The following is a 72,089-nucleotide window of genomic DNA, read 5'->3' on the forward strand; positions in this document are numbered from 1 at the left end:
AGCGAGGTAAAAGTAATGTTCTTTAAATTTGTGGTGATTGAGTTTATTTTTCTCGTTAATAGTTTAGCTAATGTGTGAGTGTTATATTCAGATAAACCTGTTTGATGCTGCATCAGTGGTGCATTCAAATTCCAGCCAATATCAAGGACACGTTATGAATAATCAGTTCAGGGTACTAGCAGCAGGGGATAACTCTTTGGGTGTATAGTTTTATAGAATATGGGTGTAAAAGCACTGTTCTTTTTGGTGTATTTTTGTTAATTCACAATTTACATATAGATACATATATAGATATATATAGAACGAAAGCTGTAAAAATTCGCAGGTTATGGGTGTATATTTGATTTGATGTTTTTCTTCATATTTTAGTACTTGTAATTCATACATTTTGAATACAGTACAGACAGTTTGGGTGTATATTTTATGCAATCTTGGGTGTATTATTAGACTTGCGTTGGGTGTAACAGTTTATAATTTGCGTTTATATATGCCTTGATTTTTTCTTCATATTTTACCACCTGTAATACAGCTTTTGAATACAGCACAGACAGTTTAACAGCACAGATAATTTAACTATGGAAAAAATATACATGGAATAGAAGTTGTTGATAAATGGCAAATATTTACAGCATTTGTTCAATTTACAAACTAGCTAGCAGTTGGATTACGCAGTTTCTATATCAGCAGAATTTATCTGACAAAACGGACTCAATAATACAGAGGATGGCTTCGACAGCCTTATAGCATTACTCTCTCTAATTGCCTGATCTCTTTCTTTATTCATCTCACTCAATAGTATCTGCGAAGCATACTCCACTCTATAGTGGTCCACCTCTTCCTACAATTAAAAAGTATATTCTGTTTAAACAGCAATATTAATTCAGTAAAGTAGTACAGAGTTATATAGTTCTAAAGACAGTTTACCTGTGGCCAATTATCCCATTCATACTTCCCCTTTTTAATGTTTTCCGACTCAATTAACTCAAGCCACTTCATAATGTAGATAGCGCAGTCATAGCTGAAAACGAAGAAAATAAATTACAAATCTCATTTACGAAAGTTTAATGTTCAAAGTCACAAATTTATACCTTGTTTTTTGGCCTGATATTTTAACATATGATGCTTTAATTTCCTTCTCCTTCTCCCCTTTCTTCAGAGGTTCCCCGCCGGCATATGTTATCAATTTTGAAAATACATATCCTTTAAATACCAAAACAAATCAGTAATACACACGAATGAATGCACAAGATACACCCAACTGAATGGACAATATACACCCAACACAATCTTCGAAATAGACCTATCTATTAAAGTAATGAAGACAGAGGCAACTTACAGTGAATTTATTAAGCTGCTTTCTCTCTTCGCTTGGAGCTTTTTTATGTAGCGGGTCAAGTATATGACATCTCCGCTTCGTTGTATCTATCAGCCATAACCACCAATGGCCCGAGTAGCAAACAGGTGCAAAAATCTGAAGGATTGCCACATTTCAACAGTGTGTTATTTTATTTGGCATATAAGTAAAGAAGCGTACTAACAAATTTAGCAAATGAAAACTTACATATGGATGCGAAGTTAATTTTTTTGCATCTATGAAGGGAATAAAACTCGGGTAGTTTTCCACCCTGAATTCTTTATTTGTTTTCGGTAATATGAATTCCCCTTTTGGGTGATCTGAAAGGGCCATGTTCTCCAATAATTGCGAAACAAGAAATGAAATACTGAAAATACACCCAAGTCAATACTTTAAATACACCCAAATGACTACACAACTTAAACCCAATCGAACGTAAAAAATACACCCAAATCAATACAGAAAATACACCCAAAGTTTGTAGAAGTAACACTTACCACAATATCGGGGGGGGGGGAGACAGTATTTTTGTTCTTGAAACCTTTTTTCATTTTTCTGGTTAAGGATGAGGCAGATAGCAGATACAATCTAGAAATATATACCGAAATTAATTTTACATTAATAAACATTGCAGTTGACTTTGGTGTAAAAACATTAATGTTATTCTAATATTACCTCAGATTCTATATAACTTTTTGCCTGGAGGGATGCAAGGTGCATTCTAATCAAAATGTATTTATCTTGGGCAATCAAAGTGCACATGTGCTCATACTCGTTAGTATTGCCATTTGCGTCTGTCTTCAGTCGCGTCCCCCAGATGTAGCACTTTTGTTTCATATCATCCGTAATCTGATTTATTCCCTCAGGAGTTTCAAACTTCCCAGAACTTTCTCCCCCAGTCTCCCTTTGAATTTCTGGACTTTTGTTTTTTCCCTTCGCCGCACTGCTTGCTATTTTTTGGACTAAATTGTCTAATTGTTCTAGCAAATTTGCAACTTCTGGAGATTTTTCACTTTCTGTCTCCTGCGTTGACGCTCCCTCCTGGCTTGAATCAGTCAAGCCAAGGCTGAATGATGGCACTGGATCTGTTTTAGGAACATAGGTTGCTGTCCGTGCCATCATCATAAGGGCAACAACGTCTTCTGCGGTTGGATGACTGCGTCATCATGTATAACGTATTATAAGAATAAGAATATACGGATGATAAGCAAAGATTGATTTTAGTCTGATGAACTTACATTTTAGTTGGAGCTGGGGGAAGCGTGGGTGTGGTTTCTTGAAGTTGTTGGGGGGGTTCAGAAGTGCTGCACAGTTAAACAAAATTAATCATGGCGTAAAAAAACAAATCAGGAACAATATACACCCAAACTGTTACCAACTATACACCCGAACTTTAACCCAATATACACCCAATACTATTTCTTACGTTTCTGTAGTTCCTTCTATCTGAGGCAGAGGGGTTGGTTCAAAATCTGACACAGGTGTTTCTTGAAGTTCCGGCACAGTGGTTGTTTGGGACGCCGGCACAAAAACTTGAATCGGGACTCTAAAGAAGAAGAAAAATGAAAGGTTAACAACGCCTTTGAAAATAATAAGGTTATAAGGTTGAAATATTCTTGAAAAACTCACATTACAAGCGCATTCGACGGTGTCTGTTCCCTCACAACTATCATATTCGAATCAGCCGGACTCAACCTAAAATACACCCAAAGAAAGTTAAAAAATACACCAGAACAATTCAAAAAGAAGACAGGGTTTGTTTTTTGAGAACTTACATACTTGCAGTTTTTGCTTTTTTTTCCTGCCTTTTTTTTCTCGAATAAAATAATAAAGGGATTTTTTTCTAAAAAAATATATACAGAATTAGAAGTAGAAGGTAATAGAAGAACAAAAGTAACGGTTATTTGAAAGAGAAATTACATGCTCTGTGACGGCTGGTTTACACTACTCTGTTCTGTGCGTCCTTGAGAGGAAGGATCATCACTTCCCAAGTTCACAGCCAGTATTCTAAACAGATTTCATGTTATTCAGACAAAATAAGAGACAGGTATAAAATACACCCAAATGAATGCACAAGATACAACCAACTTAATGGACAATATACACCCAACACAACAAACGAAATATCCCAACTTAATAAACAACATACACCCAACTTGATCAACAAGATACACCCAAATGGTTCCACAAAATACACCCAAATCATGATAACAAGATTTTATTAAATAAAGCATCTTACGTTTCAGAGGAGACATATCGACCTTCTGTCGATCGCAGGTCAGCTTTGTTCTCCCTGCGAAATAAGAAACAATCATTAGCAAAGAAAACACACCAAAATCTGAAATAGACACCCCAGCAAGACATACCCGTCTACAGCAAATTTATCAACATTTTCCCTTAGCAATTCATCTAGTTCTTCACTTGATATTTCATATCTCTCACTACATTCATAAAAGAAGATGTTAACAAAAATAATTACGATGATAGACGGTAATATAGCTTACGAGGTACTGTACCCATCAAAGTATGGATCTTCTTCAGGAGATGAATCCTCTACAATAACTTTTTTCTTTTTTGATTGTGTTCTGGGTGGAAAAAAAAAGTATGAATCAGAAATAAAAAATTAATTTTATCACAGAATATTTTATCCAAAGAAGTGCTTACTTTTTTGGTATTGTTTTTGTCTTTTTCTTTTTCTTTTCCTTCTCCACCGGTATTGATTCTTCGTTTCTATAAGTTAATAAGAGACACTTCAGTTAATACACGAAATCTTTATAATCAAGCCAAAAGAAAGGAGTAATAATTTCAGAAGATTACTCATCACTTGATTCAGATTCAGATTCTGAATCAGAGTCTGACTCCTCTTGACTTTTCTTTCTTTTTCTGGAGTCCAATCTGGAAGGCAAACAATCATTATTTAGAACATACTAAAGATATAAAATACACCCAGATGAATGCACAAGATACAACTAACTGAATGGACAATATACACCCAACACAGCAAAAGAAACACACCCAACGTAATAAACTACATAGACCCAACTTGATCAACAAATTACACCCAAATGATTCCACAAAATACACCCAACTCCAAAACGTAATTACACCCAAGTATGGTACTTACTTTTTTTCCTTTTTGCTGGGGTGTTTCCTTAGTGAATCCTCTAAGTCTTTTTGAGTCTCAGACTCAGAGGTAGAACTGTCACTCTCAGTAGTTGTTTGTGTCTCCGAAGATGAACTCGCCTTCCTTTTTTTGTTTTTTTTATTTCTTGTTTTTTTCCTTTTTTTTCTATTTTTTTCATTTTTTCTCTCGTCTCTGCCATCTTTACAATCCCCTGAAACATTAGATATTTTAGTTAGCAGCATTCGGGTAAATAAAATACATGCAACATATTATGTTTACTTACCAAAATTTCCTCTGTTTCTGCACTCATTCTTTCCACCAACTGCTCCTTACTCCAGTTGACAATCCAGGGTTTTGGTGGTCTTTCAGACCTCTTCTTTCCTTTGTTTTTTGAGAGATGAAAGTAAATTATCATCAGTGCAAACATGCAGCCATCAATTGCCTTCTTCTTTTTTTCCTTGTAGTCTGTGATGCCCTTGACGATGAAGGTCAAAACATGCCCCGCCCAGTTTCTCTCCGTGATGCCATCCATCTCAAAAATTGGGGCCAGGTGCACAGGCGAGATTTTGTTTATTGTCGTTGGCAAAAGGAACGCCATCTGTATATAGAGGATGAAAATCCTCTTGAACATTAGGCGTTCCTCTTCGTTACCAACGCCGATATCCATCATCTCGTCGGTGAGACTTTTGAGGGTCTTACCCTGGAATCTTCTAAATATTATTTTGTCATCCTCAGAAAATTTCTTATACTCGACTTTCTGAGGAAATAGATCTCCTACAAAAAGGAAAACAACAAAGTATCAAAGTCGGTTCAAATACACCCAAGCATCAACTTAAATACACCCAAGCATCAACTTAATATACACCTATAATTTTGAGCTAGTTACCTGTTGCATTGATGCCAAGCGCATGACCTATATTTCTTGGTGTTATTTTGAAAGAACCATATCCTGTTTCCAGTCTGTTCTCCCCAAGTTTGAAGTTGTTTGCCAGCTCCCTTAACAGTTGGTGATGCACCCTTAGTGGTGGGATGTGCATCAACCCACCGAATCCGAGATCCCTCACAATCGCTTTCTTCTCCTCACTCATGTTTCTGAATTTATCACTTAGGAGATGTGTGGCACACTTAAGGTCTTTTGTTTGGTTTCTTGCTGCCATTTTCTCTGAAACGAAAAATACACCCAAAGATATCAGTAAGATACACCCATTTATATGAGTCAGATACACCCATTAATAACAGTAAGATACACCCATTGATAATAGTAAGATACACCCATATATATGAGTCAGATACACCCATTAATAACAGTAAGATACACCCATTGATAACAGTGAGATACATCCATAGATATGATTCAGATACATCCATATATATCAGTCAGATACACCCATAGATATGATTCAGATACATCCATATATATCAGTCAGATATCACTCAAACATGCTTCAATATCAAGCAACATTACAAGGTCAAGCAGTATACACCCCCAATATACGGAATATACCCCCAAAAATCAGTTACCAGAAGATCTAGAACAACAAGAATAACAGGAGAACTTAGAACAACAACGTAGAAGAACAGTGTAACAAAGAAGCAAGAATAATAGTAAACCCTAGAACAACGACGTAGAAGAAAAGTAAAACCTAGTTCGTAATCTAGAAAATATACAGGAATCTTAATGAACTTACCTTGAGTATTGTTGCTTTGTTTTCTCTTCAGATTCTTGATGGAGAGTTTGATGGTGTGTTGATGGAGGTTTCAAAGGTTAGCGACGACTTGTATATTTTGAACTTCGGTTTTCGCTCAAAAATAGAAGGGTTGCTTTGTTTTCGAATCGCTTTGAGAAGTGGAAGAAGTGGAAGAGTCTGCCATTACTTGTAGCCTACGTAACCGTTTGAGTGGCGAGCGCGTGAATGTGACGCTCCATTCAATCCCTTTTCATATGCGTGAGTTGTATTTGGGCTGGCCAACTTATAAACTTGTAAGCTTGTATGTGTAGCAAGCCCCTTTTTTATGAGTATTGAGATGCAATCCAAATAAGAGTTAGCTAAAGTTAGATGTATCCTTTATTAATTACTTATTTTTTTCATAGTAGACTGTTTTTTATAATTAGTTGACTGCCAGTTAGCTGGACTCCTGATTGATTTTCTTTTCTGTCTTTATATATATATATATATATATATATATATATATATATCTTTTAAACTAGTAAACTAGGAAGAGCACAAGCTGACATGGAATTTTCCTATAATTTAGATTTTTTGTAAAATTATTTTTAACACAAGTTTCAATCTCAGTTGTATATCTATGTATCTAATTATGTATCTATTTGTAGTGTAGGTCTTAGGTTTCAATCACTGCCAATTATATTTATAGGTTTTAGTAGGGTTGGTAATTTTTTTTAGGCTTTAATGTATACAAAAAAAGTAGTGGATATGACATTTCATTATATTTGGCCCACACTTCATGTTTTTGTGCTTGTGTATACGGATCAAAAAGATTAAAGGCCCTCATTTCAGAAAAATATGGTTGCAAGCTTTAAAAAAAAGACCAAATTAGGTTTTAAAAAAAATCAAAATAAAAAGAATCCAATCTCTTATAAAGGTGAGGTAATAAAAGTGAACTATACCAGAAGATAACGTTGTATTGAGAAAGAGTGGCTAGGGTTAAATATTAGGAATGAGAAGGGTTACACAGGTGTGCTCTTTGATGCAGAGATCTCAGGATTTAGAAGTTCAATTCATCGATTGTTTATTTATATTTTTCTCTCTGATATATTTTCGTTTATTTCATTGGAAGATTATTCATGGTTTTATTTTTAGGGTGTGGTTCGTAGCATTTAGATATTATTTTGGTATCATGTAGAAGTGGTTTTTGGTGATTGGTGGTTGTTTGGTTTCCCCCAAAATCTGGATTTGTATTCTGACAAGAGATGGGGTTTGTGATTGTAAATTTGATGTCATTGATTCTGTAGATTTTTTCTTTTTTTTTAAAATTCGAATTTTTTCATTTATTTCATTGGAAGATTATTCATGATTTTGTTTTTAGGATGTGGTTTGTAGCATTCAGATATTTGTGATGTATGACGTAGAAGAGGTTTTGGTAATTGGTGGTTGTTTGGTTTTCTCCCAAAATCTGGATTTCGATTCTGACAAGTAGTGTCATTGATCCTGTAGATTTCTTCTTTTATTTTTTTTATTTTTAAATTCGATTTTTTTAATTATACATCATGTAAATGCTTTATGATTTTCATTTCATCTTTCTTTGCTTGTGTCTTCTTTATAGAATGAAGGCTTATTTGATTTGATGTTTGATAGAGATCTTTTATGGAGATGTGATATGTGTGAATGTGGAGTAGTTGGTGGTTGTCAGTATAAACTTCTGTGATATCAAAAATGGTAGTTCCCTTATCACATCATTTCTTTTTCCAAGAAAACCCTAAATTAGTCTATGAGAAACCTCAGTTCTTTTTGGATTTGCAAGGTGAAAAATCTTTACTTCCCCCTATTTTGCTAAAAAATTTGAATTCAAATTTGAAACTATTCATCTAGCGTTGTCTATAAAAGAGGGTTGAAGTGGTAAAAGTAGTGCAGATCATTGGCTTTGTTCATCTTTCACATATCTTCATATTGTTGTTGTTTTCTTTTCTACAAGTGTTTTAGTGCGCTCAAATGAGTCCATCTTTTGATGCTATTAGCAAGATAGTTCCTCCAAGAGAGGCTTGGAGGCTTAAAGTGAGGGTAATTAGGGCTTGGATTGTTCCAAGCTTTGGAAATCCAGATTCTCCAAATTCAATGGAGCTTATTTTGGTGGATGAAAATGTTAGTGATTTTATTTGTAGTTTATTTTGAGTTAGCATATTGTTGATATTTCTTTAGTTGCTGACTAACATGTATTCTTATTTTTTATTATTTATAGTCAAACAAAATCCAGGCCACTATAAGGAAGCAACTTATCAACAGGTTTAAAGATAATATTATTGAAGGGAATTGCTACAAGATGTGTTATTTCTCTGTTGTTCCAAATCATGGCTCTTATAGAGCTACAAAACATGAGTTTAAGCTTACATTCCTCTTCCAAACAATAGTAACAACTTTACCAGATGATATCATACCAAGAGTCTGTTTTACTCTATATCCTTTTGAGGAGATATTGCAAATGAGTCAAGATCATGATTATTTAGTTGGTGAGTGGTTCTGTATTTTTTTTCCATTATTGAGATTATGTGTTGTTGATCTTGTTATATATTATTCTACTTTTTTGTGGTTTTTTTAATGTACTTGCAGATGTTATTGGGTTGCTGACTTTAGTTGGAGAGGAAAAAAGTTATGATAAAGATGGAAAAACAATCAAGATGGTTGTTGCGGAGCTTTCTTCTCAAAAGTTCGTTGCTTCATTACTTTCTTATTTCAGCATATGGTTTTCATTTAGTTTTTTGTTTTATCTATTTTTTATGTTACAATTTGTTATGTTTTATTTGTAGGATGGTGCTTAGGTGCGCCCTGTTTGGAGAATATGTGGATCAACTAAATCATTTTCTTTCTTCTGGTTATGTTGAACAACCAGTAGTGATTCTTCAACTTGCCAAAGTTAAGCTTTTTCGAGGTACTGTTGTTGAATATTGTATTATCATGATTTTTTTAAACTCTTTTCTTACATTGTTGGTATAAGATTTTTTTAGAAAGGTTGCTAACATTTTTTTCCTCTTTTTTAGGGCAACCTGGGTTACAAAATGTCATGAAAGCAACAAAAATATATCTTAATCCTGACTTGGCAGCTGTTGTTGATTTCAGGAAGAGGTTTGTGTAGTACTATTTTTCATATATTTAGTTTTATTTATTTTTATGTATGTTTGAATATGCTGAAAAAAGCATTAAGATTGTTCCTTCATTGTCATTTTGTTAGCGTGGTAGAGCAAGGGATAAATGGGACCCAGCCACTGTTTATTGCTAATGAAGGAAAAACTATCTCATTGGAGGATGACTTCATGAGGTTGACTAAGAAATCTACAATAGATGAGTTGCAAGAAAACAAGGAGGTTAAAAATTTTTTTTTTATCTGATTTGTAGTTATTTGTTTTCGTTCTTGATTATTAAATCCTTTGAAACTTTGATTCTTAAATTTTTATGGTTTCTTATGCATTTGGCTTCTATTTTCTATGATTTGTAGGATGGAACCTTTGTCATTTTAGGTATTATCACTGATGTTGTAGAAGAGGGGTGCTGGTGGTATTCTACCTGTGTTTGTGGGAAGACAGTACATCCTGAATCTGGTGTTTACTTTTGTGATATGTGCATGCATCATGTGACAAATGTGATCCCAAGGTTCTGTCATGTTACATTCTTGTTTTTTTTATTTACTTTGTGATTTTTATTTATGAGTAATCTGGTCTTTTAATGTGTTGAATAGACCTTTTTCATTTACTGCTATTTTTTATGATCGTAGTTCATTCTTTTGTAGGTATAGGCTCAAGGTAGTTGTATCAGATGAAACTGGACAGGGTATATTTGTCCTCTTTGATCGTGAAACAACCTACTTGGTTAAAAAAACATGTGCTGACCTATTTAATGAGGTACATAAAGATTCAAAGGTGTGTCAGATTTGTTTTTCTCTGTTTCAATGAAAGAAAAACAGAAAGTAGTTTATTGGTTTTGTTCAAAATGGTTTTTTTATTGATGGTAGCATTTATTTCTTTCTTTGTAGGTTCTCTGTGGGGATGACTACCCTATCATTTTTAGAAATTTGGAGGGTAAAAAAGTCTTGCTGAAAGTGGATACTAAGTCTCTTGGTGTTGATAGATATTTTGGAACTTTTCGTGTGAAGAGGATTTGTGATGATGCTGCAATTATTTCAATGTTTGAACTTGCTCAGACTGAGATAACACCTTTGAAGGTACTTAATTTATTTATAGGTGCCATGTTTCATTTTTTTTGTCGCAGTCCTTTGATATCTATCTTTCCTCTTTTGTGCCTTTTGTCTTATTATTTAAAGGATGCACCTGTTCCTGTGTTTGGCCCTGAGTTGGGTGAAACTTCTAATACAAAATGTGCAGAGAATACTGTCATGTCATCTTTTCTTCAAAAAGAAGCAAATGTTGCTGGACTTGATGATATACACTTAGATATGGAAGGTGTTAAGGAGGTTGATATTCTGGATCATTCTGTTGATAGTGATGAAAATGTAGTGCTGTCGGATGATGTTGGCTCACTTATTCGGTCTGATGTTGATGAAACTCAGGTGATACTCGATTTATTGCTTGATTTTTAATAATTCTTATTCATCATTATAATTAGTTTTCTGTGGAGTTTCAATAGGTTTTCATCTAATTGCGTGATCCTCTTTTTTTTGGGTGCTTTCCTTTTTTTGTTTTGTTTTCTTGTGTAGGATTTGCTCTCGCACCTTTTAGATGACTCAAGGAAAGTTAATGTGCCTAATGTTGTTCCCAAAGATGCAGTATTTTTAAAGGTGAAGAGGAATCTTGAGGCTGATTTTGATAAGGAACTTGAGGATACTGTTGCTCATTGCTCTAAAATAATCAAGATTGAAGATAGTTAAAATGGGTGTTTATGGATGAAAGCTAGCTGCTGTCTTAGGTCTATGAAGTTAGATTTATGTAATAGGTTTTATCTTTGTTATGGTGAATTATGTATGAAGTTTATTAATCTTCCTCTTTTTTTGAGGTGTGTCCAACTGCTAGGAGAGTCATCTTTGTTCCTCTTTCTTTTTTGGAAGAACTTTTGCGTTTTGAAGTTCTACAATGTTCAAGCAGATTAGTGGTTCTTTTGTCCTAGGTGTTATATTTATCTTTTTTGTTTCAAAGAAAATATGTGCTACATTAAAATCTACTTTGCTAGATATTGGACACAATGTCATATAGTTGGAGGAGTGTAGATATAAGTCATAGTGTGGATGTATATGTCCACTGTTGTGAATTTCAGTAATGAATGTAGTTCTTATGATATTAATTATAATATGCAGCAGCTTTATTAATTTGCATTGTATGATGATAATTATTTATTTTTAAAATTCAATTTACCGATAATTGACATTAAATATCAAATATGATAATTACTTTAGAGTTCGCCAATGTTTAACTATACAATAATTTTCAATTAAATATTTTTTTGCCAAATACAAATAGCAATGTGGCAATTATTTTAAACAATTAATTTTTTTTAAATAAGATAAAAGGATATGAAGAAGACATCTAACTCTTTTAGATATACAGATATATATCGATACATGCGTAAGGAAAGACATAGAGAGAGAGTTATTTTCATGAACACATAGAGAGAGAGTTATTTTCATTGTTCATGAGTGCATTTTAAGTAGATTAGATTGCTGCTGCTAAATAGTTATATCATTCTTTGAAACTTACTTTTTTCGTGGAGGTCAGTATTGTATTTTTTCTATTCATCATGCCTACTGATTTTGCTTTGGCAAGGTTGAATAGGATAAATATTTTGAAGAGGAAAAAAGCATTAAAGTTACAACAAAGAAGAGGTGCGTTATTGCAAGTTTTTTCTTTTTGATTTTTTATGTAGTTTTATTAGTAATAAAATTTTATATTAGTTAATGTTGTGGTTCATAAATTTTTTCGTCCAATTTATTGTTGGTTTCTTATGCAGTTACTAAGGCAAGAGTTGTAACTCAAGCAACTCAATTTAATTATTGTAAGTGTTTGTAATTTGATTAAATATATTGTTTTAAATGTGCATGATCCAACATTTTTTTGTTTTTCTTTAATTTATTATAATCTTTTTCAATATTTTTAGCTAGCTGTCTTCCAACAAGTTTATCTATTACTATGTCAGGTAGTATTATAGTAAAATTTAAAAAATTTACATATATTATATTTATTTATTTTCATTAAATATAATAATTTATAATTTTCTTTCTGATTAGGATTTTTTTTAAATTGTCATTTTATTAACAGATGTAATTGATCCTTCCATAAGTATTAGACCTATAGAAGATGATATTGCTGATCATCCGTTATTTGCACAAAGTGAAATGCAAGGTTATATTAATTCTTTATTTATTTATTTATTAAATTGAAGTTTTAAAATAATTTATTTCATATTTTTTTTTCTTTTAGAATGTCTTGATATCGGTGATCCTGATTGTGCGTGTGTTTGGTGTGGAGCTGTTTTTTGGTATTTAGAACGTGTTGAAAAAGATTCAAGACAAAATCAACCTATATTTTCTGTGTGCTGTGCTAAAGGGAAGGTTCAATTACCGTTCTTACAGAGAGCACCAGATTTATTGGTTAATTTAATTAATGGTACCGATGCAAAGAGCCAATATTTTCAAAAGAATATACGATCATACAATAGTATGTTTGCATTCACATCATTTGGAGGCAAAGTTGTTAGTTCTATTAACAATGGTCAGGGTCCACCCCAATTTATTGTTAGTGGACAAAACTATCATAGAATTGGTAGTTTATTACCTTCAGATGGTGAAAGACCTAAGTTTGCACAACTCTACATTTACGACACAGTGCATGAAGTTAATAATCGACAAAGTATTTTTAGGTATATTTTTGTTTAAATATTAGCGCAATGAATATTATAAGATTGTTATTATTATTCATTTATTCTATAAATTTCTATAATTTTGTTTATTTTTTCAGCCATGGATCAGATGTGGATACAGAATTGATTGTTAGTCTAATACATATGATTGATGAACATAATGTGGTAGCAAAGTCATTTCGAAGAGTTAGAGGATTCTATGAGGATCACCGATCAGAAATTTTTAGTCTTAGATTGTTCTCTCATAGATCTTTTGATCGAAGAACATATAATTCTCCCTCTTGTGATGAGATTGCTGCTTTGATTGTTGGTGATTTTGATAGTTCAGATCAAGGGCGAGATATTATTCTTCGATCTATAGATGGCCAATTGAAGCGAATTTATGAAACTCATCCTTTATACTGGCCATTACAATATCCTTTGCTTTTTCCCTATGGTGAAGATGGTTTTGAGAATAATATACCTTATAGAGGTGTTCGAACTATAAATGTGCGTGGAAGAAGAACTAAAGTTTCTTTGCGGGAGTTCATATGTTTTCGGTTACAAATTAGAGAGACAGAAGAAAGCATTATTCATAAAGCTAGAAGATTGTTTCAACAGTTTGTTGTTGATAGTTTTTCGATGGTCGAGTCACAACGACTTTATGAGATACGGAAGAAACAAAGTACTATACGTGGAGAATTTTTGAGTGGAATTGAAGAAGCTATGCAGCATGGAGATACAGAAGCTTCCTCAATTGGTACACGTGTTATTTTACCTTCTTCTTTCACTGGTGGTAGAAGATATATGTTTAACAATTGTCAAGATGCTATGGCAATTTGTAAGCATTTTGGTTATCCGGATCTATTTATGACAATGACGTGCAATCCAAATTGGCCTGAATTTCAAAGATATACGAGTGTTGATGGTATTCCAATTGCTGAGCGTCCAGATATTTCATGTCGAGTTTTTCATGCAAAAATGAAGTGTTTATTAGAAGATTTGAAAAGTGGTGTTTTCTTTGGGCCACTTAATGCAGGTATGTGCACCTGTCTCATTTTTTCATTGATTCTTGTTTTTTTTCTAAAACTAATGTTTTTTCTTGTCTAATCTCTTATTTCAGGAATGTATACAATTGAATTTCAAAAGAGAGGATTGCCGCATGCACATATTTTGCTTTGGCTTGATGGGAGGAGTAGATTGCAATCAAGTGAAATAATAGATGAATTGATATGTGCGGAACTGCCTAATCCTGCAAAATATCCTCTGCTTTATGATGTGGTAACAAAATTTATGATTCATGGTCCGTGTGGTCAACTTCGGTTTAATTCTCCTTGCATGCAAGATGGTAGATGTTCTAAGTTTTATCCTAAGCAGTTTGTTAATGAAACTTACTTTGATCAAGAAGGATATCCCATATATAAACGGCGTGATCTTGGTGTGACCTATAAAACATATGGTGTTGAAGTTGATAATAGATTTGTTGTGCCATATAATCCGCTACTTTTGATGAAGTATCGTGCTCATATTAATTTGGAGTTTTGTAACAAATCGAATGTTATTAAATATTTATTCAAATATGTTAATAAAGGTCCTGATCGCGTAACAGCAACATTGGGTAATAGTAATATTGGGAATCAACACTCTCACGCAATTGATGAGATTAGAGAATACTTTGATTGTCGGTACTTATCTCCATGTGAGTCTATTTGGAGGCTTTTTGCTTATGATATTCATCATCGGTGGCCATCTGTTCAAAGGTTAAGTTTTCATTTACCGAAAGAGCAACATGTTATTTTTGATGATCGTGACTCAATAAGCTCAGTTTTAGTCAGGAATAGAGATTTGGTTACTATGTTTATTGCTTGGATGTTAGCTAACAGGACCTATTCGAAGGGAAGACATTTAACATATGTTGAGTTCCCACAACATTTTGTTTACATTGTTGACAATAGAGAATGGAGACCACGACAAAGGGGATTTTCAGTAGGCAGGTTAAGTTTTGTTCCACCATCAACTGGTGAATTGTTTTATATGCGCCTATTACTAAATGTGCAAAGAGGTTGTACAAGCTTTAAGAGCCTTAGAACAGTTTGTGGCGTGACATATAATACATTCCAAGAAGCTTGTTCATCATTGGGTTTGTTGACTGATGATAATGAATTCATTCAAGCTATTAAAGAAGCTGCTGAGTTAGGTACAGGTGCTCAACTTAGGCGATTATTTGGAACTTTATTATTATCAGGTTCAATGAGTAGGCCTTTCTCTGTTTGGAATCAAACTTGGATGTATTTATCTGAAGATATCCTTTATCATAGAAGACTCCAGTTATAATATCCAGGTATGAAAAGAAAATTTTATTCGTTGGAATAAAATTTTAAATAATTTTTTATATTTATTGTGTGATCTTATATTATAATTTAGATTTTTGTTTATAATAAGTAATAAAATATAAATTCCACTGTATGAATTTTTTTTATAGGATTAAGAATGACATCTGAAGAGTTACAGAATTTTTGTTTGGTTGAGATTGAGAACCTTCTTCAAAATAATGGTAAATCTTTGAAGGATTATGCTGGAATGCCAGTTCCTAATGTTAACTCAATATCTCACTTTTCCAATTCTATGGTGGTGCGTGAATTGCAATATGATGTCTCAGAAATGCAGAAGCAACATGATGCATATTTTCATCAATTGACAGTAGAACAGATGAGCATATATCATAGGGTTATTAATTGTGTTTCAAATAAAGAGCATGGTTTCTTTTTTGTGCATGGTTTTGGTGGTACGGGGAAAACATTTTTGTATAAAACATTGTCAACTAGATTGCGATCTGAGAGAAAGATTGTCATTAATGTTGCTTCAAGTGGTATTGCTTCTTTATTGTTACCAGGAGGTAAGACGGCACATTCTATGTTTAGTATTCCTATTGAATTGAATGAGGAATCAGTTTGTAGAATTAGAATCAATTCACAAAAGGCAGATTTAATTCGTCAAGCAGCTTTAATCATTTGGGATGAAGCTCCAATGACAAATAAGTTAGCATTTGAAGCTGTTGATAGAACTTTTCGAGATTTAATGAAGATTGTTTGTGCTTCCAATGAAAATTTAGTTTTTGGAGGGAAAGTCATTGTTCTAGGCGGAGATTTTAGACAAGTTTTACCAGTTATACCTAAAGGTTCACGTGCTGAAATTGTCATGGCTTCAATAAATTCTTCTTATCTATGGAAGCATTGTGAAGTGTTTAATTTGAGTAGGAATATGCGACTCGAGAGTGGTATTGAAAATTCAGATGTCGATGAGTTAAAATTATTCTCAGAGTGGATTCTTCAAGTTGGAGAAGCTCAATGTGGTATAATAATTAATGATAGACATTTTGTTCGTATTCCTTCAGATCTATCGATTCCTATTACTGATGATCCAATTCATGATATTGTTTCTGCAATATATCCAAATATCTCAGAGAATTCAGCTGATTCTAGATATTTTCAAGATAGAGCTATTCTTGCTGCGACTATTGAGATTGTTGAGGAAGTCAATGATCATATTGTTAATTTACTACCGGGGGAGATGACAGAATATTTGAGCTCAGATAGCATATGTGGCAGTGATGCAAATGTTGACATTGACATTGATTGGATCAATGTTGAATTTTTAAATCAGATCAGATGCTCTGGATTACCAAATCATTCTTTGAAGTTGAAAAAAGGTGTTCCTGTTATTTTATTGAGAAATATTGACCCTGCTGGTGGATTATGCAATGGTACTAGACTTATTGTTCACAGTCTTGGAAGAAATGTGATTACTGCAGATATTGTTTCTGGTAGTAATGTTGGGGATAGAGTGTAGTAAATTTGATTCCAAGTGATTCTGGTTTACCTTTCAAATTTCAACGTAGGCAGTTTCCACTGGCATTGTGCTTCGCAATGACAATTAACAAAAGTCAAGGTCAAACCTTATCAACTGTGGGATTATTTTTACGTCGTCCAGTTTTTTCACATGGGCAACTTTATGTGGCTATATCACGTGTGAGGTACAAAAAGGATTGAAAATTTTATTGTGGTATGAGAATAGACCAGAGGACGACTTGACAGAAAATATAGTATTCACAGAAGTTTTTAATAAAATTTTCGGTAAGTTCTTTTATTTTCTCATTTGAATTTAATCATTAGTTTTCTATATTTTATATCTTATTTCATTGAAGTTGTTGTTAAATCCTACTAAATTGTCAAATGATATAATTGAATTTATATTTTCATATTGTAATTATAATGTTATTATAAAAGAAATAATTGTAAAAAAATCTTTATATAAAGGTTACTATATATTTTATTTTACTTTTGTAACATTACGAGTGTATTTGGTTTAGTGTTTTGAGTTTTAAATTCAACTTTAATTTTGTTGAAAGCTTCTTTTTTTATTTTTAAATACAAACATGCCTTTAGTCTAGCTTATGTTTACCTGAAAATAAAAATTCTAAGTTTTGTATTCACTTTTTATTATTAAACTATTAATTAAAGAAATTTATTTTATATTTATCACTTTTCTCATTATGGTTTATACAATGAATTTTGTTGTTTTTTTTCTTTTTATAACTATGTCTCTAATACTCCTTGATGCAGAATTATTATTTTTTGGTTATGTGAGTTTCCTTTCTTTATTGTTCTTTTTATTTATTTTTGTATGGAGGTCTTTTTTTAAACTTTGTAATGTAATTCTATTAATTTCATTAGACAAACCAAGTAATATTAGAATCATAAGTACTAAAAAATTATAGCCAAAAGAGTACTAAAGAGTACTGAGAATATTAGAAAAAGAATATTAGAATTTATTTAAATATGTAAAATAAAATGAAAATATTGTATAAAATAATTATTTAAATTTATGTCTTTTTCAATTTTTTATCTAAAATAACATTTATTTGACCAAGGACACATTTAGAAATTTTTTGAACAGGGAATCAAAAATTAAATATTTAATAATATTTATATAATTAATATTGTATTATATAATTGATGATATTATTTTTTTATTTTTTAAAAAAATTATTAATAAATGCTATATTGAAATAGAAATTTCTACTAAAAACTAATTTTTATATTTGATATCATTCATAATAACAAAAATTTTAATTTTTATCCTTTATTATTATAAATAATGTAACATGAATGATATAGATCAGTTATTCTAATATTTTTAGTATATGCATTTAAAATAATTAATTAACAAAATATGTAAAATATTCATACTAATATATAATTTAATATGTAATTATTTCAATATTATGAGAAAATAAATAAATATTGAAATATTTTAAATTATATATATATACTTTTTTACTATTTAATTAGAATTTGTTATAAAAATCAAAGTCTTTTTTATATGATAATAGATTTAAAAGTTAAGAAAAAAATTAATAAGATACAAGGCACAATAAAAAAAGAATTCATCAAAACAAATGGTTAATGAAAAAAATAAAGAATAGGAGGAACAAGTAAAAAAGATTTATTAATCAAAATGGTTCGTCTAAAAAAATGTAAAAATATTTTAATTAGTCACTAGACTAACAACTTAATTTAAATTTAAATGTATCATTATATAATATATAAAAGTTTTAAAATTTTTTGACGGCCATGACCCGTGACCCCACTAGCCCCATCTAAATTGGCATCTGTATTTGACTGCTATCTATTTTATACTAAAATTGCTAAACATAAACCAAATTATGAAACTAGCACTAACTCACTCTTAATAAAAAATAATTTTGTATAGAATATTTTATGCAACCTCTTATTTACAAATTTCAATCCAAATACACACTATATTTTTGTCTACAATTATCATAAAAGTTTATTATTTATAAAAGAAAATATTAATTATTTAAAAAAATTAAACATTCTTTTATGTATGAGTTCACGAGAAGATGTATGTAATTAATTTATTTCTTTTTTTTAATAGATCAATAGAAATGGTACTATCCAACCAATTTGTTCTTTCCCAATATTTGATGAAGTGCCTCAGATGGCAGAGAAGGTACGTGTAGTCATATTAACTGTTACAGTGGCTAAACCAATGTGAGTTGGTGTAAACGTGTAGAGAAGGTTTTTCAGAAGAGCTGTTGATATATCAAATCAAAAAAATTGAACTCAAGTGTTTGACTAAATTAAATTTATTTATTTATTTATATGGACTCAGACTTCAAAGATTGGAGACAAAAACTATCAGAAAAAACTTCGTTCTTTGTTTCTCTTGCAAAGTCTTTCATAGTTCATACCTTTACAATCAAAATGCAACTTCAGAACAATATGGAAGACAAGGTTGATTCGATCAAGTGTATTACAGCATGGAAGTGGAGGTTAAGAGTGAAAATTGTTAGGCTGTGGTTTTATACAGATCCATTAGCAGAAGATAACGAAAAATTGCTTCATATGATACTAATGGATCAAAATGTGAGTAGTTTTATTTTTATTTATATTCATATTGATATCAAAATCTTTTGTTTTCATGTTTTTTGTAATATGAAATAATAATTTTTTTTTCTTTCTTTTTTCTTGAGTTTAGCTGGATAAAATACAGGCTACCGTCAAAGAACCTTACATATCAATGTTTGTTGATGATTTATATGTTGGTGGTGCTTTTTGTATGACAAGTTTTTCTGTTGTGCCCAATATTGGGATCATGAAGATGACTCATCATCGTTTTAAGCTACTTTTTCAAAAAGGAACCACTGTTATACCAGAACCAAGTCTCCAAATTCGTGATTCTGGGTTCAGTTTTTGTTCAATGTTCGAAATACTTGAAAAAAAATCAGATTACCATTATCTAATAGGTATGTTATTATAATACTAATTTTATTTGTAAATTTTTTATTTTAATCATGTCGATATAAATGAGTATCGTATATGTTCCATCTTTTATTTATCTAATTTAAAGTTATACTATTATTTTTTTACTATTCAGACTTTATAGGAGTTATCACTTCGGTTCGTCACCAAACGGAAGTTGACTACTATGGAAAGAAGCTTAAGCTAATGATTTTGGAAATCTATGCTGATGGGTATTATATTTTGGAAAAATCATATTCAAATTTAATTATTTTTTCTATTATATACCTTTTTAGTTTGATGTTTCTAAATCCAAATTTTATAGGAAAAAGGTCCAATGCAACGTGTTCGGAAAATGCTGTGATTCTTTAGATAATTCCATTCTGATGAAATTCGAAAGACTGCCTGTTATTGTGCTCCAATCTTTTAAAATCAAAGTATATGGAGGTTTGTGTTATAATTAACAAATGATTTCTCGAATAATTTTGTCTTAGGATGTCTAATCTTTGAATTATTCTGTAAAAGAAGTTATTGTACTTATATCTTTGTTTTATCTTTGGGTTTCTTATTCAGATGAAGTATGTCTACAAAATGTATTGAATGTCTCCGATATTCTTATTAATCCAGATTTACAAGAAACTGTTAGATTTCTTGAGAGGTTAGTTATTTGATTTAAATTTTTTCTCTGTTTTAATTCTATCTTTGAAGTTTTTTCTATTAGTATTATAAATTAATGATTTATTGTTGTTATCTGTAGGCTTGATGTTGCTTCTTATCATTTCTTTAGCTTTAAGAAGAATATTCATGGTTCATTAGTTTCCTATATTAATCATGATTCATTCGATTGGAGGCGCATCCGTACAATTCAACTAATTCAACAAAAGATGGAGGTAATTTTTCATTTGTGTGGTTCATACCGTCGTATTTTTAACTTGAATTTATTTTTTAAACCAGTCTTGTTTGCCAAACTTTTATAATTTCATTTTATGTGCTCAATTCTTTCCAGAATGGATTCTTCTTTGTTGCGGGTAAAATTAAACAAGTTGTTGGTGATGGTCATTGGTGGTCTTTCTCGTGTGTTTGTGGACACAGCGTTCAGAAGCATTCACATGACAATTTCTATTGTCAAGTTTGTGACAAAAATATTGATAATGTCATTGCTAGGTATTTGTTTTAAATATGTATAATATAACTCTGCATTGGCAAAATCTGTTCTTGCTTTTAGCTTTTTTTTATACGTTTAAAATATAATACATAACTGTTTTTTATGCATTTCCTTAGCTATAGAGTAAAAATAATTGTGGAAGATAGTACTTCAAGTGGAATCTTTGTTCTCCTTAATGCTGCTGCAACTAAATTATTTGGAAAATCTTGCTCTGTCGCTTTGGATCAGTTTCAGAAAGAGTTGAATGTGAGTTACGTTTATTTTTTAAAAGAATCATCTATTTGTCAGTTTCAAGTCTTTATATTTAGTTCATTATGTGGTTTATATCTTCTTATTTGTGTATGTCAGGATTTTAATCATCCATTGCATCCTGCTTTTTTTGAGCTTGTTGTTGGAAAAGAATGAATTCTCAAAATTGAGTTCACAGAGTTGATTAAGGAAGAATTTGGTGGAATGTTCAAAGTTATTACAATACTGGATGACAGACAGACAGATTTAGGGTTGAGTGTTGATTCACATATAAATGTATGTTTACATTCTGTTTGTAACTTTTATATAATGCTTCCTTAGCTTCATAAATATAAATTTGTCAATTTTTGTTTGCAATGTATTTTTTATTTATTTTTTATGTAAATGTACTCATTTGGTATTTTTTCTTTATACTGTAGGATACTTTTCAAGCACCTGCGTACACTCCAATATGTGAAGCTGATTTTCATTATTCTGAAATAGAAAAATATACAAGTCGAATTCCATTTGATGCTTCTATTGATGCTAACAATATTGATGAGATGTTGCTGGATTCTATTTCAACTGGTTTCAATTGTGCAACTCCCGATCCAGTATATTCTAATATTGACTACGTGAATTTTTTTTATTTATTAAAGAATTAAGAATGTTAATTGTTTTTTATTACTGCCATAAAAAATAAATATTCTTTGCAAAAATTATCTATTGAGCAATCTTGTCATATTTATTGTTATTAATCATATGTTTATCTTTTCTAAAAATGGCCTCTGCATAAGATGTATATGGTTTGTTGCTTGGATCTATAGTCTCTATCATAAAGGAACAAAAATGGTGGTACTCATCTTGTCTTTGTGGTGGAGTTACTCGTGCTCTTAAAGGATCATTTTTTTGTGACATGTGTGAACTTGAATGTGTTGATGTTATACCCAGGTTTGCACAAAGAGTTGATTTTATCCAATTTTTTTTTAATTCCAATGATTTTTCAAAATCAAGTAATTCTTTATTTTGTTCACTTACATACTTCTTAGATAAATGTTAAGCCATCAAAATGATCTTTATATATTTCTTTATTGTTATTATTATACAGTTACCGAATTAAGGTGATTATTTCTCATGCAAATGGTAGCAATGTGTTCCTGCTTCATGATCGTGAGATTACTCAAATAATTAAGAAAAGATGCTCTGCTTTACTAAATGAAAATCCCCATTTGAAACAGGTTCATTTATGTTTCTTATAGTTTTTTTCTGATTTTTTAAATTTTTAACGTAGGCTGATATTGATTATAGAATATTTTTTCTCATTAGACTCATTGTAATTCCATTCCTTCTTATGATTTGTTTCATTTCTTATTTATTTTTTTTGAATTTAGACTAATACTGAACGTAAAGTTCCTCCCGAACTGGGTAACTATTTGATTCAAAGGAAGATGGTTTTCATGATTGATCCTCGACCTCTGGGGTATCAGTATAACACAAGTGTGTATATGGTTCATCGGATTTGTGATGATATGTCATTGGTTAATCTTTTTGAAGCTGCTGCTTCCATGCATGATAAAAAGGTGATTGATGTAATATTTTCGAATCTAAATCTTTGTATTATATATGCTTTAGTTATGTTGCTATTTTTATTTATATTTAATTTGGTTAAATATTTGGTTTATTTTAAAATTTTAAAATTTTCAAATGTGTCCATTTTCAGAGAGGTTTGATTCAGAATAAGTTCCCTGATAGTATTACTAAAAATGAAAAAGCTGAGAGCTCATCCTCACGTTTGCTAACAATGGATGATTTTCAAAACTTATATCAAGTGGTGGATATCAAAGTATGATAAGTTTAAATTATTGATTCCTTTTAGAAGTTAATTTTTTTTATTACTTTCATCTTCTAATTAGTAATTATAAGTTTCAAAATTGTTTATTTTATGGTTGTAGGAATACTTCATGGATATTGGCTGTCTATCAGAAGCAACTGTTAACATGGAAAAAAAGGTGTCTTAATTGTAATTCTTTTCCTACGATGTACAACTATTTTTCATAATTTTATTTTAAGAATTGGGATTGGATTTTAAAAAATGATTACTATTAGTTTAACTTTATTATATATTTGTACTTATTAGCATTTGATATTTATTTTTGTATAGATGGATGATTCTTTGTTGGATGAGGAAGTAGATTGTGCTAGCAGCATGGCTTTACCAGATTCGTCTTCTTATGGTGTAGCTGAACATGAACTTCAAAATGCATTTAAAATATGCATGCAGCATCAATCTGATCCGACGTCAATGCGTTAAAATAGAAATATGTTTTCAGTTGTATTTTGTTCTTTTTGGATTTTGTCTTGATTTTTATGAATTTAGAGTAAAATTCTCCAAGATGAATTAATATGTATTTTCTTTATCTCTCATGTAATCGAAACTATTATATTTATATTAAGATATTGGTAAACTTTGTATGAAATATTTTGTTTTGATTAATATGTATGTTAGTTGATTATATTTTAAATGAGTTATTATATAAATATATTTAAAAATTGATTGTGTTAATACCAAAATTTTAAACTAAATTGTTGAATGTATTTAAAATTTTAATATTATTATCTCTATAATTTAAATATTTTCATTACACTAAATTAAATGTTTTTATATATTTTATATACATACCTATTTAGAGTTATACATATATAATTAAATTTAATAAAAAAAATCATATTTAAGACCGTGCGAATGCACGGGGTATACTACTAGTATATGTAGATAAGAGGAAAATCGTGTATCTGTATCTACTATTTAAATCTAATAATCTAGTTAGTAATTTGTACGGGATAGGCCCACTTGTGTGCTTCCCTTCTACTCCACAACTTAATCCAAGCAAACTTCCTATTTCAGCCAACAACAATAACAATAGTACAATGCTAAACACACTCAAGATATTATAAAGCAACAGAAGCACACACTCTCTCTCTCACTGCAATAATCACTTGAACTGAACAACATATAGTGATTACTGACTAGTGAGTAGTGATGATGGGCGCTGCTACGGTGCTACTCGTCGTTATAGTGGCGGCGATTTGGGTGGCGCAATCACACTCAGAGTACATAGAGTACAACACCACGCAGAGGATCGTCAACGGTCAAATAAACGTTCACTTGGTGCCTCACTCCCACGACGATGTTGGCTGGCTCAAGACCGTTGATCAGTACTACGTCGGAGCCAACAACTCCATTCGTGTTAGTGTCAATTTTCTTTCTTTATTTTTGACTTTGAGGTTCCAAGAATTTCTTTCTCACTTGCTACTTGGCAGGGTGCATGTGTGCAGAACGTGCTGGATTCTGTGATCTCTGCGCTTTTGGAAGACAAGAATCGCAAATTTATCTATGTTGAGATGGTGATAATACTTTGATTTGATACTGACACTGAGTTTTTTTTTTTTTTTTGGATGGTAAAATTCTTAAAGGGAATGAGTGATTGTTGTGTTTGACTGGGAAATTTCTATTTTGATTGTAATTTTTTATGTAGGCATTTTTCCAACGATGGTGGAGACAGCAAAGTAAAGCTAAGAAAATTAAAGTGAAGGAGCTTGTTGACTCTGGTCAGCTTGAATTCATGTAAGTCTCGTATTTTCTTCTGCCTGAAGCTACTTAGTAGTTACTGTTTTGAATTATTATTGCCTATGATTTAATTTGATCAGTTTGATGTTGCAATATCTGAATGAGTACCTTGTAAGTCAAAGGTCTTTCTCTTTTTTTTTTTATTCATATAATCTGTGTAGATCAAACATCAGTCTATGAAGCATGAATCTGATTAACAATGTTCCCCTTTAATATCTGAGTTTGTTTTTGAAGAAATGGGGGCATGTGCATGCATGATGAGGCCACCCCGCATTACATTGACCTGATTGATCAGACAACTCTCGGGCATCAATTCATTAAAGATGAGTTCAGTAAGACTCCAAGAGTTGGCTGGCAGATCGATCCTTTTGGCCATTCTGCGGTTCAGGCGTACTTGCTTGGCGCTGAGGTATGTTTATCATAATCCAGTTATGTGGAAAGTTAGTATACTTGTCAAAATAACTAGTTTCAGTGGATTAGAACTAGAATATGATAAGTGCTATTAGTGCTGCATACAGTGTCCAAGTTTTACTCATTATATCTATGTTGCAGCTGGGATTCGATTCGCTCTTTTTTGCCAGAATTGATTACCAGGATAGAGCCAAGCGATTGAAGGAGAAGATGCTTGAGGTTATTTGGCAGGGTTCTAGGTCTCTTGGTTCTTCTTCACAAGTTAGTTCCTATCAATATTGTTTCTGTCTAGATATATAAGGTTTAGTTTTCCAGTTCCTTCATAGGTGACTTCGTTGCAGATATTTACTGGGATATTTCCCAGGCATTATGATCCTCCTGATGGCTTCACGTTTGAGATCAATGATGTTTCCCCTCCTATTCAGGTAAATTTCTTGTATTCTTTAAAATTTATGGAAAGAATATGTTGAATACTTTTTTAGTATCCTCATCTGAGATTCAAGTATTTATATTGAAGGATGACATTGAACTGTTTGACTATAATGTTCAAGAAAGGGTCAATGACTTTGTAGCTGCAGCCATATATCAGGTGAGTTGTTGACCATTGATCCCCCCTCCTCTCTCTCTCTCTTGTTATGTCAACGTCTTTTCTTTTTCTTTTCCATGGCGCAGATTAATCTCTCTCTCTCTCTCTAAATCATACAAGAACAGAAGTTATATTTTAATTGCTTGATCCAGTGTGTTATATTTGATGTTTTGAGAGAAGATTCTTGGTCTAGTATTATCATCTCATATATCAATGAAGAATTTATGGTTAGTTCCCCGTTTTATTATTCACAATATTCTTGAACACTTGAGTGGAGAAACTATGACATTTTGAGTGGTTTAATTATGTGTTAAGATACTCCCATAAAAAAATTAATCCGTAATTTTAGGTTTCTTATCTGTCTCTGCAGTCTGCACATGGTACTAAGGTAAAAAATAAAATAAACTAGAGGTAGACTAGAGGTAGAGTAAGGCATGGAGGCAGTTGCATTTGATTTTGTGCTTTTGACAGCAAAAGCAAAAAAATATTTATGTTTTGGAAAGTTCTTAGAAGGCTTTCTTCTGCTTTAAGAGAGTCACAGGAGCTTCTAGTCAGCTAAAAGAAAATTACCTAAAAGAAAACTTCAGCTTCTCTTAATTCTAGCAATTTTACTTTCCTGATTTAGGCATATACTTCCGTATGTTCTCAATAGTTTATGATTGCTTTAATAAATAAATGAAATTTGTAAGTTAAATGTATTATATTACCATTATTTCATCAGCTTTTAATCAAACTTTTCAATATTGATGCATTTGTAGATTTTTACAGGACGTTTAGCTCCAAAGCCCACATTATTCGAAATGAGGCCTAAAAAAGGCCTAATGATGCACTGGTTGACAAGACTAGTTTTTTACTTTTATATCATATATTTACTTTGGTTTTATGTTGTTTGAAGCGTAATAGGATCCTATGGAAGTTACAAACTGAATTGTCTTTGTCCATATCTAGGCTAATGTGACCAGAACCAATCACATTATGTGGGCAATGGGGACAGACTTCCGGTATCAATATGCTGATTCATGGTTCAGGCAGATGGATAAGTTTATTCACTATGTGAATCAGGTGCTCTACCTTTGCAATTGTTGCCTAAAGTGTTACTTCGGACTTTTTTGTTTTTCATACTTGATGGGAGATACTGGATTTTACCACTTTTGAGTTAAAATCTATGCTTTCTTTTTGTGTCATACACTCAGGATGGGCGTGTCAATGCATTATATTCAACACCATCTATCTACACTGATTCAAAATATGCAGCGAATGAGCAATGGCCTCTTAAAGTTGATGATTTCTTCCCGTGAGTTTTTCTTGAATATATATATTATATATATTTGTTTTAGATTTATGTTTTGATGTGAGTTAAGAAGGAGGAAGGGAAAATGATCCAAAGCTTTGTTTGGAAGATGGTAGAGACCAATTGAGAATCACCAATATATATATATATAGGAGCCAAGAGAGAATGCAAATCAGGTGCTGCAAGGAAATGAAATTAGTCCCATTCGGCCTTGATCAACATAAATAACTTACTGAGCTGTCTAAAAGTGAGTGGATGGGAGGGGAAAGGTGGGATTGAGATTCTCTGTGAACGAGTACTGTATTCTTTTCTTCTTAGCTGTCACACTGTTTTCAACACAAGGGGTGTCAATAATACAGACATTTTCTCTGTTTTAAAGTCTCTATTACGAATTTCTAACACAAGACTTTTCATGAGGAGAAGGGAAGTATTTTTAATTCAAATAACGTAATAAACAGTCATTTCTCCTACTTTAACCTGCAAATAGGAGGAAGGCAGTTCATCACCGCTACCATTCTGTCACTTCCCATCCTTTCTTTTCCTCCTAAGATTTCTATACATTGTTGAAAGAGATCAGTTTTAATTCAAGGTACATAATTTCAGATATGCAGATAAACCGAATGCATATTGGACTGGCTATTTTACAAGTAGGCCAGCTTTAAAGGGTTATGTGAGAGTGATGAGTGGTTACTATCAGGTAAAATCTTATGCTCGTTTTTTTACCTGTAAGTTAGTTTGTTGTCATCCTTGTGAGCTCTCCCATACTTCCTTCTTAGAGCATCTGTTACTTTCTTGTTGACATTTAGGCAGCAAGGCAATTAGAATTTTTCAAAGGGAGGAATGCATCTCGACCAAATACTAATTTATTAGCAGAAGCTTTAGCAATTGCTCAGCATCATGATGCAGTGAGTGGCACAGAGAGACAACATGTTGCTGCTGATTATGCACTGCGACTGTCATTGGGCTATAAGGAGGTGCATATTGATGATTTTCTGTTTGGTTGCCGATAACATAAAATTAAATGGACCACTGTCTCTTGATTTTCAGGCAGAAGTGGTGGTTGCATCTGCCCTTGCTTTCTTGGTAAACCAAAAGTTAAGTTCGCAACAGGTGAAGCCAGTGACGGACTTACAACAGGCAATGCACTCTGGACACAGAATAAGTTTCTTATGTTTTCAATCGATGGTTTCATCATAAATTAGCTTCTAATATGTTACTTCTTGTCTGACTGTTGACAGGAAATTAAAAGCTAAAATTAGTTATTAGATTTTTTTTCTGCAAGCCACATATATGCAACATGAATTCATGCATTCTGAAACCACCCAACTCCCTAGGGAAAAGATAGTTTAGCTGCATGAACCATTCTAAGAAGATAAAGTCTCATTTGTTCTATGTTTGACTGAATTACTGTATAGTTAAGGCTATTAAGATCTGTTACGTGATCACTTTTTTTCTAGTTTATTTTTAGTTAAAGGCTTGCTAAACTATGTGATGTTAGAGTCTGTAAATCTAATAATCTGAGAACACTTTGTAATATTATGGATTTATGTTAAAGCTGTCATGTGAATCTGGCTGCAGTGTCCTCTACTCAATATAAGTTACTGTCCTTCATCAGAAGCTACGTTGAGCAATGGAAAAAGCTTGGTCAGTATAATAATGTACATCAGTCAACCATTAAAAGCAAGAGTTACATAACTCAAAGTTATGAGCAGATATGAACCTCTTCAATATCATATTTCTTTTAATGTTGTGGCCTTTTGTAGGTGATTGTTGTTTATAACCCACTTGCTTGGAAGAGGGAGGAAGTAATTTGAATTCCTGTAAGTGCTTAGAATGATATTTTTTTTTACGTTGAGCATATGTAACACTATAAAGATAACGTGCGATCATCGCTTCTGAATCTAGTGTTAATGCCACACTCCTGTTTCTTGGTAATCATTGTTCATTTTCTTCTAAGAGATTAAAGCATCCTTTAGTCTTGAAGTTCATCCATTGTTGCTAAGTTCATTCTTTAATGACTGATGACAAAACATACTTGCTGCAGGTTTCCACCACAGACATTTCTGTCAAAGATTCTGCTGGGAATGAAGTTGAGTCTCAAATTCTGCCACTATCCAATGCCACTTCAATCCTAAGAAAATACTATGTCAAAGCGTATCTAGGAAAATCTCCTGGTTCAGAACCAAAGTACTGGCTTGCATTTCCAGTGTCTGTACCTCCCCTTGGTTTCAGCACATACATAGTCTCCAAGCCTAGACAGACAGGTAAGAGATGTTGCTTCTGTTTCTAACTTCTTATCTTCCACTCTATGCTTCTATGTACCGATAAGTGGAACTGAGAGCAATTCACTAAATGGCGAAGGTAATCGTTCAACCATATCCAAGGTGCACAAATCAGAAAGAAGTACAAATACCAGCATAGAAGTTGGACAAGGGAATTTGAAGCTGCTTTATTCTGCAGATGAAAGAAAGCTTACTCATTATGTTAACAGTAGAAATCTTGTGAGTCCTCAGTATGCATCTCTTAGGTTTTTATATGCTTGCAGATTTTTTAGTGCATTCTAAGATCAAGATAAGATGTAATCTGAATAAGTGGCTTACAAATTCAATTTTCGTTATGGTATAAAGTTAGTTATGCTGATGTTTTATATTCTGTCTTGGTTTTGGCTGAAGGTTAAAGCATCTGTTGAACAAACATACAGTTATTATTCTGGAAATGATGGAACAGATAAAGATCCTCAGGTAAGTTGTGTGTATACATAATTTTCTACATGCATCAACAACAACTATGCCAGGCGTCTGTATGGATCTAACAATGTCATAGTTCGCTATCACAGATCACATCTGGTTTAAACCCATTTATATTTAAATATCTTTTGATAATTTCTTCCAGAGTTTTTTTTAGAACTCCCTTTTCTCTAGCTAAAGGATTATCCTTCATCTTATTCACTCTCCTAATTGTCATTGGAGCCACCACAAGTCTTCCTTGAACACAATTTTTTAATGCATTAATTTTTGTAGACTTCAATCATATTGTTAGTATGAACAACTTTCTAAATTTTTGGATGGAGGAAGTACATTTTTCTTTCTTTTTTTGCTTTATGCTAGATAGCACTATGATCATACCATTTCTTACTTGCTTCAGTCCATCCATATTATTCTTAAATAAAACTAACTAAGATATTTCTTTGGGATTACCAACTTTTTTTTCATGTTGAAGGCTTCTGGGGCATATGTATTCCGCCCAAATGGATCATTTCCAATTAGATCTGATCGCCAGGTTTCAAACTTTTCATTCTTCAATTTTAAACAGTTGGCAATAGTTTAGTTTGTGATCAATCCAGAGAACAATTCAAGATGCTAATTCTGTATGTTTGTTCGTGTTAAGGAATCTTTTGCTGTTCTAAGTGGTCCAGTGCTGGATGAAGTTCATCAGCAGCTCAATCCATGGATATCTCAGGTAAATTATGGTTAAAATAACCATAATTTCCTCAAGTGTTCTCATCGCTACTCCCTTCCCATGGCATCCACAGGACCCACAAATTTCAGTAAAATGAAAGTTGTGTTTCTTGTGATTATCTATTTTTGTGTGGAACTTAAGCATTATTCGTTCTTCTTTTTACAGATTACAAGGATATTCAAGGGAAAGGAACATGCTGAAGTTGAGTTCACAGTATGTTAGTTCCCCTGTATTCTGATTGCTGAGTAACAAATATATATATATATATATATATATATATATATATTTCCTTTTACATGGCACAGAAATAGTGCAGAATTTGCATCTAAAATCTGTTTATGCATATGTAGGTTGGGCCTATACCTGTGGATGATAACATTGGGAAAGAACTTATTACCCAGTTTACAACCTCAATGAAGACCAACAAAACATTCTACACAGATTCCAATGGACGTGACTTCATTAAAAGGGTGTGTTTGTTTTACTCTCTTTTTGTAATAAATATTAAATATTTTTTATTACCTTGATATCACATTAAACCACTCTAATTTGCATGTTTATTTGGGATTTATGTGGAAGACAAAGGTAAAATAATTAATAGAAAGACCTTGAGTTCAATGAAATGATGGGTGATTAATGGGGATGCCAAACATAGGGTTCTGTGTGGATGACATGGAGAAACACTGGTCATATTTTTCAATAGAGAGTGGCTATCAAACTCAAAGGAAAATTCTCATGATGCCAATAATGCCAGCAATATCTATGTTATTTATGTTGGGCACAAAATTGCCAGCAGGACTAAAAACTAGGTTGTGAAGATGGGAGTTCCAAGGTTGATGAGTGTACATACAAGAAAAATAATATTTAAAATGAATAATAAGTGTTGGAGTTAATTTTCTTGAGGAGTAAATGATGGAAACTTGATAGGTGATTTGTGTTAATGTGTAAAAAAGACAATAAAGTCTTAGTCTCTTGTGGAAGATTGGACCATTTCGAAAATAGTGCGAGTTAAGATTGTCTAAAAGAATTCATTGAATATTGGTCGTTCAAAAAGTTCGATGCATTGATTTGTCTATGTAGTTGTATCAATCTTGTGGGATAAAACAAGTAAAATTATTTTGCAGATTCGAGATTTCCGGACAGACTGGGATCTACAAGTGAACCAACCCATAGCTGGAAACTATTATCCGGTGTGTTTAATTTTAAGTGAATACTCATGATCTTTCCACTATTCTCTGTTTATATTCAGTGTTTTTAAGTGAAGACTAATGATCCCTCCACTATTCTATGTTTATATTCAATAATTTCGCACTTTTTGTGTGTGTATAACGATTTTGTAGACTAGCTGCTTCACGTCTTTCCTTCCCCCCTGTGAATCTATTTTTTTCCAAGGCTGATCTAATCTTTTCACTTTTATATATTTAAATTGTGTTTCAGTTGTAACATGAAGCAATTTTTTGCTATTCCTACAATTAAGCCTATTGGCATGTTTTAGAAAGATGTTATTATCTCTATCATATTTGATTCTGTCTTTCCCCTCATTAAATGGATATTAATGAAAAAATATTGTGCGTTACCACCATTGTCTAAGGTTAACTTAGGAATATATGTGCAAGATAGCAACACAGAACTCTCAGTGTTGGTGGACCGTTCAGTTGGGGTTTCAAGCTTGGTAGACGGTCAAGTAGAGCTCATGCTCCACAGGTTTGTTATGTTCCTTGTCAATCTCTATTGATATTAAGTTCTATTTGCTACAACTTTACTCTATAGATTTATAAATGACATAATTATTGCTGTTTCTTTTTCATATGATGTACCTTTTCATTTTTCCAGGAGGCTTATCCATGACGATACAAGAGGCGTTGGTGAGGCACTCAATGAAACAGTTTGCATTGCTGGTAGCTGTGAAGGTTTAACCGTTAAGTATATCGTACCAAAGAGCCTATGTACTAATACTTGCATAATGATTTCTGGTTATTTCATCTCTATGAGGGTAACCTTTCTGGTTCTCGCGAAGCAGCCAACTATTCCCCCCCCCCCCCCCCCCTTTCTCTGTTCCTTCTTTTCTTTGATATTCTCAAAACATTTTATTGCCCAGGGTTCCTGAAGTGTCTGCAAGATGCATTAAAGATACTACGTAAAATGAAATATTGCAGTTATACTCTACTAATGCCTGTTTATGTGATATTTCCAGATTCAAGGAAAACTGTACCTTAAAATTGATCCTATAGGTGAAGGTGCTAAGTGGCGTCGAACAGTTGGCCAGGAATTATATTCACCACTGTTGTTGGCATTCACAGAACAGGTAAAACATAAGGGGAATAAATAAATACGAGTAGTAGTATGGGGTCTTTCATCATAACAGTTTTCCACTATTCTTGCAGGATGGGGATAATTTGTCAAATTTTCAATCATCAACGTTTTCTGGCATAGATTCTTCATACAGTTTCCCAAACAATACTGCTCTTTTAACACTCCAGGTATGCAACTATATTTGGGGAAAATAGCAAAATAGAAGATGGATCTCTGAAATGCTTTCTAGTTGTCTCGTCTTTTCGCCGATGTGATTTTATTGTTTTTGTGGACTTTGCAGGAACTTTACAGTGGAAAAATACTTCTAAGATTGGCTCACCTTTACGAGGTTTTTATTATTTTACTGATTTACTTATCTGTAGTCCTTTGGTTCTCTCTTGTAGAGTTAAGCTTTTCAACAAAACTAATGAGTGCGCAAAACTACTTATATTTCTAATTTATGTTGTTTTGGTATTTGTTCCATGAATAGATTGAGGAGGACAAAGATTATTCAGCAATGGCAAGCGTGGAATTGTTAAAGCTGTTTCCTAACAAGAAGGTAAGATTTATAACTACTACAAGCTACTCTCTAATTTTTGTTCTAACGAGTTGACGACATCTTCAGATAAGGAAAGTGACCGAGATGAGTTTGTCTGCTAATCAAGAAAGAGCTGAAATGGAAAAGAAGAGGTTAGCATGGAAAGTAGAAGGCTCCACGAAAGAAACTAAGGTGGTGAGGGGAGGGCCTGTTGATCCTGAAAAGTTGGTGGTTGAACTTGCTCCAATGGAAATTAGGACATTTTTTATTGAATTTGCATCCCTTCAAACGGTTCCTGAAGCAGAAAATCAAGCGGCAACGTAATAAGAGGGTTGTTTTCTTCTTCTCGTGTCATCGATATTTATATGCTGTTAGAAATTGTGTTTTCTTGTAGAGTTGTTTCATTTGTACAATTGTACTCGTTTGACTTTTACACTGAATTGACAATTTGACACAAACCCTTGCGTCATAGCATGGAGTGTGAGACTCATCCCGAATTTTCTACTTTTTAAGTTTTTAACTTTCCATTCATTTTATTTTTCTTTTATTTTTAGATAAATTATCAAAATAGAACCAGAAAACTTATATTTTGCTAATAAAAATAAATAAGAAATTGAAAGTTACAAAACCAATAATTATTAAACTTTAATTTTCTCATTTTATTAATTTTTTATTTTAGAAGATCTTTTTTAAAAAATATGGACAACAGGATATATATATATATATATATATATATATATATATATATATATATATTAAAGAGTTTTAAAGATTAAATTTTGATGTGATTTTTATTTTAAATATAATTAAAAAAATGAGATATTTTCGTTTCTAGAAATATGAGATATTACTTCAAGTAAATTCTTTTGGTGATTTTTGAATGTATTTTCTAATAATTATTCAAATATTTTTATAAAAATTTGAATCAAATACACATATCTTTTGACGAATACAATAGTCATTTTTTATAAATTTTTGTCGCTTTTAAATTTTTTGAAAGCTTATTTATTTTTTATATTTTACTTTGTTAGTGAAATGACCTTTCGAATATTATTTTGATAATTTACCATTATCTTTTTCAAAAAGATTTTCACTTTAATGAAAATGCATGATTAAAAAATTTGGAATGTACGTCCTAAGAAAATATTGTAAGAATATAATAATATTTTTTTTAATTTTTTATGTATTTACTATTTAATGTATTAAAAGTATAAGAGAAATATTTTTTTATATTATTTTTAAAATGTGTCTTTCGGACACATATTAGTAAGACCCTTTAAAACGTTTTTAACTAGATAGTTTAGTCATTACTGTGTTACAAGGTAACAACTAATAATGAGTATAAGTTATTATACCTATTATTAATTTAACATCTATAAAATGAAGAAATTCACATTAATGCACTAACAGTCTAAAGATGTTTATACGTTTTTCAGCTTTTAAATGACATTTTAATTTGTAAATACTGAATTTAAAAATTAGTTATTTTGTTAAGAAGACTAAACATGAGTAATTACAGGTATAAAATTCTGTTTAATTCGTGCATAAAAATTAAATTCTAAAAAAAATTATTTTTGTAGCGGAAATTAAGTTAAAATTTCAACTAAGAGAGAGTAAATAATTAAATATTTAAAAGAAGTTACATAAAAAATTAAACAAAATATTATTTGTTTTATATTAAGGAAATAGATCTTATTATTTCCTAATTGATAACATTATTTTTTATTATTTATTATTCTCAAAATACTCTCATTTTTATGAGCCTTTTCTTATCGCAAATAATAATAATGGGGAATAATTTAAAAAACAACTATGATAAGAACACATAAAAAATTTGTCATTTATATAAAATATATGTTTAAATATTAAATATATATTAAAATAAATTAAATAATATATAAATTTATAATAATTAATTGAATAATTAATTTTTGATATTATATAATATTTTTATTAAAAAAAAGACATAATTCAAGAGTGTCATTATCAAATTCAAAGTCACATTGTCATTCTCCTTATATTAATTGTTATTAATATGCGATACTCCATTTTACATCCTTATATTAATGGTTTAAATACTAAATGCATTTTTCTTCATTTTCCATCTAATGTTGGAAGGAAAATTTTTTTTAGTAAATCTCATTTATTTTTTGTACACTATTTATTTTTTTCTCTTGACCCTTTTATTCAATTAAATAATAAAATATAACTATTTTTGTATTTTTTTTCTTTTTCTTCTTTCTATTTTCACCTCAAACAAACACATTTTATAAGCTGTATTTGTTTATTGAGAAATGAACATTAATTATTAGACACGGTGGTACATATTTATTATTTATTTGCTGAGACACAAATTTAAATAAATACGGTAGTACACAAATACACACAAAATACATATATTTAATATTTTTTTAAAGTTGAGACACGAAAATAAAATACAATGCATAGAATACAAAATTTGACCTTTTTATCTCTAATTATTTTTGAAATTACCAATGCATAACACACAATGCATAAAACAAAGAGGATAAAATTGACATTTGGTCTATATATGTGTATCTTGATAATAATTTAAAATAGAATTGACTTTTATGTAAAAAAATTATTACATTATCAATTAATAATCTTTTTTTAGTGGCTAAAGTCTTTTGCATTTAGTAAAAGGTTTTTGGTTCAACATTCACTTGAAACATATTTTTATACACATATAGAATATATACAAGATGTGATTGATCGAATAAAATTGAGACTCAAACTGCACACTATCTTACTTGCTATGGATCAAATTGACAACTCTATCCAACTCATCAATAAATGAGAACGGAGACCGAAATTGAGGATTTTTTTTCCGAAATAAATAAAAAATATTATTTTCCAAAACCAATTATTAAATATCATGATACGTTTTTTTTTTTGTAGTTTTAGGCAAGTTCGTGCGCACTCTTGTGAACTCCATTATTTTCATAGAGTTCGCTGCACCTCCGGCGAACTTCTTAATTTATATGAAGTTTGCTGCACCCTCGGTGAATTTCACCTTGAGTTCACCACAATATATAAAGTCATGGGACCATTCATGTTGTCGTTTTCAGAATTTTCTCTCCCAAATCTGCTTTCCTCCATCTTTATTTGTCATTTTTTTGCTATCTTTTCTGTTGGATTTTCTGTCTTTCGACTCTTGTAAAATTTTTAATCTGCTCTATCGTCAGTTTCAGGTTAGTATGCTCTTTTGTTATCAATTTTCAATTTGAGTTACTGTTTATAATATATTTCTTTATAGTTGGAGTACCTTATAAGGGTATTGTTAGTTAGTTACTTAGTTTAATTGATAGGGTTAATTTAAATTGTGATTTGGATGTAAATTAGTTGAATATGTTATTAAATTGAAACACGTATAACTAGTTAGTTTAATTAAATTATCAGTTAACTGATAATTAATATGTTCATAGAGTTAGTTGTGTTAGTTATAGTACATATTAATTAGTAAATTTATAAACGGGTTAAGATGTAAGATAGATAATTAGTTTAAATATTTTTTATAAAAATTTAGTTAATGTGAAAGGAATTAAATTCAGTTTATATTATTTTATTAGATAGAGTTTAGTGATGGAGTAGAAGTTGTTAGGGTACGAGCATATCCTGTATAGATTGGATCAGGCTGAGCACATAGTAGGCAGACTTGATCGAGTGGTACATTTTTTCATTCTTGTTCATTATATTATAATGAAATGTGAATTTGTAATTTTATTTGTTGACCTTATTTTTGTTTTTAACTTGTTTATTTTGTTCGGTAGGCACTTCGGATATTACACACCAGACGAAATTCGAGGAGACGCCCGTATAAGTAGATTAGGCCATATCTCAGACGAGTTGGGTTTGAGTATGCGGTGTACATGGTAGAGTTCGAGTATGATTGGCCATTGGCATCAGCATTGATTGAGAGATGGAGATCTGAGTCCCATACATTTCACCTGCCACGCGGGAAGAAGACTATCATCTTGTAAGATGTGGCATACCAATTGGGACTCAGGAGTCAGGATCGATGATGATCCTATGAGTGACTGCATCGATGGGTGGGCAGCAGCACCATGATGGACGGTCCATTAAGGATTTCTGCCAGCAACTACTAGGTGTTGTTCCGCCCAGAGGAAAGACAGTCACAGACGAAATGGACTGTCAAACTTAGCTAGTTTTAGAATATCGTTTGCGGAGAGCTAGAGCAGGATGCGACCGAGGAGCGCCTGTTGCATCATGTTAGCATTAGGAAGTTCAACGTTTGACCCCTCTTGACTACTTTCAACTGGCATAGTTAGATCAATCATCGTCTTTCTAATATTTCTTCTAACAGCTCCACTTAATGAACTATTATCAACCGTATCCGCAGATGATCCTTGTCCACCCAACTCAACTAAAAACACGAATAATTCCAACAACAAACATTTGTCCATCGGTTGTACCACGACTTTTTAAGACATATGTCCTCGTCGTCACGTAACCGATACCTAATTCAAAACAACAGAAATTTTTTCAAAACTGTGGTCTAATCAACATAATAACAACATACCAAAGACAACTGTAGCATACTTTTTATACAATAAATTGTCATCTATTTCGGTCAGATATTTGTAGTAAATTTTTTTCACTCTTTTCGTGTGTTACTGTCCAACGGAATGCAATATCAAATTCTTCAACGCTGTTAGACTGTTGACTTCTGGTGTTATGTATGTAAATTATTAGTTGTCTGGACTTAAAAATAATAGAACTTTCTTCATCATACACTATTTCACCACTATAATAAATGGATAATAGATTAATTGACATTGTAGAAAACAAATGCCAAGTTGAGAACCAAAGAGAAGAATGAAACAATGGTATTGAGTTTGGTTCTCCACCAGCCATATTTTTATTGTGTGAATTCAAGATGAAGTTTGTCGGGAGTGCGACGAACTCTATGAAAATAATGGAGTTCACCTGGGAGTGCAGTAAACTTGTCTAAAATTATAAAAAGAAAACGTATTGTGATATTTAAAGTTGGAATAATTAGTTTTAGAAAATAATATTTTTTATTTATTTAAAAAAAACCCGAAATTGAGGTATTCCAATGTTTTGAAAATCGAATTGGATCAATCAGGCTGGTTCAATCACGAACCGACAACAATAACAATTTGATCAGACATGTAAAACTGTTGTTTAGAAAATCGGTATAAAACTATTGAATCGGTCGAGAATTGGCCGGTCGAACCGAACCGAAATCCGCCCGGTTTACACAAAAAAGGGAAGGTCCTTCGTTTTCTGTCTCCCTTTCCCCCTTTCTTTCTTTCATTCAGAAAGAAATCACACAAACCCAGCCAAAAATCCTAGCACTTTAAGCCTACACCACCGCCGCAAGGAGTGGCATACTGCCGCCGTCCGTCGCACTCAAAGTTCGCAATCCGTCCGTCTATCTAGCTTCCCTCGTGCTCCAAGTCTTCAACCCCTGTTCACTGTAACCGATCGCGGCTGCTTCCTCGAGCTCGGCGTCCGTCGTCTTTGTCTGCTCAGCCGCGCTTCCGTCGCCGTTTGTTTGCCGTTCACGTTCGCGTCTTCGTTCAGCTGTCGTCTTCGTTCGCGTTCTTCGCCGTTCACGATCGAGTTCGCATTCGCGTTCGTCTGGAAGCCACGCTGATCTGCTTTAAACTCTGCGACCAACCCGCGCGCTCCACCTAGCCGTCGAACTGCTCTCTTTTGTCGCCGCCGTGAGTTCCCTAAACCCGCCACTAGACAATACACTCACACAACACCAATACTCTGCTTCAACTCTGCAACTTCTGATTTCTATTACAATAAGTAACTATTTGATTTGGTAGTGGTTTGGATTTTTTCATAGACTGAATTAAAGTTACAATAGTTATGTTCTCTTCTCTATCACATTGATATTAAGCTTTGAATTCTCTTATTTCGTTTTAATTTTACCGCACTCAACATGTTTGATGAAACGCTTTAACCATATTTCTGGTTGGTTTTATAATTTCTAGCTTTTAGAAACTTAGTTAGTTGATTGCATGTGAAATTAGAATAATTGGATCTTAGTAATTAGGAAATTTTAGCTGCATAAATAGCATCTTTGCAGAAAACATATTAGCATGATGATTCCACTTGCATTAGTGTTCTTCTGGTAAATTTTTAACTGTTATTGTGAATTTGTTAATTTGCTAATTGTTCTTGTGTTGTTGTTCTTCTGTTACTTTTAAATTTTGTTGTTTTTGTTGTGATTTTCTGTTCTTGATTTAAGCTGTGATTGAAGGTTCTTTGGTTTGGGTATTCTTCACTTTCCTGTAAGCTTAGCTTTTAATTCTTTGAGCATACACGTATCAAATCATTGTTTTTAGCAATGATGATTTTTAGATTTTTTTTTTGGGTTGCTTTGTTTTAAATGTTCCTATTGTTGTTGTGTTTTTGCTGTGATTTAAATGTTTTTTTTTTCTCGAATGCCCAGTCAGTACTTGGTTGATTAGTTTTGCTCACTGATTGTATTTGATGATAAATTTTAAATTGATAACTCTATTACTGCTTTACTGTCTGTTTCTGTAGTTAAATTTTATTAAAGTTTCTTGAATTTGCACTGCCTATGTTACTGGTTCACTGTTTTTGCTTTTTTTTTTTTGTTAATCATTGTGATGAGCTTTGTTAAAATTGGGTTGAAAACTGTTAATCTTTCTTCATTTTTCACTGTTCTAACTTCTGTTCTTATTAAAAAATTTGCAATTGGTGATCTTTTGATTTATTGTATGCTTCATGTTTTCATTGTTCTGTTCTTATGAAGAAAAAAATTGCAATTAGTGATTGTATGATTCATGTTTTGATTGTTCTGTTATATAAAAAAATTCTGTTTTCATTGTTTGGTTGCACTGTCCCTGTTCTTGATCACCGCCGACTTGCTACCCCTCCTCCGTGTTGGATTCTTTTTGTTTCAGGCTTTGTTGTGTTTTTGTTTCAGCCTCTATTGTGTGTTTATTGTGCAACACTATCATTTTTTGTTTTACTTTTTGACTTAGCTACATTTAGACAATATTCTCTATCTTTTACTTGTGCATTGTAATTCAATCCAGCTATTTTTAATGGAAGTATAACTATGTTAATTGTCAACAAATTTGCAGCAAGTTATTGCATATTTGATAATTAATTACATTTAGTTGGTGATATTTTTTGTAGGGTTTTAAATTTGAAAGATATTTAGGATGTTTATTTATATGAGTGAGCATGGGATATGGAATTTGCCCATTTTTAATCATTGCATTTTAACCGAGCTATGATAGTCGGCCAAGATTTGTTATGTTGTTTTGTTGGAAACTTTTCTATTCCGTTTTATTTTAATTTGTATGTTGGAAATTTAGTGTTTATGTTATTATGTTGAATGTGTTTGAATTGTGTTTAATTTGATACATTTTAGTTGAATTGTATGGGATTTTATCATGGTTGTGTTTTTTTTTTTCCTTTTTAAAATTTAATATCCATGGGTACCCGGGGAAAATAAACAGGGATCCGTAACGGGGATGGGCGGAGACGGGGGACAATTTGCTAAACGGGGACTGGGGGATGGTCCTCGCCCCCATGGAGACCCATTGCCATCCCTAAATTCATCCCTCTATTGTTAATTTGTTATTGCCTATAATTAATGAAAAAATAATTACCAAACATAAGTTAAAATTTTTCATAGGATAATGAAATAATTGACAAAATATTCGTCAAAATTTAAATTTGTCTCTCTGAATTTCTTCGCCACCGCATCCTACAGTCTCGTCAATTTCCATTGGAAAGAACAAACTGTGGAGTTGGAAACCCTCACCTGCAACGACCATCCCAATCCAAACCATGTTGGGTTTCTGCAACGCCACGAAAGTTGTTCTCCACCTTCGTCAAAACCTTTCCGTAAGTTCGCAAGGCTCTTCCACGGAATCACATTCACCATCTTATGATTTTTCAAGGGTTTAGGGTTCTTGTGAGTCTACTTCTAAATTTCTCAATTGGCATACGATTTTGCCATTTTTGTGTTGGTGCAGGTTTGGGGCGTGCGTGCACGAAATATAAACATAGGAGGTGGTGTTGGAGGTGAAATCCCTGACCAGAAACGCCTCCAGTATGCTCTTCAGCATATCCATGGCATTGGGCGTTCCAAGGCTCATCACATTGTCTGCGAGCTCGGTGTTGAAAACAAATATGTTAGAGACCTTAGCAAGAGAGAGTTGTACTCCCTTCGCGAATTGCTTTCCAAGTACTTGATTGGGAATGATTTGGTACCCAATAATCAATGATCTTTGTTATTACTTGTTAGTTATTGAAATGAATTCTTGATAGTCAGATAGTTAACATTTTTCGTTTGGCAACAGAAAAAATGTGTTGAAAGAGATGTGGGGAGGTTGGTGGGCATTCAGTGCTACAGAGGCATCAGGCATGTCGATGGCTTACCCTGTCGAGGCCAGCGAACTCATACCAATGCCCGCACCAGGAAGAGCAGGCCTACTTGGAGGGGAACAAGATGAAGATGAATATTGCTGCTTGTGATCAATCAACAGATGAGTTGTGTTTTAGTCTTTCAGCTCCGCATATAAAAGCTAATTGAATAAGTTCTTGTTTTTATGGCAGTTGATTAGTAATAGTTTATTGTCTTTAAGTTGGTACTGTCAATCATTTGTGCTGATTGCATAGGTGTTTTTTTCTCTATTTCCCTATTTGCCTGAAGAACTATGAAGCATCTTGAAGTGGAATTTGAGTTCCTACCAATTTATGAAGGTTCAACTTAGAACTTCTTTTGTGTCTGTAGTTCCGAATATTCCAGTTTATTGATTGAGTGCAATTCTATTTTTTCATATTCTTCCTATATGCTGGTAATCCAAAGTAATCCTTTTTATTTTTTTACTTTTTGTGTTCTTATATCTTGTGTTGTAGAATTCAACAAAGTTATGGCAATTGAAATTGGTACTGATTACCCCCAACTGAGGTTGGTTAAACATAACCTTGGCTAATAGACTATCAAATGAGGTAGCGGATGGTGCTAATTTTGTTTTTAGGTGTTCTAGATATTGAAGAACTATATTGAGATCCATATATTCTTGAGCTTTATGGACACGGTATAATATTTTTTCTAGTGTCAATAAGTGCAGTTATTATTAAATGATCGATCACATGGAGTAATAGTAGGGATCAGTGTGACCATTAAGTAGTAGTGCCATGAAGAGCCATGTATCACCCAAGAAAAAGAATGCACTGTTAAATTCCGTATTTTGTACTTTAAAGTTTAAACCATTTGATAGAATAGAAATGCTTATGCGGACACTCCCCATAGGGGAGTCCAATATGAGACAACCGTACAAATGATGAGAGGTGTATATCTCAGTTTTCAATGCGGGTCACACTTCCCTTAGTCATGTGCACCTGCACTCCCTCAACCTTCTCACTATCTCCTTCACACTTGTGTCAGTCTCGCCCTCACCGCCCCTGTATCCATTTCAAAGGAAGACAGAAATGGTGGAAGAGCACGCCAAAGAAGAACATTAACGACTGTCATTTCTGTTTTAGAGCAGAATGCCAACGGATCCTGCACGAAATTGACTAATACCAGGTAAATATGTCTATTCTAAAGAAAACAACATTTTGGGGAGGAAAAAGTAGATGGAGAAAATCAGCGGATTATGTGGTGTAGTATGTCTGCCTTTGCGCATGATTTTATGTGCTCTTAGTCAAATATTTTATGTTTTCATTTTTCTGACTTGTGATTGATTATGTAATGTTTTTATTATTTTGGTGTAGGCCTTCTTGTTTGATGTTCCTTTTATATTGTCTCTGCTCTTTCTTTGGAGCACATGGAAGTTGATTAGTTATGGCCTCTTTTTAATTTTATATCACGGAAGTTTCTCTCTAGTTTTATATATCAAACTGATGTCGTGGAATCAAAGAACTAATTAATAGTGCCTAACAAGAACATCAGTGGTGGCTGGTTGGCCAATCTTTGCTTATAATAATTGTAGAAAAATATAAACTTATCTCGTGAGCAAACGGGAGGGGGTGGCCAACCGCCCCGCCACTGTCCTCCGTGGCCGCCCCCTACTCCCAGTCTCATCCCCGAATGGACTCCCCACCTTGGCCGCCTGCCTGCTTTCCCCCTGGACGAATGACCACCTGTCCTCCCCGCGCACTGACCACGCCGACGGACAGCCCCCTAGAAAGATTTTAAAGATGCCTATGCCAGATAAAATCTACAGTGGACTTATTTGGTAGCTTAGTGAGTTGTTTGTGTTTGGCATGCCTTACGACTTATTTTTCCATTTTTTGTTCCACTAAATCTTTTTTCTTACTAATTTGAAGTTATTTTAGAAGGACTATAAAAATAGTACTTCATAAATCTTGAATTAAACTTAGTAATAACAAGTATTGGTGCTAACATGTGACAAGAATGTTTCGAAAGTTTTTGACTTAACTTAGGTAGTAGTGAATATTGTAGTTTGACATTTGTAAATACATGAAAATCAAATACATCATGAAAAGATAAATATTGATACAAGCCCAATGAAAAGATGGAACAAGCATCATATTACATTTCAAAGCATTTCACTGTTTCAATTGAAATAAGCATTTTGGGGTTATATGTATTACGGTTGCAGCTAAAGGATTTTTGGGTATTCACATGAGAAGGAATCTTTCATAATTCAGATGTTGCTTAGCCGTCAACTCTATTTCCTGTAACAATGAAGAGAGTGCAATAACTGCATTCATGAATTGTAGTTTCTGTTTCTCTACTTGCTAGATCAAGTGCAGCATTCCGCTCTATCAGCAGATTTCTTGCCCTCGTTAATTCTTCTTAGATTCCAGCATGAGAAAGAGCAACAGCTACCAAGTGTGGAAAGACAATTGTGATTAAGTAATTATTATTCATGGATGGTTGTGACTTTTCTCATTAATTAGGTTTGATTGCCTGGATCAATCAATGTAGGTAATCATAGTAAATTATTCATATCAAAGGTAGAAATTGAGAAAAGTTATATCTATTTGTTATGGAAAGAATGCACATCATTTAGACAACAATTGCACCTTGCAATCTATATTAAGGATATAATGCGGCTTAAAATTAAATGTAGATGGATCCTTCTTTAAACATATCAATAATGCGGCTTGTGGAGGAGTTTTTAGAAATTATCTCGGCAAATTTGTTAAGGGGGCCTGCTACACATACAAGTAAAAAGGCCGTACAAGTTTTACAAGTTATCAGCCCAAACTTCATTAACACGCGCATTAACTCATTTTGAATGGAGCGTAACTACACGCGCCCCACTCAAACGGTTCTCTTCGTCTTCTTCTTCTTCTTCTTCTTCTCTTCTTCGTCTTCTTCTTCCTCTTCCTCTTCCTCTTCCTCTTCCTCTTCTTCTTCTTCGTTTTTTTTTTCGATTTTCATGGTTTCTGAAATTTTTCTTATTCTTCTTGCTGCACGTTCTTCTTCCTCTTACTCTTCTTCTTCTCCTTTTCTTTCGTTTCTGCACGTTCTTCTTCCTCGTTTTCCTCTTTTTCTTCTTCTTCTTCATTTACGTCTTTTCTCTCTGTTTTCTCGTTTTTTTCGATTTTTCATGGTAAAATCGTTTTTGAAGAAGAAGAAGCAGCAGAAGATGAGGAGGAGAAAGAGAAAGAGTTCTGAATTATGCATGATTTACAGGTACTATAATATGAAGTGGTGATCCAGATAGATTGGAACCCATATATGACGGTCTGCATAGAGATCTGCATAATACACCCAAATACAGACTATAAATACACCCGATAACAAATTAAATTTACACCCCTGCTGCAGATTTTAACCCAACACTACCTGAAAGCCACTTGTTGTCCACAAGACCAAAATTAATTAAACTCTCTCTGGTGTATTCAAAATGTCTGATTTACAGGTACTATAATATGAAGTGGTGATCCAGATAGATTGGAACCCATATATGACGGTCTGCATAGACATCTGCATAATACACCCAAACACAGACTATAAATACACCCGATAACAAATTAAATTTACACCCCTGCTGCAGATTTTAACCCAACACTACCTGAAAGCCACTTGTTGTCCACAAGACCAAAATTAATTAAACTCTCTCTGGTGTATTCAAAATGTCTGATCTACAGGCACTATAATATGAAGTGGTGATCCAGATAGATTGGAACCCATATATGACGGTCTGCATAGAGATCTGCATAATACACCCAAACACAGACTATAAATACACCCGATAACAAATCAAATTTACACCCCTGCTGCAGATTTTAACCCAACACTACCTGAAAGCCACTTGTTGTCCACAAGACCAAAATTAATTAAACTCTCTCTGGTGTATTCAAAATGTTTGATTTACAAGTACTATAATATGAAGTGGTGATCCAAATAGATTGGAACCCATATATGACGGTCTGCATAGAGATCTGCATAATACACCCAAACACAGACTATAAATACACCCGATAAAAAATTAAATTTACACCCCTGCTGCAGATTTTAACCCAACACTACCTGAAAGCCACTTGTTGTCCACAAAACCAAAATTAATTAAACTCTCTCTGGTGTATTCAAAATGTCTGATTTACAGGTACTATAATATGAAGTGGTGATCCAGATAGATTGGAACCCATATATGACGGTCTGCATAGACATCTGCATAATACACCCAAACACAGACTATAAATACACCCGATAACAAATTAAATTTACACCCCTGCTGCAGATTTTAACCCAACACTACCTGAAAGCCACTTGTTGTCCACAAGACCAAAATTAATTAAACTCTCTCTGGTGTATTCAAAATGTCTGATTTACAGGCACTATAATATGAAGTGGTGATCCAGATAGATTGGAACCCAAATATGACGGTCTGCATAGAGATCTGCATAATACACCCAAACACAGACTATAAATACACCCGATAACAAATTAAATTTACACCCCTGCTGCAGATTTTAACCCAACACTACATGAAAGCCACTTGTTGTCCACAAGACCAAAGTTTAGCAGGAAATCATTCCAATTCCTATCAAATGAGTATTTGCTATGAGAGTTTCATTTTCCCTCTCTGCTACATGTAATCAATTGATTCTTAATCTCATTTTCCTTTCTATTTGTGCTCCGAACTCTTGTAGAAAAACCTGCAACCTTGGTATAGTTTCTGTAAAATTTTCGAGCATCTTCAAGGGTGGTAAAGGTCATTCCAACCTTCGGAACAAACTGGTCATCAACAACAGAGAGGTTGCAGAATACACTATGTCAAAAACTATAAATACACCATGTCAAAACGAAGCTGGAGTTACAGAGAGAAAAAACTAACATCAATGACGAAGAACAAACCAATGAGAAAGGAGAGGAAAAGAACGATCGAAAAACCAGGGGAAGACGCGCGAGAAGAAGAACGATGAAATTTGAAAAGAAAGAAAACAAAGAAGGAAACAAATCTTTTAAATTTGGTAGTTATACAAACGCGGGATCTTTGTATGGCGTGTGTAAGTGACGTAGGAGTTGCAGCGTGTTTTAGCGGATTAGGCGTTAATGAACTTGTAATAGTTACAAGCCCTAATCGCTTGTATACTAAGCTTTTCTCTTTGTTAAGGACTTCTCATGCAATCTCAGAAGTTGTTCAAAGCAGAACTCTGGGGGATATTAAAGGCCTCCAAATTGCAACAACAAATGGATATAGTCAATTTAATCGTTGAATCTGATTCAGCCATGGCAATTCGGTTTATCAAAGATGGTGCTCTTCCTTCCCATCCATGTAAGACTCTTGATGATATTAAAATTCTGACCGACTTCAAGAAATTGAGTGGTTGTATACTCTTCGGGAAGCCAATACTGTAGCCGATCAACTTGCTAAAAACGGTCAGGAATTTCCTCACGCCCTTCATATATTGGACGCTCCCACTCCAAATATCTGCTCTATGCTAGAAGCTTATTGTTTTGGAATTCCTAGAAGAAGCGGTGTTAGTTAACCCTTGGTTATTTTGTGCTTTCATTTTTTTCTTTCTTCGATTTTTTTTTCCTTCTGTTCTGGCGTTCTGCGGTCTTTGACCCCATTCCCTCACCAAAAAAAAAAAAAAAAAAATTCTATATTAAGGATATTACAAACCTTTCTGCAGTATAGTTCAATTAAGATTATGTAGTGCATGTCTGCATGAAGTAAGAAAACATGTTAACACCACTTTGAATTTTGAGCAAAGTACTATTGAAAGACTATATTGTCCTTTGTGTATGTTGAATTAAGAAGATAATTATTTTGTAGCTAATTTAAAGTAAAGCAGACTTCAGCTAGAACTGATGCTTGTGACTAATATGTTGCTCCATATGATTTGTACAATTTCGGGGATAATAGGAATATTACATTGGAGATAATAAAAAATATGGGCCTAAACTAAATATGATTATTACTAAATAGTTTAAAAAATCTATTAATTTTTTCATAAAGTAGATCATATTTATAAAGTTTCGATTTATGTGTATTTAAGCTGTCTTTGGCATGACAGGATATCGAGAGAGAAATGTAATAATAGATTATTATTAATTTACTGGTTAAATTATTAATTCATTGGTTTATTAATTTAATGGATGAGTTATTAGTCGAACTGTTAATTTAATAATAATTAAATAAATATATAACATTATAATAAACTAAAATTGAAATAATAAAAATAAATAAATACAAGATTTATTATTGAACATCTAAATGATAAAAATAATATTTTACATCACTCAAATCTAATAATATTTAAATAAATTTGTAAATTAAATATTGATGATAATATAATAAATATTAGTCAAAATATATAATTAAATTTAAAATTAGTCAAAATAATAAATATATTTCACTAAAAATAAAAGTTACGGATTTAAATTTTGGAGTTAATGAAAGAATTTTGAAAAATTTATATTATTAAAAGGCTACTATAAAAAAAGTAAAATATTTATATAAACTAAACTAATGTCAATATTATATAAATCATCCAAATCAAATAACGTTACCTAGATGTCTCTAATTATATTTCTATATAAATCGAATTAAACTAATTCAAATTACACAATATAGTAGTAAATCGAAACACATGGATTCGAATTAATGGGAACATTGTTTTAAGTATAAATCGAATCAATGTGATTCGAATTAGTATGAAACAATGTAAATCGAATTAGTTTTATTCAATTTATTACTTGTAACAAATTTATTGACATTTATTACTTTTAAGTTAATTGTTATTAACTTTAAAACATAAATATCAATAAGAAAATACCTCTCATTTGGATTCAAATAAAATATCAAAAAAATTAAAACGAATAAAAATAGAAATTTAACTTTTGTATTTTAGTTCAAATATAAGAAAATTACATTTTTATAAACTTATGAATTGAAATCAAAACAGTAAGGCTGCGTTTGTTTATAGAGGCAGAACAATGAGACAGGGACACAAAAACACAAAATCGTGTTTGACAGATTAGATATGGACAGAAAGGACATAAAAATACTAACAAAGAACATGACTTATATATAACTTGCATAATTACTATACTAAAACTAGAATGAGACCCGCGCAATGCGCAGCGGTAAATTAATGATAGTATATAATAAATATTAAAAATAGATATGTTTTGTAGAATTAAATTAAATATGTGTATACTAAAGTTAAATTTGAAAGGTGTTTTGTTTAAAATAATTTGTAGTACAAAAGATTTGGATGTTGGAGTTGTACAAAGTGACATTTTTATTTGGTGATTTGATTTTTGCATTTGTTCTAGTTGATGGACTTAATCTTCTTATGTAGCACTCGTCCTCTTTTTTTTTATTGGTTATTGTTAGAATTGTTGCTTTCTTTTTTCTATCGTAGGTTCTTGTGAAGACATGTTCTTTATGAATTGTTGAGTTGTATGCACTTTTTATTATGTTGTTTGTTCTATCTTTGCATGTATGTTTTTCTTCCAAAGATGTATCTTAAATTTGTATAGTTTTCTTTCTTCTTAATCTCTTGGAGTAGTTTTCCAATGACATCTACAATAAAAAGAACAAAAATGTGTATATTTTTTTTGAATAAGTTATTTTTAATAAGAATAATTGAAATAGTATAAAATGAAATTACCTGTTAGTATTTTTCTTTGACCCACTCAGACAATGTCTTAACTCTCAAGTGATGCAAATTCAAAATAGTTTTAGAAAATGTTCAAAATTGGATATTTAATTTCTTTCATAACAATTGTGAGTAAAAAGTTTGCTTTCATTGTACCTTTAATTGGCCTATACAAATCATTTGCATCTTCTCTTTTTAAATTTTTTTATAATATAGACTTTTCCTTCTTATAACAAATGTTTGAATTTGTTCATCATATTTCTCTTCATAATTATATGAAGATGTGTTCCATGCCGTGTTAGTAAATCATAATTAATAATTAGTTAAAAAGGAACAATGAATAGCATATTAAAAAAATATAATTTTAACAATATTAAAATACAATTATACGATGGGTAACTGGAGATTAGTGGGCTGGACTTGTAAGGTTGGCTCAATCGCTTGAAGGAGGAGGCCTTCTGACCTGGTTCCCGCCTAGGAGCCTCCGTCCGACTTGTGTGCGTGTAAAGGAATGGGGGTGGTACCTGCAAAGACACTCCGAAGCTTAAGTTAGCAGGGGACTAAGCAAGTTTTGAGAGTATGGAAACTTAGAGATACCTGGGGTGTCAGTGTATTTATAGTGGTGAACCCATAACCACCGTTAGAGTGGTTCCACCTTTTAAGGAGGATAACTGTCCCTTTATCTTAGGGAAGTTAAGATATGACTCCTGGAAGTGGGTTGAGAGATTTTATGGGCAGTTACTTATTTGAATAAGTGTTATCTGCCAGCTAACCCTCGTTCCTGACTTCCTTGTGGTGGAGCCTGTGTCGAGCCCGACTTCTTGGAAGGAGGTCGGTTGCGTGGGGAGGCTAATCTATGGATTTGGCCTTTTTATCTTATTTGGTCCTGGGCCTTAGTGTTGAGCCAGGGTATGAACAGTACCCCTACTTGAGTTCAAGCTCTTTTGTGAGTTGGGCTCGAGTATACAACTCAGGATCGTAGCCGATTTGGTGAGGAACCGACGTGATTCAAATTCCTCAACCGTCGCGTCTAATCAAACGTCGCGTCTTTTTAGAGGCTTTAGCATTTACACGTGGGGAGCAGTTACATTGGTAACGATGCATCTCTTAAATGATTACGTCATTTTACTATTATGCCCTTAACGTGTTTATAAATACTTTCCCTCTCTTTCCTTGTTTCATTTTTGAAAATTTTCCTGCTTGCACCCTTTGTTCGAAAGAAGAAAACTCCTTCACTCTCGAGTGCTTTTGGTTGTTCGTCGCACCTATCTTCTGCACAAGAAAAGGGTCAGTTCCTTTTCTTTCTCCTTTTTTACAAACATTTTTGCTTGCATGTTTTTTGTTTTGAGGAGCGTTGTCTATAGGCCTAGTGATTCTGTTTGTTTGAGAAGCTTGCCTTAAGCCTTTTAGAGATCCTGTTTTGTATTCTTTTTCCTTTTTTCTTTGTAGGATTCGTCACCTTTTTTAGAAAAAGATGTCTTTCCTAGAGTCTCTCTCATTATGGGTCGATGGCACCGTTCTTGGGGAGAGCCCCCTGGTAGATACCGACTATCTTACCGACCTGCGTACTCATCATAGAATCTGTGCTTTTGATGAAGATGAGCCAAAATTGAACTAGTTGCCCCGGGTCCAGAAGACTGGGTTTGTTTTGGGAGAGCTTCTGATGCAGACCCCCATTTTTTCTTTATGTACGAAAGCTTTTTTATCCGTTTTGAGTGTTTTTCTTCCTTTCTTTGACTTTGAGATTAGGGATGGCAGCAGTACCCGTACCCGCCCCTACCCAGTCAGGGCGGGTCTAAATCATGGCGGGTTGATGAATAGGGCGGGCGGGGTCGGGTTCAGGCTAAACACGGCCCTACCCGGAGTGCGCGCACACACACACACACACACACACATATATATATATAACTTTTTAGCAATTAGGGTTAGTTCTCATAACCTCAGCTCAGTTCTCACCGTCACTCACTCAATTAGGGTTAGCAACCCCTTTTTGTCACTTCAGAAATCTCTTCTCCAAGACCATAGCCTCGGTTCAGTTCAACCCAGTGCTGCCGTCGAATCTGCTCCAGTTCCGCATCTCCTTCAAGGCTTCAACTCTTCAAGCCGCCTGTGCCTGTCGCTCCTCCTCGGCTCCTCCGCGCAACTCGCCTCTGCCATCGTAACTCATCGAATCGTTTCATTGCCACTCCTCCGCAGTGCGCTTCTACGATCTCTTCCACATCTCCTTTAAGCCGCGTGTGCCTTCGCTCCTCCTCCGCCCCGCCTCTCAGTCCCAAATCCTCTGCGCTCCCTCCGGCCTCCAAGTCACGCACTAGACGAGCCACCCCCGTGCCTCCTCTGCATCGGAATCGAGCCTCATCCGCGCCTCTCCTGGTCCCGAAATGCGCCACCTCCACCAGATTCTCCTCGCATAGCATTGGTACAGTTCTTGCCCCTATCCCAGCCTTTCTTTTCTTTTTGAATGATTTAATATGTTTAATCTCTAGCTAATTTTGGATGTATCATGAGAATAGACAAAGAATAAGTTCTTTTGTTTTTGGGTGATAACAAATTGTTTGGGTAGTTTTCTGAGTTTGTTACTAATAAGTTTGGTGGGTTGAAACAACTTTATTTTGATTTTAAAATAGCCTACTAAGAAAATATGAGGTATTTAATATGATGTATTTGATGTTGTTGTTGCAATTTGATGAATGATATTGATGATGGCTACAACACAAAGATGATGATGATGGAAAATAAGATCAAAGATCAAAGAAAGAAATAAGAATGTGTGAACAAAAGACCCTTTTAAGTAGGGAAGACTTTAAACCTATGACTGTGTCAATTGTCAAAGATGAGATATGAGTCCACTCTTTTTTGTGTAGCAATAAAGTGCTTTCAACTCTCAACTTTCAAGTTTCAACTTCACACACAAGCAAAGATATATGTTGTTTGAAGCTTTAAAAAAAATTTTATATGTGTGTGTGTTTATTTTATTAATACCAAAATTTGATGCTCAAAAAGGCAAAAAGCATTTCAATGAAACAAAAAAAATGAATTGGACTTTTGTGTATCCCTTTTTTATATTACCACTTTTGCTATGGATGTTTGTGCTGTGTTGGAAATGGAGATGGGAATTGGGGAGGTTATAAGTGGAATATCTTGGAAGCCATAATAAATACAATAATGCTGTTACTTTTTCATTCAAGTGGTGTAAATAAACTATGCTTTGGTTGTTATCTTATTATTACTAAATATTATAATAGAATTAATAATTTCTAATCTAACTCATTCAGTATCATCTTGAAATGAGTTTCACATTCATGATAAAACTGTTGCTTTGTGTTTTGTTTTAATTAAGGAAATATGCTCATGGTGTGCTTGTGCATTTATGCTTTGAATTATCATTTTTATGCATTTTTAATTTTGATTTTATTCTGATTTTGTAATTGTGCAAACTGATTTGGTTTATTCTGATTTTGTAATTATGCATTTATGATATGATTTATGTTAATTTTATACCCTCATGTATTTTAATTTTATTGATATCGGTGTTTTCAAATTACTTCATGGCTAGTAATGCTAGAGAAGACACACAAAACAACAATGTTACTCCAAATGATTATGAAATTGAAGTTCAAAGTAATGTTAATCCAACTTCAGAAACTCCACAAGCAACGGATAATGTCTCAACTCCAGAAGGATTAACTCTAATGAAGGTGACAATAAGACTCATGTTAAGAGTGCTTATTGGGAGTATTTTGATCGTTTGAAAGTTGAAGGTGAATGGAAGGCGAAATGCAAGTTTTGCAAGACTGTGCTTAGTTCAAATCCGAGGAATGGTACCAAGTCATTGAGGAACCATGTAGATTGATATTGTAAGAGAATAAAGGTGGCAAACTCTAGGCAATCATCAATTGTTGAATCATTGTCAAAACAATCACAAAAGCAAAAAGTGAATGAAGATGGTTTTGTGTTTGATCCTTCATTTACAAGAAAATGTGTCGCTGAAATGATTATTTTGCATGAGTATCTTATGAGTTATGTGGACCACCATGGATTGAAGCAAGCTTTTACTTCAATACAACCAACATTTAAAATTCCTAGTCGAAACACTGTCAGAAAAGACATCTTGAAGATGTATGGGGACGAGAAGCGGAAGTTAACTCTTCAACTAGATAAAAATGATAGTAGAGTTGCAATAACTACTGATATGTGGACTTCCAACCAAGAAAAAGGATACATGGTTGTCACGGCTCACTATATTGATAGTTCGTGGAAGTTGCATATGCGCCTATTAAGGTACTTTAAACATTTTATAAACTTTTATACATTGTGTTGTTTTCATATGTTAGCTTGGTTAATCTAAAAATGCATGCATGTTTGTTAATCTTTTTAGCTTTTGTTATATTCCTTGTCCCCATACAAGTGAAGTTCTCACTGAAATGTTGATAAAAATATTGTTAGAATGGAACATTGATAGAAAATTGTCCGCTATTACATTGGATAACTGCTCTACTAATGATGCTATGATAGATGGACTATTGGGGCGTTTAGATTCTTTATTCTTGATGTTGGGGGTAAATTTTTACATATGCGTTGCTGTGCTCATATATTGAATTTGATTGTGAAGGATGGCTTAAGTATTGTTAAGAAAAGTGTAGAAAAGATTCGTAGTAGTGTATTGTATTGGACTGCAACACAGAAAAGGACCGAAACTTTTGTGAGTTGGTGTGCTAAAACAGTGATCTCATTTACTAGGAAATTAGTTCTTGATTGCCCAACTAGATGGAACTCAACTTATTTGATGTTAGAAACTGCTTTGTTGTATAAAGCTGTCTTTCCTAGGTTAATGCAGAAGGAACCCCAATATAAAACTGTGCCAAGTAATGAGGAGTGGAAACTTGAGAAGGAAATATGTGACAGATTAAAATTGTTTTATGATGTTACTCAACTGTTTTCTGGGTCTAAATTTCTGACTACTAATGTTTATTTTACTTTGGTTTGTAAAATAAAAGTGTCATTAGATGAATGGAAAATTTCTACTAATCCGTTAATTGCTAATATGGCATCTAACATGAAGAAAAATTTGAAAAGTATTGGGATGAAATTCATGGCATTATGGGTGTTGCTGTTGTTTTAGACCTTAAGTACAAGATGGTTGGGGTTGAGTTTCAATTTGAAAAAATGTATCCAGATCCAACAGAATACTCCAAGCAAGTTGATAGAATCCATCAGTTGTGTAATGAGTTGGTTAATGAATACACTCAAAAAATGAGTTCTGATGTGTCACATGTCGGTGTTGGTGTTGGTGTTGGTACAAAAGAACTTAATGAAAGTGGAAATGCAAGTTTATTTGGGGGTGATGATTATATGGTGTATCTTAAAAGAAGAAAAGTGACAAGGAGTTCATATGTGAATGTTGAGTTTGATCATTATCTTGAGGAGGAAATTCATCCTTCAAAAGATCCTAACTTTAATGTTTTGAAATGGTGGAAGAACAATCAGATGAAATGTAAAGTTCTTGCAAAACTAGCTAAGGATATATATGCTATTCCGGTGTCCACTGTTGCCTCTGAATCTGCTTTTAGTACAAGTGATCGTGTGATTTCTTCTCATCGTGCAAAGCTCAAACAAGACATAATTGAAGTTTTGATGTATGGCCAAAGTTGGTTGTGGGCACCTTTGGGAAGTAAAGGTGATATATTGATTAATCTTTATTTATGTTAATTTTTTTCATAGTACCGATTAATTTGCTAATTGTTATCTCTTTTAATTTTCAGGTTTAAATCTTGATTTGCAAACTTTTAATGATGATGAAGATGTTGAAAGTGAACAAGAATAAGGGTTGAAGATCATTTTATATCTAATATTGTAATTTCTTTATTATAGTGTTAAATTTGTGGTACTCTAATAATATTTTTTTAATTTCAAGTTATTTTAGCTAATGGCATTGTATGAATTTTATGTTTGTATTCTAATTTATCTATGAATTTTAAATTTTTGTCTTAATTTATATATGAATAGGTAAAAATTAAATATTATTTAATTTTTATAGGGACGAGTCGGGGTGGGACGGGTACCCGCAGGGTCGGGTTCTGGTTCTGTAATTTACTACCCACAGGTAGTGATGGGGCGGGTAGTATATGCATAACAGGACGGCGAGGCGGGGTCGGGTAGGGCAAAAACCCGCCCCTACTCGCCCCATTGCCACCCTTATTTGAGATAGCTGTTTTATCTTATTGTCGTGTCGCCCCTACTTAACTTCACCCCAACTCTTGAGGTTTCCTGAAAATTTATCAATTCATCAGCCATGCACTAGATTTTCTTACTTCTTTGAAGATTTTCTTTTTTCTTTTTCACATGACCAAGCCCTTTAGTGGGCAAAATAATAAACAGCAGTGGGTGTCTTTCCGGGCCATCCAAGGCCGTAGGGTTTTTACTCTTTTTGATGAATTCTTCTATGATTTCAAAAACTTATTTTTTAAAGTTCAAGCCGTAGAGAGTCACCACCCCTTTTTCCTGGACCAGAATTCTTCTCCTCATTTTCCCATATACTGGTTAGAGGCCTCTCCCGTAGAAAAATATAATATGGATGATTTGAATGAGGTAGAGGCGGCTATTGTGGGGTTCTTCCGAGAAGTTTGGGGGAGAGCCCCTTATCTTGATACAAAAAAGTTCCTCCAAGAGTCTCCGACCTTTGTATAGACGCAATTAGGTAGCTTTATTGTTGTTTTTATATTGTTTCCCGACTTGACTGATTTTCAAGCTGTTTTCTCCGACTTGTAGGCTGATTCTTCTATTACCTAATGGTTTTTGCAGAAATGGCGAAGAAGAATTCCAGCTCCTCCTATCAAAAGGTTCAGGATGCTAAGTCAAGGTCCCGTGCCAGGGTGAGTGCCGCCAGGGATGTTGGCACTCTTCCTATTGTCATATCTTCCTCCGCTTCTTCGCTTCCGTCTCTTCCGCCCTGATCTTCCCCTGAGCCAGAGAAGAAGAAGCGCAAGATTTTAGAGTCTGGCTCTTCTCTTAATGGTGAGGCTAAATCCAATGACCCTCAATTCGTTCGGAATTACATCTATCCTCATACTCGTATAAGTATGGATGATGCTTTCGTTTGAAACCACCTTAATATTCTAGTTCAAGGGAGTGTCCAGAGTATGTACGAAGCTTCTAGATATTTTTGAGAAGACTCTCCTCAACTCTTTGGGTTCGTCCCAAAAGGTTGAGGAGCTAGAGGGGAGAATTTTCTTATATCAAGAAGAGGAGAAGAGATTGAAGGAGGAGGTTGTTGAGTTGAAAGAGGAGAGGGATCGCCTCCAGGAGAGGGAGAAGAGGTTGAGTGGCCAGTGTGCCATGGCAGAGGGCCTAAAGTAGAAGGCGGAGCAGAGTTACATGAGGCTATTTGGGGAGAACTTGGACCTGAAGAAGGATTTGGCGGGATGTCAGGAGGCTTTTCAGGATCTGGAGGACTCTATAACTGAGGGGGCCGAGGAAGCGTGGAGGATCTTCAAGGAACAGGTCGGAGTTATTGCTCCTGACCTGGATCTTTCTCCCCTGGACCCCGACAAGATCGTGGTTGATGGGGCCATCATTTATCCTCCTCGGCATGAGATAGACTCTGAGCTGAAGACTCGGGAGCAAAGAATAATGGAGTCCCATCCCCGATAAGAGGATGTTCCAAGTTCTTCAGGAGCTCCCTCTCAGGGTCCCGATCAACCTGCTCTGTCCTCCCTCGGTGCTGCTCCGACTTCTCTCCCTGGTCCTGATGGTGCTCTGACTACTGGCTCTGGTGGTGATGGCCCTTCTCCTGGTGGTGGTGACCTTCCTTCTTCCAACTGATTTATGGCTATATGAGGGGCCCGGCCTGTGGGTCCCCCGTTTTTTAAACAATTTTTATATTTTGTTTTATGGTGGTGACTTGTTGACAATTTTTTGCCCTTTGCGGCCGTAAACAAAATTTAAAAATACCCTTTTTTGGATAAGGGTTTTAAGTTATCTGTATTGCGTGCATGCTTTTCTGTTTCGGTTTTGAAAAACCTTTTTTATCTTTTGCCTTTTGAAAAACCTTTTGTCTTGGCTGGTTGTCCTTTGTCTAAGTTACTTTTGAATTTTCTTAAAGACTTGGGGCAGCCTCTGCCTTTGGTTTTTCGATGGGTTTTCTTATCTCTTTTTGGTATTCCTCGTACTCAATTTTCCTCTATTGAGTTTCCATAACTTAGGTTATTTTTGCGATGCATTTCATTTCTTCTCGGTTTAACGACTTATGAGTCGAATATTTTCCGAGTTCTTTCATGATCTAATTTTATAACATCTTTACACTGACTTGTATCTCGTCGTTTTATCCTGACGACCATCTAGATCGGTTCATGGGATTTTCACATTATGTCGAGGTTAAGTCGGCACGTATCATAGAATAATAATGTAATAAGGAATTTTATAAAGAGATATTGAAAGAAAATATCTTTATTTATTTGTAAGGGTACTTGTTTTTGGGCTACTAAGGGTTTTGACAATTTGTTGCCCCTTAGTCCCCACTTTAATGCCTCGTTAAAAACCCCCTTCAGGAAAACCCTTTCTTTGGGAAAAAAATCATGAAGTTGGGAAAAGAGTACACCAGGGAGTGGAGTTCGCCTTTAACTATAGTACCTTTTCATGTTACAAGCATGCCACGACCAGTGGCGGATCCAGAAATCTTATAAAGAGGGGGCCGAAAAAAAAAATTAAAAGTGTCAAATTAAAACTGAAAGTTTTAATAAAAAATATTTGTATATTTTAATATTATTTTAAACTAAATTTAATTTTAAAAAATCATTTATATCAAAGTTTTTTTTTCATAAAATTTTAATTTTTATCCTTATTATAAAAGATATAACATAAATAATATAAATTTGTTTCTCTAATAATTTTAATATATGTATTTAAAATAAATTAATAAATATAATATATAAAATATACTCATATTAATAAATAATTCACTTAATATATTTTGATTTTAATATTATACAAAATAAAATTTAATCTAATTTATTTTTATGTATATATTTTTTTATTACATTCAATTAAAAATTATTATAAAAATTAAAGTATTTTTATATAATAATAGATAAAAAAATTATTAAAAAAAAAACTTGAAAGAACAAAAGAAAATAAATTTTAAATGAATGATACGAGAGTTGAACCCATGTTTTGAAGTATAGAATACCTCTCTTTCTCCACTGAACTAGAAAGTATATTTGTCAAAACTTTTAATCATTATATATAATGTATTTTAAGTTTTGAAAATTTAGGGGGGGCCATGGCCTATGCTGGTCCCCCCCTAAATCCGCCTCTGGCCACGACCTAGGTAGCTCGGTGCCATTCAAGTCGGCCACCTTATAGTAGCCTTTTCCTAAGACCTCTCTAATTTTGTATGGTCCTTTCCAGTTGGCAGCAAGCTTTCCATCCCCAGATTTGTTGACTCTAATATCGTTTCTGATCAAAACCAAGTCGTTTGAGGTGAAACTTCTTCGAATGACCCTTTTATTATATCTGTTTGTCATCATTTGTTTCAACGCTGCTTCTCTTATCTGGGCTTATTCTCAGACTTCAAGGAATAGTTCAAGCTCTTCTTTGTGCCCCTATACGTTTCTGACCTCGTCGTAGAAGCTCACCCTTGGACTTTGCTCGTTGATTTCAACTAGTATCATGGCTTCTAGGCCATAAGCATGTCGAAAGAGTGTTTCTCCCGTGGCAGACTGAGGTGTAGTCCGGTAAGCTCATAGTACTTGTGGGAGTTCTTATACCCAAGCTCCCTTTGCATCTTGCAACCATTTCTTCAACCCTACCAGTATGACTTTGTTGGCCGCCTTGGCTTGCTCATTGGCTTGTGGATGTTCTACCGAGGTAAACTGATGCTTGATCTTCATACTGGCTACTAGGTTTCTGAAGGTTGAGTCGGTGAACTGAGTGCCATTATCCGTGGTTTATGGAGTGAGGTACCTCATACCTTGTGATAATGTTTTTATAGAGGAACTTCTAACTTTTCTGAGAGGTGATGGTGGTCAATGGTTCTGCTTCTATCCATTTCGTGAAGTAGTCTACCCCCACTATTAGGTATTTTACTTGTTCAGGTACTTCGGGAAATAGTCTTAGCAAATCCAATCCCCATTTTACGAAAGGCCATGGAGAGGTTATACTAATGAGCTCTTCGGGGGGAGCGACGTGGAAGTTTGCATGCATTTGGCATGGTTGGCACTTCTTCACGAATTCTGTGGCATTTTTCTGCAAGGTCGGCCAGTAGAACCCAGCTCGGATGACTTTCCTGGCTAGCGACCTAGCTCTGAGATGATTTCCGCAGATACCATTGTGGACCTCTTCTAAGAGGTCAGGACACACTTTAATAATGGTGTTGATATTTCCCTTTTGTAGAGAGTATTTTTCAGCAGAGTGTAGTTTTGTGCCACCCTCCGAATTTTTTTGGCCTCTTTTTCCTCTTTGGGCAGGATGTCGAATTTTAAGTATTCGACTAAGGGGTTCATCCATCCGAGGTCTAATCCGGAGATTTCAAGGATATCTTGCTTGACCTCTATTTAACTACAGAGGGTTCTTGGAGAGTTTCTTGGATCAAACTTCTATTGTTCCCCCCTGGTTTGGTACTTGCTAACTTGGAGAGAACGTCTGCTCTGCTGTTGAGGTCCTGAGTTATATGTCTGATCTTAGTCTCTGCGAAGCGTCCGAGATACTCCAGTGTTTTGTCTAAGTGCCTCTTCATATTGGGGTCTTTGGCTTGATACTCTCTATTTATTTGGGAGGTCACTACCTGAGAGTCACTGAATATCACTACTTTTGTTGCACTGACTTTATCTGCCAGCTTTAATCCTGCAATCAAGGCTTCATATTCTGCCTGATTGTTGGAAGCTGGGAATTTAAATTTGAGGGAGACTTCTATTTAGGTTCCCCCTTTATTGACCAGTATTATGCTTGCGCTGCTTCCTATCTTGTTTGAGGACCCATCTACATATAGTTCCTATGTAGTGGATTCTTCCTCTAGGTCTCCTGCATACTCTGCTACGAAGTCGGCGAGGCATTGGACTTTTATTACCGTTCGAGTTTCATACTTTAAGTCGAACTCGGATAGCTCTATCGCCTATTGAACCATTCTACCCGTAATATCCATCTTCTGGAGGATTTGTTTCATGGGTTGGTTCATTCGAACTTTTATTGTGTGAGCTTGAAAATAAGGCCGTAGCCTCCATGAGGCTACTACTAAGGAGTATGCAAACTTTTCCAGCTTTTGATACCTTAGTTCAGGGCCTTGTAAAGCTTTGCTGGTGAAGTATACAGGATGCTGCCCGACCTCGTCTTCCCGTATTAGAGCTGATGCTATAGCTTTGTCTGCTACAGACAAATACAGGACGAGTTCTTCCCCCACTATAGGTCGTGTCAGAATTGGAGGTTGGCTTAAAAACCTTTTGAACTCCTCGAATGCTTCTTTGCACTTCAGAGTCCATTCGAACAAGCATCGTTTTCTTATTAGAGAGAAGAGTGGAAGGGATCTTAGTGATGATCCAACCAAGAACCTGGAGAGAGCGGCAAGTCGGCCATTCAACTGTTGGACCTCTCTTAAGCAAGTCGGGCTTTTCATTTCTAGGATTGCTTTGCATTTGTCGGGATTTGCTTCAATCCCCCTGTGTGTCAGCATAAATCCCAGAAATTTTCCAGCCTCTACCGCGAAGGTGCATTTTGCGGGATTTAACCTCATCTCACGCGACTTATGGTGTTAAATACTTGCGAGAGATCTGTCAAGAGGTCGGTCTCCTCCTTGGTTTTTACTAACATGTCATCGATGTAGACTTTCATTAGATTCCCCAGGTGAGGAGCAAACACCTTATTCATCAGCCTTTGGTATGTGACTCCAGCATTTTTAAATCCAAAAAGCATGACCACATAGTAGTAGTTTGCTCTAGGCGTGATGAAGGATGTTTTTTCTTGATCCGGCTTGTACATCAGGATTTGATTGTATCCCGAGTAGGCATCCATAAACGACAAGTATTGGTACCTTGAGCTAGAGTCTACTAGGGTATCAATATTGGAAGTGGGTATGGGTATTTGGGACACGCCTTGTTCAGGTCAGTGTAATCGACGCACATCCTCCATTTGCCGTTTTGCTTCTTGACCAGCACTACATTTTCTAGCCATGCCGGATACTTGACCTCTTTGATGAAACCGACTTCTAAGAGGGCTTGTAGTTGCTCTTCCACCACTTGAGCCCATTCTGGTCCAAGCTTCTGCCTGCACTGTTGTACAGGTCGTGATCCGGGGTATACTGAAAGCTTGTGGGACATGAGTCCGGGGTCTATCCCTGGCATGTCGGAAGCTTTCCAAGCAAAGATGTCGAAATTATCTTGTAGGAGTTTTATCAGCCTTTGCTTTAGGTCTTCGTCTAGGTTGGCTCCTATGTTGGTATTTTTTTCTTCCTCTTTTCCGACCTGTACTTCCTCAGTTTTCCCCCCGGTTGCAGCCGCAGCTCTTCTTTAGCTATGACCCTGCCAAGTTCTTTGGTGTGAACTTCCTTGCCCTTTCTTCTCAGGTTCAAGCTTTCATTGTAACATTTCCTTGCCAATTTATGGTCTCCCTGTATGGTTTTTATTCCCTCAGGTGTTGGAAATTTCATGCAAAGATGAGGGGTAGACACCACTGCTCCGAGTCGATTTAGGGTAATCCTGCCGATTAAGGCATTATATACTGACCCTACGTCGACGACTATAAAATCGATGCTCAGAGTTTTGGATTTTTCCCCTTTTCCAAAAGTCGTATGGAGGGGTATGAATTCTAGTGGTTTTATTAGCGTGTATCCTAGTCTATGCAGGGTGTTAGGGTAAGCTCTTAACTCCATTTTATCCAACCCTAGCTTATCGAACGCTGGCTTGAAAAGGATGTCGACGGAACTCCCCTGATCTACCAGAGTTCTGTGAAGATGGGCGTTGGCCAGGATCATGGTTATCACCACTGGATCATTGGTGGACGAAATTGTGATCATCAACAATAGCTCCAAAGACTTGGTGCTCTCAATCATGAATCACACTTTGTCACAATTCCGCACAACTAACCAGCACGTATACTGGGTCGTCCAAGTAATACCTTACGTGAGTAAGGGTCGATCCCACAGAGATTGTTGGTATGAAGCAAGCTATGGTCATCTTGTAAATCCCAGTCAGGCGGATTTAACCAATTGATTATGAATTTTCTTTTATAAATAATAAATAATAAACGTAAAATAAAGATAAAGTTACTCATGTAATTCCATGGTGGGAATTTCAGATAGGCGTATGGAGATGCTATGCTCTTTCTGAATCTCTGCTTTCCTACTTCTTCCTTCTTGCTTTTCATCACTCCTTTCCATGGCAAGCTGTATGTAGGGCATCACCGTTGTCAATGGCTACATCCCATCCTCTCAGTGAAAAAGGTCCAAATGCTCTGTCACAGCACGGCTAATCATCTGTCGGTTCTCGATCATGTTGGAATAGAATCCCTTGATTCTTTTGCGTTTGTCATCATGCCCAGCAATCGCGAGTTTGAAACTCGTCATAGTCATTCAATCCCAGAATCCTACTCGGAATACCACAGACAAGATTTATACTTTCCGGATTCTCATGAATGCCGCCATCAATTCTAACTTATACCACGAAGATTCTGATTAAAGAATCCAAGAGATATGCGCCCGGTCTAAGGTAGAACGGAAGTGGTTGTCAGTCACGTGCGTTCATAGGTGAGAATGATGATGAGTGTCACGGATCATCACATTCATCAAGTTGAAGTGCAACGAATATCTTAGAATAGGAATAAAGAGAATTGAATAGAAAATAGTAGTAATTGCATTGAAACTCGAGGTACAGCAGAGCTCCACACCCTTAATCTATGGTGTGTAGAAACTCCACCATTAAAAATACATAAGTGATGAAGGTCCAGGCATGGCCGAATGGCCAGCCCCCATGAAGGTCTAAGGACTAGGCGTCCAGAGATATCTAATACACTAGTAAAAAGTCCTATTTATAATAAACTAGCTACTAGGGTTTACAGGAGTAAGTAATTGATGCATAAATCCACTTCCGGGGCCCACTTTGTGTGTCCTTGGGTTGAGCTTGATCTATCCACGAGATGAGACTTCTCTTGGAGTTAAACGCCAAGTTGTAACGTGTTTTGGGCGTTCAACTCTGGGTCGTGATGTGTTTCTGGCATTTGACTCCAGACAGCAACAAGGAACTGGCGTTGAGCGCCAGTTTACGTCATCAATTCCCAAATAAAGTATGGACTATTATATATTGCTGGAAAGCTCTAGATGTCTACTTTCCAACGCCGTTAAGAGCGCGCCATTTGGAGTTCTGTAGCTCCAGAAAATCTATTTCGAGTGCAGGGAGGTCAGATTCCAACAGCATCAGCAGTCCTTTGTTAGCCTCCTTTTCAGAGTTTTGCTCAGGTCCCTCAATTTCAACCAGAAATTACCTGAAATCATAGAAAAATACACAAACTCATAGTAAAGTCCAGAAATGTGAATTTAGCATAAAAACTAATGAAAACATCCCTAAAAGTAACTAGATCATACTAAAAACTACCTAAAAACAATGCCAAAAAGCGTATAAATTATCCGCTCATCAATTATCATGTTCAGGGATGATCCCTTGCCCATCTTCTTTGGTGAATGAGATGGTTGAGAGGTCGGGGGCCTTGCTCCTGACCTGGTAGACTCGCTTCAGGTGTCTCTTGCGAGATGACTTTGTGAGTCCACCTCCCTTAATTCCCCCTGAGATCATATGTATATGTCTTTCTGGGGTCTGTGGTGGTGGATCTCTTCGGTCGCTGATGAAAGGATAATTTATACGCTTTTTTGCTTTGTTTTTAGGTAGTTTTTAGTATGATCTAACTACTTTTAGGGATGTTTTCATTAGTTTTTATGTTAAATTCACATTTCTAGACTTTACTATGAGTTTGTGTGTTTTTTTGTAATTTCAGGTATTTTCTAGCTGAAATTGAAGGACCTGAGCAAAACTCTGATAAGAAGGCTGACAAAGGACTGCTGATGCTGTTGGAATCTGACCTCCCTGCACTCGAAATAGATTTTCTGGAGCTACAGAACTCCAAATGGCGCGCTCTTAACGGCGTTGGAAAGTAGACATCCAGAGCTTTCCAACAATATATAATAGTTCATACTTTATTCGTGATTAGATGACGTAAACGGGCGCTCAACGCCAGTTCCATGCTGCATTCTGGAGTCAAACGCCAGAAACACATCACGAACCAGAGTTGAACGCCCAAAACACGTTACAACTTGGTGTTCAACTCCAAGAGAAGCCTCAACTCGTGTAAAGATCAAGCTCAGCCCAAGCACACACCAAGTGGGCCCCAGAAGTGGATTTATGCATCAATTACTTACTTTTGTAAACCCTAGTAGCTAGTTTAGTATAAATAGAAAATTTTACTATTGTATTAGACATCTTTGGTCCCAGTTTTATTTTATTATTCATCTTAGGAGACTATTGATCACATTTTGAGGGCTGGCCATTCGGCCATGCCTGGACCTTCATCACTTATGTATTTTCAACGGTGGAGTTTCTACACACCATAGATTAAGGGTGTGGAGCTCTGCTGTACCTCAAGTTTCAATGCAATTACTACTATTTTCTATTCAATTCCGCTTGTTCTTATTATAAGATATTCGTTGCACTTCAACATGATGAATGTGATGATTCGTGACACTCATCATCATTCTCACCTATGAACACGTGACTGACAACCACTTCCGTTCTACCTTAGACCGGGCGCATATCACTTGGATTCCTTAATCAGAATCTTCGTGGTATAAGCTAGAATTGATGGCGGCATTCATGGGAATCTGAAAAGTCTAACCTTGTTTGTGGTATTCCGAGTAGGATTCCGAGATTGAATGACTGTGACGAGCTTCAAACTCGCGATTGCTGGGCGTGATGACAAACGCAAAAGAATCAAGGGATTCTATTCCAATATGATCGAGAACTGACAGATGATTAGCCGTGCTGTGACAGAGCATTTGGACCATTTTCACTGAGAGGATGGGATGTAGCCATTGACAACGGTGATGCCCTACATACAGCTTGCCATAGAAAGGAGTGACAAAGATTGGATAAAGACAGTAGAAAAGCAGAGATTCAGAAGAAACACAGCACCTCCATACACCTATCTGAAATTCCCACCATTGGATTACATTAGTAACTTTATCTTTATTTTCTATTTAGTTTATTATTATTATTCGAAAAACCAATAATCTCTTAAATTAGTTAAATCTGCCTAACTGGGATTTACAAGATGACCATAGCTTGCTTCATACCAACAATCTCTGTGGGATCGACCCTTACTCACGTAAGGTATTACTTGGACGACCTAGTACACTTGCTGGTTAGTAGTGCGGAGTTGTGACAAAGTGTGATTTATGTTTGAGAGCACCAAGTCTTTGGAGCCATGGTTGATGATCACAATTCCGTCCACTAGTCGCCGTCATCTCGCTTTCTTTTTCCATGATTGTCTGATCTTTCCATGAGATATCTATCAAGCCAACCTTCCCTAGCCAGCTTTTCTATCATATTTTTAAGGTCGTAACAGTCATTTGTCGAGTGACCATACATCTTATGGTACTCACAATAGTCGCCGCGACTCCCCCCTTTTTTGTTTTTGATGGGCCTAGGGGGTGGTAGCTTTTCAGTGTGGCAAATTTTCCTGTATACATAAACTAGAGAAACTCTTAGAGGAGTATAAGAGTGATATCTCCTCGGCCTTTCAGGGCCGACCTCCTCTTTTTTCTTGGGTTTTGTCTCTTTATCTTTTGATGAGTGAGAGTGCCTAGGTCGCCAGCTCAGTTCTCGCAGTCTAGCATTTTCCTCCATGTTGATATACTTCTCAGCTCTTTTCTGTACATCGCTCAAGGAAGTCGGGTGCCTTTTTTATATGGACTGGGAGAAAGAGCCCTCCCTGAGTCCATTTACTAGGCCCATGATTACTGCCTCTGTGGATAGGTATTGAATCTCCAAACACGCTTTGTTGAACCTTTCCATGTAGTCTCTTAAAGGTTTCCCGACCTCCTGTTTTACACCTAGGAGGCTCGGTGCATGTTTTACTTTGTCCTTTTGGATGAAAAACCGCATCAGGAATTTCCGCAAGGGATCATCGAAGCTAGTGACCGACCTTGGGGAAAGACTATTGAACCACTTCATCGCTGCTTTCGTTAAGGTAGTTGGGAAAGCTTTGCAGCGAGTAGTATCAGAAGCGTCGGCCAGGTACATCCGACTTTTGAAGTTGCTTAAATGATGCTTTGGATCTGTGGTCTCGTCATAGAGGTCCATATCAGGACTTTTGAAGTTCCTTGGAACTTTTGCCCTCATTATGTCCTCGTTAAACGGGTCTTCTCCTACCAAGGGTGAATCTTCTCGGTCGCTACGAGAGCTCCGGCTTTTGAGGAAGGACTCAAGCTTTAAGAGTTTTTCTTCTAACTCTTTTCATCGCTCTATCTCGTTCATCATGTTCCTCTCTGCCTCTCGTTGTCGCTCTAATTCCTGCTCCAGCTGCTCCAAACATTCTTGGTGACCGTGGAACAATCCCATGAAGTAGGTCGCATGGGGCTATCCTTCTTTTCCTGATTCGCGCCCTTCAGAAGAGTTTGCCTTTGGATCTTTTGACCCATAGGTACCTTCTCTATGCTAGTTGTTCATTTCTTGGTGAGGGGCTACGTTCGCGTCGTTGTTCCCAGTATCCAATTCTCTTATTCAGAATTAGACGTTGTGTGGCCATCTTCAGGTGAATTGTCCGCCATTACTGGTTGATCTCTCGGGTCCCCAGCAACGGTGCCAATGTTATGATGGATAATCGGATATTAGTGGGCTAGACTTGTAAGGTTGGCCCAATCACTTGAAGGAGGAGGCCTTCTGACCTGGTTCCCGTCTAAGAGCCTCCATCCGACTTGTGTGCGTGTAAAGGAACGGGGGGTGGTACCTACAAAGACACTCTGAAGCTTAAGTTAGTAGGGGTCTAAGCAAGTTTTGAGAGTATGGGAACTTAGAGATACCTGAGGGGTGTCAGTGTATTTATAGTGGTGAATCCATAATCACCGTTGGAGTGGTTCCACCTTTTAAGGAGGATAACCATCCCTTTATCTTAGGAAAGTTAAGATATGACTCCTGGAAGTGGGTTGAGAGATTTTAGGGGCAATTACTTATTTGAATAAGTGTTATCTGCCAGCTAACCCTCGTTCCCGACTTCCTTGTGGTGGAGCCTGTGTCGAGCCCGACTTCTTGGAAGGAGGTCGGTTGCGTGGGGAGGCCAATCTATAGATTGAGCCTTTTTATCTTATTTGGTCATGAGCCTTAGTGTTGGACCAGGATATGAACAAAAGCATTATAAAATAAATAATATAAAATTATAAAAATAAAAAATAATTAAATTATTTTTTTCGTAAATTCAATTTAAAAATATAATAAATATGTTTGTTTTGTACCTTTTCATCTAATATAATAATTTCTAAGCAAAGAGACTCTTCTTCATTTGTGGGTGTTAATGTTTTCCATAAATGAACCACGCGAACTTTGATAAACTAATTGTCTTTTTATTTGGTGATATTGTCCAAAGAATGATGCTCCATTGAATAAGTTTCAGATGTTGTGTAGTTCAAAAATAAATTTTTTGTGCTAAATTTGATGTCATTTGAAAGAATAGTGATAAAAGACTTTATATAAGTAGTTCAAATAGTATAGAATTTGAATATTTGTAACGTAAATTTTGTAATGATTAATAATATTATTATTACATTTGTAATTTGTACTATGGATGTTTATTATATTTAATGAATTATTTATAGAAATTAATGAATTAGTTATTGGAGTTATAAATTTATTGTATTGTTTATAACGGTGAGATATAATAAATATATGGATATAGATTCAATGTATTTGTATGTTACAAATTTGATTACAAATTTTTGTATATATATATGAAAAAGTATATAGAACCAACTCCAAATTAGCCAAGAATTGAACAACTTAGTTAATTATAAATATAGTAATTAGTTTTATTTATTTATGATTTAAAATATTTGTTATTAAATGTTTCACCACATTCAAATTAGGAAAAGATACGTTTAGTATCATTGTAACATAAATCACGGAAACTGATTCAATTAATTTCCGTCTCTTCACCCTCCTTCCCTCTCCAAATGCCTAAAATATGATAAATCAAAAAATAGATTTAGAACCATTCAATTTACAAAGAAAAAAAAAATCCTAATACTTAGCATAAGCACCATCCATGTAGAGGTTATGAATTTATCCATAGACATTTGGCTATATATATATGCTAATTTGAAAATAATAGTTGATTTGGCAAAAATTGAGTGGTTAATTATAATATTTTGTCAAATATGCGATGTTGATAATATGACATTAGTAAAAGGTAAAAGATGTTTTAAAGATAATGCGAATAAACTTATGTATCTATTTTTATATATTAAGAATAGATACTAGATAAATTTTTTAGAAATAACTTGATAAATTATTTTATAAGAAAATTAAAAATATATCTTGCATTGTTACTACACTAAAATATTCAGAATACCATTTCTAAATTATAAATACTTAATGTACATTCTAGAATATTTATAAAGTAATAATTATATAAAATAAACCACAATAATTAAGTGATAGTGCATTATATATAAACTTATATTTATATTAATAAAAGGAGTGATCTAACAACAAATCAATTCATGACAACAATCATATCTTTAATAGCTATACAAGTATGTAAAAATTACACTTTATTTCATAAAATATAAATTATTTTTGAAATGTTTTTAGTATATTAATATTAGGGTTAATTATTTTTTTATCTTTAAAGTTTTGTCAAAATTAAAATTATCTCTGACATTTTTTTATTAATATCATCCTCAACATTTACAAAATGTTATAAAATCATCTTTTTTACTCTAAAAAAACAAATTTATCCTTACAAAAAATAAATTATAAAATAAAAAAAATTAAACCCCATCCAACCATTATCATCAATTTTTTTAACCTTCTTCCATCAACATTCTCTCATATATCATTATTCTATCAAGTGCCACTGACACCCACACCCTGTTGCTGACACCAACGCTATTGGTGACGATGACCAGAACCACCATGAAAGGAGTCCTGAGCGTTATCGACCAAGTGCCGCACGTTCTCCGGACCTTTTTGCCAACAATCCCACGAATGGAGAAGACAACGTCAACAACCACGCAAAAGTAGTCAATCTTTGTGTCGCGCCCAACCACACCCTCCATCAGCCCTTGTCGACCCCGATCTTTACCTCCGTTCCCTTCCCCTGATTTTATTTGTGTTTTGTTCGTTGTTTTTTTTGTTACCTTTAATTGGAGGAATAAATTAATTATTTTCAAAAGTAAATTTATCTTTTTAGACTTAAAAAGATAATTTTATAACTTTTTGTAACGTTGAAAATGATATTAATAAAAAAAATTAAAAATAATTTTAATTTTAATCCAAAATTTTAAGGACGAAAATAATACTTAACTTTTAATATTAATATTAATAATTACACCTTAATTTGTTTGATAAAATAAATAAATTTATAATAATATGATATAAATATTATACAACAACAAATTTTAAAATTCATATTAATTTATATATATTTTAATTATAAAATTTAGTAACTAATCTATACCTAAATTAAACCCTCAAATTTTAACTCTATCTTAAAATTATACACTATAAATCCTTAATAAATAAGTGATTTTATAATATTATAAATTTAATTACAAAAAATTGTTTAAGGTAAATCCAAGGAATATCTTTTAAATGAAAAAATTATATATATATATATATATATATATATATATATATATATATATAAAATTTTGTAACTAATCTATACCTAAAGTTTTATTCTAGATTTTTATTTTAACTGATTATTTTTTAATATTTATTTTCTGCAATATTTAATATTTTATTACATGCTTGAAATATTTAATAGGAACAGACTAAATATTATTAATTAATTAAGCACAATAAAATATTCTTTTTTTTCTGGAGTTTGAAACATCTATTAAACCTGTCTAATACCATTTTTTTTATTGTTTTTGGTCAGAGCCAAGAGCAAGATAAAGAAAATCAAAATTTTATGTAAAATCAAAAAAGTAAATTAAGTATGTAAAACATAAAATTTTAATAAAATTTAAATCGTAAAATTGTCAAACTTAATATAAATTTTATAAAATTGATTAACTCATTTAAAATTATAATATCAAAAATTTTAAGAGTTAAATTGAGATTCTAACTACTATACTTCCCAGAAACAAAAAATCCATCCTTACCCCTATACAGTTTCCGTGTAACAAGTTCACTAACAAGTCTATTTATCAGGGTCAAAAGTCAAAACTATTGCGTGTCCATGGCCCAGGATAGAAAAATAGTTCCCTCATTAATCTTTCATTACCGTGCCCAAAAAAAAAAAAAAACCTTTTCATTAAAATTACCAGGCTTAATTTCAAAGGACAAAAGTCACAAAACCCAAATTTTCATGCTTTTTGTCATACAAATTTGAACACAACGAGAGTGGCAGGAGACAAGTCACTCGTAACCTGCGCAACTTCAGTTCCTCACGTGTTTATAAATTTGATTATTTCAACATCTACAATTCCACACAAGACCGTTAAGTTACCCTGGCCCCCTTATCCAGTTTTGAGTTTTTCACAAAGGCAATCTAATAATTTTTTTCCCAATAAAAAATAATAGAGGAATAGGAAGGGCTCACAGAATTTATGATGTATAATTATCAATTAGCCTCGTAAAATAATATCTAATCATATAAGATTATTTATTTATTTTTTAATAGTTAAATATGGACCAAATTTCAATAAAAATATTGCCCTCCAAACTTTCTCTATTATTGGAAAAAGGACAGAAACCACGAACCACACTTAAATGAAGTCAAATGAACTCTTTCTTCGACTGATTAAACCCTTCTTCGAAAATACACAGAAGAAGTGAGTGAGTTTGATGAGCAGTGTGCACGATCTCCAATGGCGAACAAACTACTGATTTTGTTTCTAGGAACAATACTGTTCCTGTGTGTGGAATCAAAGTACATAGCGTATAACACCTCGCAGGGCGTGGTGCCTGGGAAGCTCAACGTTCATCTCGTTGCTCATACACACGACGATGTTGGTTGGTTGAAGACCGTTGATCAGTACTATGTTGGTTCTAACAATTCAATTCAGGTACTTCTATTTTTTTATTTTATTTTATTTTTCCCAGTGAACTTTTGAAGAAGGTGTCTGTTGATTGAAACTGATTTCGCAACAAAAGGAAAGGGAAAAAGAGATCGAATGATTGATTCACCATTGCGAGCATTAAGGAAAAAAAGAAGTTTATTTCAATTCCGAAGCGAAACCTAGCGTCTCCTGATAACACTCTATCCCTTTAATCCATTCTTTTGAACTGTTAACTTAGCTAGTTGAGCGATTTCTACACGCTGAACAATTTGAGAAAGTGAAGTATCTGATCCAACATGTGTAGCTTTAATCAGTAAGCAGCC

At 33.9% G+C, this 72,089-nt stretch overlaps 4 protein-coding genes and 1 pseudogene across 5 annotated transcripts in view; all 5 read left to right on the plus strand.

Moving 5' to 3' along the window:
* The first annotated feature begins 7,119 nt into the window (after positions 1-7,119).
* On the plus strand, positions 7,120-11,333 carry LOC112697099 (replication protein A 70 kDa DNA-binding subunit B-like). Its single transcript, XM_025750106.3, has 11 exons — positions 7,120-8,299; positions 8,397-8,664; positions 8,765-8,861; positions 8,962-9,083; positions 9,193-9,277; positions 9,384-9,516; positions 9,648-9,802; positions 9,939-10,068; positions 10,182-10,370; positions 10,470-10,715; positions 10,863-11,333. Exons 1-11 carry the CDS (start codon positions 8,150-8,152, stop codon positions 11,031-11,033), a joined length of 1,746 nt encoding a protein of 581 aa, XP_025605891.1. The 5' UTR covers positions 7,120-8,149; the 3' UTR covers positions 11,034-11,333.
* A 952-nt stretch (positions 11,334-12,285) lies between these two features.
* LOC112805787 (uncharacterized) lies at positions 12,286-16,843 on the plus strand. Its single transcript, XM_025848121.1, has 6 exons — positions 12,286-12,292; positions 12,415-12,498; positions 12,577-13,015; positions 13,114-14,033; positions 14,118-15,197; positions 15,477-16,843. The coding sequence occupies exons 1-6, from the start codon at positions 12,286-12,288 to the stop codon at positions 16,841-16,843; spliced, it is 3,897 nt and encodes a 1,298-aa protein (XP_025703906.1).
* A 7,163-nt stretch (positions 16,844-24,006) lies between these two features.
* On the plus strand, positions 24,007-33,885 carry LOC112697101 (alpha-mannosidase At3g26720-like; annotated as a pseudogene).
* Positions 33,886-38,651: 4,766 nt separating this feature from the next.
* LOC112697102 (small ribosomal subunit protein uS13m) lies at positions 38,652-42,270 on the plus strand. The gene is made up of 4 exons (XM_025750112.3): positions 38,652-39,148; positions 41,188-41,321; positions 41,453-41,686; positions 41,780-42,270. The coding sequence occupies exons 2-4, from the start codon at positions 41,265-41,267 to the stop codon at positions 41,930-41,932; spliced, it is 444 nt and encodes a 147-aa protein (XP_025605897.1). The 5' UTR covers positions 38,652-39,148; positions 41,188-41,264; the 3' UTR covers positions 41,933-42,270.
* Positions 42,271-71,116: 28,846 nt separating this feature from the next.
* The window catches only part of LOC112697104 (probable alpha-mannosidase At5g13980), a 20,464-nt gene continuing 19,491 nt past the window's right edge, over positions 71,117-72,089 (plus strand). Inside the window, exon 1 of one of the 2 annotated variants that reach the window (XM_025750114.3) lies at positions 71,117-71,772. In XM_025750114.3, the coding sequence (XP_025605899.1) occupies positions 71,575-71,772 (198 nt within the window). In that variant the 5' untranslated portion in view covers positions 71,117-71,574. Of the gene's footprint in view, positions 72,080-72,089 lie in introns of both variants that reach the window. The other variant, XM_025750115.3, reaches the window with a different exon arrangement.

The sequence above is a fragment of the Arachis hypogaea genome, chromosome 6, assembly GCF_003086295.3.
Source record: "Arachis hypogaea cultivar Tifrunner chromosome 6, arahy.Tifrunner.gnm2.J5K5, whole genome shotgun sequence".
Lineage (NCBI taxonomy): Eukaryota > Viridiplantae > Streptophyta > Magnoliopsida > Fabales > Fabaceae > Arachis > Arachis hypogaea.

Excerpts from the sequence above, each read along its gene's own strand:
- LOC112697099 (XM_025750106.3), top strand. The coding sequence starts at position 8,150 with ATGAGTCCATCTTTTGATGCTATTAGCAAGATAGTTCCTCCAAGAGAG. Across the intron at positions 8,300-8,396 it reads TTATTTTGGTGGATGAAAAT|TCAAACAAAATCCAGGCCAC; the intron begins GTTAGTGATTTT and ends TATTATTTATAG. Across the intron at positions 9,517-9,647 it reads AGTTGCAAGAAAACAAGGAG|GATGGAACCTTTGTCATTTT; the intron begins GTTAAAAATTTT and ends TATGATTTGTAG.
- LOC112805787 (XM_025848121.1), top strand. Across the intron at positions 13,016-13,113 it reads AATCGACAAAGTATTTTTAG|CCATGGATCAGATGTGGATA; the intron begins GTATATTTTTGT and ends TTATTTTTTCAG. Across the intron at positions 14,034-14,117 it reads CTTTGGGCCACTTAATGCAG|GAATGTATACAATTGAATTT; the intron begins GTATGTGCACCT and ends CTCTTATTTCAG.
- LOC112697102 (XM_025750112.3), top strand. The coding sequence starts at position 41,265 with ATGTTGGGTTTCTGCAACGCCACGAAAGTTGTTCTCCACCTTCGTCAA. Across the intron at positions 41,322-41,452 it reads ACCTTCGTCAAAACCTTTCC|GTTTGGGGCGTGCGTGCACG; the intron begins GTAAGTTCGCAA and ends GTGTTGGTGCAG. Across the intron at positions 41,687-41,779 it reads ACTTGATTGGGAATGATTTG|AAAAAATGTGTTGAAAGAGA; the intron begins GTACCCAATAAT and ends GTTTGGCAACAG.